The sequence below is a fragment of the Quercus lobata genome, chromosome 1, assembly GCF_001633185.2.
Source record: "Quercus lobata isolate SW786 chromosome 1, ValleyOak3.0 Primary Assembly, whole genome shotgun sequence".
In the NCBI taxonomy this organism is placed as follows: Eukaryota; Viridiplantae; Streptophyta; class Magnoliopsida; order Fagales; family Fagaceae; genus Quercus; species Quercus lobata.
In genome coordinates this window covers 8690030-8751508 of record NC_044904.1, presented here as the reverse complement: position 1 = coordinate 8751508, position 61479 = coordinate 8690030, and the positions used below count along the sequence as shown (strand labels likewise).

At 32.7% G+C, this 61479-nt stretch overlaps 3 protein-coding genes and 1 long non-coding RNA gene across 8 annotated transcripts in view; 3 read left to right on the top strand and 1 right to left on the bottom strand.

The window, feature by feature from the left end:
- The first annotated feature begins 2940 nt into the window (after window positions 1-2940).
- On the top strand, window positions 2941-7889 carry LOC115977425 (peptidyl-tRNA hydrolase, mitochondrial). Of its 3 annotated transcripts, none has more exons than XM_031099269.1 (9): window positions 2944-3112; window positions 4227-4495; window positions 4592-4676; window positions 4788-4855; window positions 5131-5181; window positions 5272-5345; window positions 6722-6780; window positions 6868-6944; window positions 7615-7889. In XM_031099269.1, exons 2-9 carry the CDS (start codon window positions 4388-4390, stop codon window positions 7744-7746), a joined length of 654 nt encoding a protein of 217 aa, XP_030955129.1. In that variant the 5' UTR covers window positions 2944-3112; window positions 4227-4387; the 3' UTR covers window positions 7747-7889. The 3 variants fall into 3 exon arrangements, with proteins under 3 accessions (XP_030955144.1, XP_030955129.1, XP_030955137.1); XM_031099277.1 differs by having other exon boundaries at window positions 2944-3116; XM_031099284.1 differs by lacking the exon at window positions 6722-6780 and having other exon boundaries at window positions 2941-3112; window positions 7615-7704.
- A 4257-nt stretch (window positions 7890-12146) lies between these two features.
- On the top strand, window positions 12147-14072 carry LOC115977414 (transcription repressor MYB5-like). Its single transcript, XM_031099247.1, has 2 exons — window positions 12147-12804; window positions 13138-14072. The coding sequence occupies exons 1-2, from the start codon at window positions 12467-12469 to the stop codon at window positions 13826-13828; spliced, it is 1029 nt and encodes a 342-aa protein (XP_030955107.1). The 5' UTR covers window positions 12147-12466; the 3' UTR covers window positions 13829-14072.
- On the bottom strand, window positions 13753-25158 carry LOC115977422. Its single transcript, XR_004088554.1, has 3 exons — window positions 24957-25158; window positions 18424-18543; window positions 13753-13842 (listed from the first exon to the last, which is right to left on the bottom strand). It is a non-coding gene; the product is annotated as an uncharacterized LOC115977422 (long non-coding RNA).
- Window positions 25159-53675: 28517 nt separating this feature from the next.
- LOC115977385 (uncharacterized hydrolase YugF) overlaps window positions 53676-61479 on the top strand; it is a 9219-nt gene continuing 1415 nt past the window's right edge. The window contains exons 1-7 of one of the 3 annotated variants that reach the window (XM_031099226.1): window positions 53676-54116; window positions 56200-56292; window positions 57436-57647; window positions 58470-58499; window positions 58775-58919; window positions 59012-59084; window positions 60574-60720. In XM_031099226.1, the coding sequence (XP_030955086.1) occupies window positions 53848-54116; window positions 56200-56292; window positions 57436-57647; window positions 58470-58499; window positions 58775-58919; window positions 59012-59084; window positions 60574-60720 (969 nt within the window). In that variant the 5' untranslated portion in view covers window positions 53676-53847. The remainder of the gene's footprint in view (window positions 54117-56199; window positions 56293-57435; window positions 57648-58469; window positions 58500-58774; window positions 58920-59011; window positions 59085-60573; window positions 60721-61479) is intronic. The other 2 variants (XM_031099215.1, XM_031099221.1) reach the window with 2 other exon arrangements.

The window sequence follows — 61479 nt, the reverse complement described above, 5'->3', positions numbered from 1 at the left end:
ACACATGAAATACATCCATTCACAAAGTAATTACTGTAGAAAAGAAAAATATTTAGAATGAAACAGAATCATCTTTTATTAAGACAAAGAACTAGTACAACATACAATGAAGGAGCTTAAGTAAACCTATACTAAAAGCTAACTACATAAGCAAAGAGAAAAGATACAAAGGAGAGAAGGAGAAGCAGAAGAAAAGCTACAGAGAAGAAAGATGTAGCAGTTCCAAAATGTTGTCTAAGGAAACCATTTCTCAATACTTTTACATGCCCCTAACTCAGGCGGCAAAAGAACTTAACGTGGGATTAGCACTTTTGAAGAAAAGGTGCAGGGAGCTGGGTATTCGTAGGTGGCCACACAGGAAGTTGATGAGCCTCCTTATTAGCAGCGCTTGCGATAGAGCGGATGGTGTTGATGTCGGAAAATCCCACTGCTGTCGCATAAAAAATATGACGTGACTAGTACCTGCTTTGGATTTTGACTGAAAGAGGCGGAGGAATCGCTCTCATCTTGTGAAAGCGGAGAGCTGCCTTGAGTCTCTGTCTTCCCTGCCCTGACCGCGCCATCCTAAGACTCAGAGAGACCCAGTGCTTCTGGAGCGGGTGTGGTTCCTTCACCCCCACTCGTGCCTCAAACATATTACTCTAAGGTTTGATTGCACTGGAGACGAAGACTAGGAGCACAGCTGAAGGATTAAGAATTTGAAGGGGCCAGGGTTTTGTACGTGAAGGGAGTAACCTCCTATCCTACTTCTTATATAGAGGGCAAGTTGGAGGCATTTAATATACGCAGGTTCCCAAGAAATGCTACAGACAAGACAATTTTTGCTCAACTCCCAACGCCGTCTACAACCATAAGATTTGGATAGCCTCGTGAAGGGGACATATTAATGACGCGCCTCGAGCACTGAAACGTCGAGGACACCGCGTGAGTGAATATGGGGGGATGTCTCATAATCCAACACGCCTCCCATGCAAATAGAGAAACCCCGATATTAATGAAGTGCAGAGCTGGGCAAGCCATGGTTTGGGCCCGACATCACCAAAACCCTCCTCCCTAACCATGAGGTCGGGTAGTATGATTTTGAAGGCCTATTGTGGGGCCGGATAATTTGTGGTCCCGGCCCACTTTACATTAGGGCTCAAGACCCAAGTCGAGGAGACCTATTACCGAGGACGCATAATGAAAGCCCCAAAAGGCCCAAGGATGTGGCCGAGAACGATCTCACGCTCAGCATCCCATAAGACACCTAAAGAAAAATGATGAGCTTAGTGCAAAGGCAGGGCAAGTGAAAAAGCTGCCAATGTTGTGATAAAGAACTCTGCGTCCGACAGGTCCATGCTCTTGACCATGCTATTCAACCTTTACGTCTATTTCCCAACCATTCTAGGTATGGGTTGATAGAACAAGTCTCCATCCCAGAAAGTGAAACTTACACATGGACATTAAAAGGAAAATAACTACTAGTATAAAAGGGGAGAAGAGCCTAGGGGAAGAGAGGGGGGGGAGGACACTAAGCTCCTCGGACGGGGTCAGAGGACAAAAACCCCATAGGTCGCACTGAAGGAAGGTTTTGTCAGTCACGCTAGGTCCACCCTCATATGAGCTTCCATAAGAACCACGACTAGACCTCTGTCCAGTGACCAAGATCAAGCCTTTCAAGCCCACATTCTACAAATTATATTGTTCAGGCCCTCTACGTACGAGCCCAATGTCATTCTTGGATCGTTAATAATCGTGTCCTTACAGGTTATAATAGCTATTCCTTAGTAGATGTAATAACTTATAACATTAATATATTTCCAAATAAATAAACTTTCTATATCCACCTAACAATTATAGAAATAAAAAATTATCAAAAAATAACTCATCTCTCTAAAATTTAAAATATATTATTTTTTAGGAAATATAATTGTATAAATAAGATATTTCCTAAAATAGATCATAAGTTTTATTCTAATATTACAACTCACAACCAAACTAATGAATAGGTTTAGTTATTCCATTACAACACATTGTATTCCCAGTAATAAAGATTACCATTCCTGTTGTAATCCACATTCAGTGTACCAAACGTACCCTAAGCGTACGTTTGAGATGAGCTAAAATTTTCAGCTTATTTACACTTTCAATTTTTTTCTACTATTCATAGGTTTCACTGCACTTTTTGATACTATTCATAGGTTCTATTGTATTATTCAGCTAACTTTTACTTTTATCTACCGTACTTTTAGCAAAAAGTTTTCAGTTTTAGCTAAATAAATTATTTTCAAATGGACACTAACTTATACACATTGGCCCTCTAAGAAAATAGTCTGATTTTGCCACTGCTTGAAATGATTGATCTAACAAAATTATGTTAAAATTACATTGTTACCCTAAAGACATATATAGGTTAATGAAGTGAAATGGTATGAAAAGTTGATGAGTTTCTTTTTCTGGGTCTTAGACTCGGTGTATCCCAAAAATTTTCAACTAAGGGACTAATCACTGTCGCAATGAGTGGGTAGAGGTAAATCACCAACCTAAGAGGTTTTTTCAGAGTGCTGAGCTCGAACTCAAGTTCTTTTACCTCTATTTGAGACAACCACTCAGCCAACTCCACTAGGTTAGTTTATGAGGTTTTTAGATCTACTCCTTGGTTCTCTTTACTTCCCTCGATCCAAACCGGTTTAGGTTCTCCAATTAAATCATTCCACTCACATTGGCCTAAACAATATCAAAACATCTGCAAATTGAAAAAAAAGAAAAAAAATGGGTCCCAATTAGCTTAATTTGTAAAGTCTCTAATGGTTGTATAAGAGATATGGGGTTTAATACCCGCCTATATCAAAACTGATTGGTATCTTACTTTGATAATTCTTTATTATCAGGAGCGGATGCCATTGGTTAAACTCTTAAAAAAAAAAGAAAAAAAAAAGAAAAGAAAAGATAAATGGTAAATTACACCTTAAAGTTTGTTTCTATGCAGCTTAAACGACACCGCTTAAACGAACCCATCCCTTCACTAACCAATAACCCAGCCACCTCTCCTCTGCTCTGCAACCCAGACCGTGACTCAGTCTGTCGACGGCTCCAGGTCAGCTCCAAGGCAGCGGCGACGGCCACGCCGACAGTAGGTTCTTTTTCTCTTCTCTCCAGCTCTCTCTCTATCTCCTTCTGTTTTCTTTGGACAATGTGCAATTTTTTGGTTGGATTAAAATAGCTGAAATTGTCTTAGGGTTATGGAGTTAAATGAAGTTACTAAGGAATCAAAGAATGTGATTTTATCGTTTGGAATTTTTTAGCTTCTGTAATTTTTAACACTTTTGTAGTGAGCTATAGTGTTAGGTGTTGCAAAGTGTTTGAGTGTATATATTGTAGGCTGTGGGTTGTGCTTGAGCTTATGCTCTGCTTTGTGTGATGTTTGTTCTGGCCAAGGTTTTTGAGTTTCCTTGTTTCCTATGTTTTGTGGTTGTAAAATTTTGTCTGAATTATCAAAATAAGATTTTAGTTTTGTATTCCGAAACAATGTTTTAAAACTATTTAGACATTTTTTCAAACACTTCGTAAGCACTAGTTAATGTACCTGAAATTTCATCTCATAGCCACTATCATTCTCTTCAAAGATCATGGTATTCATTTAAAGTTACAGTAGCTGTTTCTAAGCATCTTTCTTCTTCATAAACTGATTGAGGCCTTTAGATAATCGGGAAATTATAATCGCTCGTAATGTTTGTTATCTTGTAGTTTATTTGATATTTGGATGTAATCAATTTGGGGCAATTTCAATTCAAAAAGCTAGCAAGTATGGTTTAGATTTTTAAAATATTTAAAGATTGTGCATTTATATATTGGCTGTATGTATAACTGTATAATCTTCATTGGCCTTTTTGAGCTTTGAATTCTGGATATGGGTGTGCTAGTGAGGGTCTCACATGGGTTCTGATACAATTAGTCTAGGAACACTTTTTTTTTTTCCTTCCTTCTTCTCCACAATTGTTGGTGTGGCCTGTTGTGATTAGGGAGTAATAAAAGTGTTGTCAGTGGTGGGCACTTATGAAAGTAAAGTTGCCTCAATCACAATTTATCACTTTAGCAAGTTGTTTCCCTATCATTGCTCATTATGAGATTATCATTGCTAGTGATTTCTAATTCTTTTTGGGCAGCGCTTTTGTATACATCATGCGTATTTAAGGTTCTCCTCTTTCAATCAATTTTCTTATTACTTTTGAACAAAATCATTGCAGGTGACCAGAGCTTGGTGAAGAAGAGTACTCTTTTTTATTTTTGGGGACCCATAGCTGAATCCAGAATTTTGAGACTAAGGCTTGGTTGTTGTATTTTTCCTTGTTTTGCCTTGAGTTATGGTTGTGTACCCCAGTGGAGGCATTACAGAACATGAAAGAAGATGCTTAACAGGTTAAGTAGGCGTTGCTTTAGCACTGCTGCTCCGCAACCATGGCTCTTTGTAGGCTTGGGCAACCCTGGAGATAAGTATAGAGGAACCAGACACAATGTAACATTCAAAATTTTATGCCTCTCATGACCCCAATTTCAGTTTCTTTAAATTTTAGTTAACATCAAAGTACGTTCTTAACTTGGTTTGTATCAGGTGGGGTTTGAGCTGATTGATGCATTTGCTGAATCACAAGGGATTTCAATGAACACGGTTCATTGCAAAGCTATCTTCGGGGAAGGCAAGCTCACTCACTTTGTTAAGCTCTCCCACTTTAAATATATTCTACAATATTTTTTCTTCATTTTTTTGGGGGTTTCCGTTGGTTGAATTTTTTTGTAATCAATATCAGGTTTTGTTGGTGAAGTCCCTGTTTTCCTTGCAAAGCCTCAAACTTACATGAATCTTAGTGGTGAATCTGTAAGTGACTGAGACTTTTCACTTTACATGAAACTTGATATTACATCAATAACAATGAGGGCAACTATCTTTTGTGTGATATGGATGGTGCTTTCTTTTTTAAAGCTACACTCTGCACTATACCCGATTTCTTATCTCATTCTCACTACTGTATTAATACTAGCCTACTGAATCAGTGAATTGTGTTAGTGATGTTTAACTTTTCTTTATGTTTGGATTCTCACACGGTTATCAGTTTTATGCAATGACTTGTGCATTTCTTCTATTAATTGCAGGCTGGACCACTTGCAGCTTATTATAAGTTACCTCTTAATCGTGTGCTTGTGGTAATTTTTCTTTTTAATGGAATTAAAAAAAGTTCTGTTTAATTGATAACAATGATGTCACTGTTCTTTATAAGTTTTTTATGGCTGTAGCTTCATGATGACATGGGCTTGCCTTGTGGGGTGCTTCGTCTTAATGACAAAGGAGGTCATGGAAGCCACAATGGGTATGTGGGGAAGATAATGGTTGACTATTTAAGCAGCTTTCATTCCTCATGCATAAGTTATCATGACAATTATGGTTTGGCTTTTGCACAATGTTGCTTGATATGAATTTAGATCTGCTCAAACACTTGAAAGTTTCTCACTCTTATAATTTAAATAGCCTAGTATTGCAATTCCTTGACTATTGGAAAGGCAAATGATGAAGAAGATAAAAGACCAGAATTCTGGAACTGGAAGGCATATGATCCTTTATTTGGAAACAAATGAAATGAGAGATGTGGTGTATGTTTGATATAACTAAAGATGGATGGATCAGCATAAGATATTCTATTTGGTGCTAGGATGGTACTCTGGTAGCATGACGTCTAAGCATGTAGATTTACACTAGGAGAGGTATTGGGTATATGACATAGGATAGGACAATGTGGTAAAGTCAGTTAAGGGTATGTATTTAGGAGACTGCAGCCAGAGTTGAGGAATTTTATTTAGTTATTAAGAAGTAGGAGATGGAACCTTGTTTTCTTAATCTTTATAAGATGGGAGGTAGAACTTGAAAGGGAAAAGTCATTACCATTGTGAGATATAATGATAATCAGAAAAGAAACAGATTATATTGTTTTGTGTGTGGTTATTGGAAGCATGGTGTTACTCTAAATGCATGTTTGTTCTTATATTTTGACTAGGCTTGCTGCTATTTGAATGATTCCATATTTCATATTAATTTCCTCCTGCATAGCTTTTATTCATCATTACAAAAGACTTAATTTGTACACAAGTTTAGAGAGTGCAAGGATCCAGTATATTTTTTCCTACTCTATGTCCTGATTTGATAGCCTTTTTATTATTATTTTTTGGTTTGGTAATTAATCTGCTAGCCTGCATATAATCTCTAGTTAAATCCTTATGAATGTGGCTTGTGACTATTTGTTATTGACCACCGTGTTTTGATTTTAAAATTTTGTACTTGAAAATTTTAAATGAGGATTAATTTTGCAGAGGGTCTTTGATGTATTACATTGGGCCTTGTTGAATTAGTATTAAAATTGATCGCATTAGGAAATTGTGTGGTAACTAGGACTTGGTTGGAAGGGATGTGCTTGCAGCTTATTTTTATTGGATAAAAAGCATCATATACTATGTAGTTGCATCCCTTCTAGCCACCCATACATGCGGATTTCTTTATGAGTGTGTTTTGGGTGTAGTCTGAAAATAGAAAGTATGCGACTGATTTTTATTCTCCAAGTAGGAGTGTTGATATATGTCCTTTTTAATCATGAATTGGTGGGGTTGTTTCTGCATAGTTTTGGTGTTGATTTTAAGTGCATTTCGTGGAACATCTGTACTCATACTTTTTTTTTTTGGGTTATATTTAAACTAGGCTGAAGAGTGTGATTGATCAATTTCGAGGGAACAGAGAATTTCCTCGGCTAAGGATTGGTTAGTTTGGATGCTCATAATGTAAATGCAGTTCCTAACTGCTTTAATTCTCTTTTTGTACTGAAACTATTTTGATTATCTTGTTAGGTATTGGGAGGCCTCCTGGACAAATGGATCCCAAAGCATTCCTGCTTCAAAAGTTCAATGCAAGGGCTCAGGAACGAGTAAGTCGTGGTTGCTTAATCTTGATTATGTTAGACAGCAGTGTAGTTAACCCGTATGTTCAAGACAACCTTCTCCTTATTAGGATTCCAAAGCCAGTTAATAGAACTCTTTTTTTTTATTTTTTATTTTTTTTGGGTTAATTGAAACCATCCACACTAAACTATAGGCGCATTTGCAAGGTGCACCCTAAAATTTTAAATTTTGCAATCAACACCCTAATTTGATGTTAATTTGCAACGGATAGCTACAATTCATCTTTAATATTTATTATTATTATTTTATTGTTATAAGTTTTGATTCCCCTGGGGAGGGGGAAGGGGAGCTTCAAACAACAAATAATAGAAATATTTAAGGGTGTTTTGGAGCATTTTGCAATTTATTTTATGTGAATTTGGATCTTTGTTATATCCAATACATATGAATTTCACCATATTTTCAGATTAAAAATGTGTTACAGATTCCCCATTCAGATTCTAAATGATATTTGATTTGAGTCTTTATCTATCTTTTGAAGGTCTGTTTTGTTTTACAACATCAGGCTATAAGTGGAAGTTCGGTTCTAGTTCTTGCTTTGTCATCTGGCTTAACTATTTTATGAATTGAAATGGGAATGGTGTGCAACTTTTGCTCTTAATTGGTCGAGTAATATGCTATGCTTTTTTGTACTAGATTGATACTGCTATGCAAGAGGGGGTTAGCGGTTTAAAGCTTCTTTTATCTAGAGGATTGACAGAGAGTGCAAGAAGCTTTAACAGGGAGCAAAAGTACAAGCATATAAGATTGCAGACTATGCCTACATGACAACATTATTACTTAGGGGGAGGTTAGAGGCACCATTTCGGCAAATAACGTTGGTTTCAGCTTCGCTTATACAGGCTGTTCTATCTGTTCCACCATGGCTCTGCCTTTATTATTTCACTGTTAATAATCCATTTTTTTTAATCTACTCAACTTACTGATCACTATTACACCATTTTTTTTTTTTGATAATCATATTACACTATCTTTCTAGTAACTCTTGTCAAACTACTTTCATAAAATTGCAAAGCTTAATGACACTAGGCTAATCACTGTTAAAAAATAAATAAAAATGACACTATAGGCTAATTAATTCTGTTCATAGCTTATCTTGACATACTACTGACTTATGCTCAGCTAGAAATTCAACTAGATCAGTTAACAAAATCCAACTACCCCAAAATTGTTTCATTTTTGCTAGAACTGCTTAGTCTATGACCATGAATTGATACACATAATTTGGTAATGAAATTGTTACGTATAATTTAATATTTTATTTGGGTGGTGAAAATAAATTTGTTGTAATGTGAGAAAAACTCTAGCTTTGATAAAGAGCTTTGTGTGTTTTTATTTTATATGTGCAAATATACTAACCATAGCAAAAACAGAGAGGAACCTTAATATCCCTAACTAGTGATACGATCAAAACTGCAAAATTGACCTTAAAAACTTTAGGCAATGCAAGATAACATTCTTATGGGAGGAGATTCAATAGAAAGGAAAAAAATTAATAAACTGCTTCAGAAAATTAAATTAAAGTTACGCACCTGTCCAATAAGGCAGTAAGTGGAAAATATAATCATGGTGGTGATCCAAAATACAAAGCCATGGTATTGCAATCTCGATATGCAAAGTGCAAACAGATCCCATTCTTGATCCATCCAATAGACCTGTAGGCCTACATTACATTGAGAAGTAAAGCAAAGGGCATGATGAGTAACAACAAGCTTATATACTCAAATTATATGAGCAAAACAACAATATCTGATGTACAGATGTAGCAAGAAAAATGATGAAAACAAACGATTAACTACTATTTTGCTTTGCTTACCATTTTTGACTCGACAAATCATGTTCTAACTTCTAATGGGATTAAGGCTCATTGATCACACAATTGTGTCCTCCACATCTAAACCATTGAATGGAGCCACGACTAGCTTATGGTGATCAAGATTAAGCATCTAAGATTAAATCAAAACATGAAAAGGTTAATTAAGAGAGAAGTGATTACCACTCACATCTAAAGGCAAAGTCCTGGCTGAGTTTACATTCATTTAGATCAATGCATTTTTGTGAAGTATCATAATGTGATTCTACATTCACTTTAATGATTACTCAAAATAGGAAACCGGTTTTACTAGGAAAACTTCTATTAGACTAGCTTAATAAATAAATAAGAATCATTCTCTCACACTTGTTGATGTACACTCCATACACATAATGTCTATAATTTCACGCGCAATGTCCATATATATATATATATATATATAATTGATATCCATATTATAAATATGAAAATAGATTATGTATGTGAACAATGTACAATAAGGAGTGTGAGAGAATGACAAGACAACTTAATTAAGTGACTTCCCATAAGGAAAAATTGAGAACAAAATCAGAGTTCAAAGCCACTAATTGAAATAGTCACCTCTTAAAGGATTGGAAAGCAAAGAGCTAGATCTCAAATGGTAAACCAATCATGGACAAAAAGGAAAATTATAAACCAATGGCATCGTTACCCAAGAGGCCAAGATGACACATCCCGGTATTATGTTCCTACTTCCTACACATTGAGAGTGAAATGGGCATTTGGAAAAGTGTGTTACAACTAAAGCTAAAGCAGTACATCTTAGGTTGACAATAAAAATACTTAATTAAAGGAATAAAACATTGTAGGTCTCTTTTTTTTGTGCCAACAAACATTACGGTCATTGTTTTTTGCTTACACTCAAAGGAAAGGAATAACTATCAAGCAAAGAAAATGAAGAAGGAAAGGAATAACTTTTACATTTTCAAAGTTCAAACCTGACCTCAAGAACCACGCAAGCATCAAGAAGAAGGTGGAAAGAGAGAAGCATTGCAATCAAACAGAGCCCAAATCAAACAAATAATCCAATCCAAGCTCAAATCAATGATACCTGAAGGAGGTTGGCCCATCTTCTTGTAATCGATGTGTAGGAAGGCCTGCTAAAGAAACCCATGGATCCTTGACTGGGCCCAACTACCCTTAGAGCAGAAAAAGGTCATTTGAACTTATAACAATTTTCTATATGTTTTTTTGGTTAAACTGGAAAATAATATTAATTTATGAAATTTATTATATAATTATTTTCAAAATTTAGAACTTTTACACATTTGTATGAAAAATAATAAATTACTACATAAAGAATTTAAACTCATAATTTTTTTGAAAGGTAACAATAGTTTTTATATGTTTTTCCATTGATAAACATATAGAAATCAGGGCGTGTCTCCTAAATGTCAAACCTTGGATACGTGTAGAGTGCAAGAATTAGTAAGGTTGTTAAAAAATAAAAAAAAAATAACGTCATTCACAATAAGCATGCTAAGAGCTTGCATCGGTCAATGCAAAATAGAAAAAAAAAGTGCTTAATCTTACATATTTAAGTTCCAAAATCATCCATACTAGCCAAGCTAAAATATGTGAATTTGTAAAGTTACTTTAATAACTGTGTAAATTTAAATTAACACTATTTATTTTTCATTTAGTTTTTTATTTTTTCTTTATGTATCACATGGGTGAAGGAAGAGAGTGGATGACGGTTATTGTGTGTAAAGAAAGAGAAACAATTAAAAAAATCAAGAGAATTTGATATTTTAATAAAGTAAAGTGTGTAATAGATAATCCGATGTAGATGTTATAGTAACTGTGTAAATTTAAATTAATACTATTTATTTTGCATCTAGTTTTTTATTCGTTCTTTACGTATCACATGGGTGAAGGAAGAGAGTGGACGGCGGTTGTTGTGCGTGAAGAAAGAGAAACAATTATAAAAATAAAAAAACTTGATATTTTAATGAAGTAAAGTATATAATAGATAATTCGATGCAGGTATTTTTAAAAAGTAGTTGCGTAAAATAGAAAATGTAGGCACTTTAAGTTAAAATAAACTGAAATTTTTGCATATCAATGGACAAATTTTCCTTTAAACCGACGTAAGTTTGAAAATACAAATAAAAAAAAAGAGGGCTAAATAAATGTAATAGTAAGAGCCTTATCTTCAAATTTGTGTGGGACCTGTAATTGTGAAAATATCAAGTAAAAAAATGAATAAAAACTGGATAATTGATTGTCCGAAGGAAAAAGAGAAAGTATAAAAGATTTTAATGTTTCCACAAACTCATGGGGCTTTTCTGACCGTCGGATCAACAAGCACGATGTGTTGCGAAGTCGTTGGATCTACCAGACTCGCATAGATCCAAAGAGCAAGTTTGGATAGGTTGTGATTGTAGGTCACCGCTTACTCTGTAAAAGTAACCTTAGCGGTTTGGTGTGGGTCCCATTTGTTGCGTCCATGTTGTTGTCTTAGTCTCGTTTCAGGAGTGACATCCAGCTCTCACTCTCTTAAATTTGAAAACCTTACTCATTAAGAAAAGAGTGTAACAAATAGAATGATATTATTACTATTATGCACTTTTTTTTTCTTTTTTTTTTTTTTGGATAAAATGTTGAAAAATATGAAACACATTAAACAAATTAAAGATGATGAGTTTAAAATAAGTTGATTTAAACAATTAAGGGCATCAAGTAACTTAGTACTTGTTTATTAAAACTATCATTAAAGTTTAAAAAGAGTCCATTTTAGGAAAAAAAAAAAAATTTCTGTCCATTTTAATGGAAATAAAATAATTTTCAAGTAAGGCTTGTATTGTATGTCATCTATTCTTAGTAGTGAGATTAAGAAGTTATGTTATTTTTTTGGTAAGATTGGAAATTCATAAACTATGCAAAAGATTGTGCATCCAATAAATCCATACTCTCACTTATTTATTTTTTATTTAAAAAAAAACTCAGTAGATGGATAGATTATTTAAAGTATTACATTCATAATATTTTCACAATAAATTTTAAATAGCAGATTGCTAGATTGTTATAAGTTTTTAATTTGAATCCATTACTGGAGTTATTTTTTTACTCACAAGTAACACAGCAAGTAACAAGTAATAATTTGCAATTTAAAATTTGTTGTGAAAGTAACATTTTTCATAAATTATAGATATTAAATTAAACCAAAAAAGTTAAAACGCGTGAAAGGACTCGCCTCAAAGGCGCGTAGGTCAAGGATATATATTTACATTTAACACTTACAGCCTCATCCATATATGATCCATCTTTATTTTGGTTGCTTGTTTAGTTTATACATCAAAAAAACAATATTTCTATATATTCTTCACAAAAACCCCATCTTTTTTATACCCAACGAAGCAAAACAGAGAGAAAGACCCAAAAACGAACCATCAATGTCACCTTAAAAACCAAAAAAAAGGTAAATGTCATTGCCACCTCATCTCTGTCATTCACACATGCATACACACATCATAAGACCCATATAGGCATAGAAATTAGAGGCACCCCATTACCCCCATTACCCCAATCCCATATCTCTCACTCTCACACAAGCACACTTACACGTACCTACACTCAAACACACAGACAGAATCACACACCAAAAAAAAAAAAAAAAAACCAAAAAAAAAAAAAATGAGAAACCCATCATCATCAGCAGGAACAGGTACAGGTACAGGAACAGGAAGAGGAGGAGGTGGTGGGAGTTCTGGCAAGTCGACACCGTGCTGCAGCAAAGTGGGGCTGAAGAGAGGGCCGTGGACGCCGGAGGAGGATGAGCTTCTTTCCAATTACATCAAGAAAGAAGGTGAAGGGCGGTGGCGAACGCTGCCAAAGCGAGCTGGGCTTCTTCGCTGTGGTAAGAGCTGTAGGCTCCGATGGATGAACTATCTCCGCCCTTCTGTTAAGCGCGGCCAGATCGCTCCTGATGAAGAAGATCTCATTCTTCGACTCCATCGCCTACTCGGCAATAGGTATATATAACAATACCCAGTTCACATCTTCTGAGCTTTCATAACATTCTCAGCAATACATATCAGATTCCTTTTTTGTTTTCGTTTTTGTGAGCTAGTTCGTAGGGTTTCACTGTGGGTTTCACTGTTTTTTTGGTGGGGTTTTCTATTTCTAACTAGGGTTAGGTTTTCTGTGAGTTTGTAATTGTAATCTAATGGTATTCTCTCTTTTCATTCTATGAATCTGTTTTTGTATTTCTTCTCCAAAACCTAGAACTGGGTTTTCTTTCTTTTTCTGTATTTCAGTCTATATCTCTCAAATTCTCAATTGGGTTTTCTTTTATATTTGTATAGGTGGTCATTGATAGCTGGAAGAATTCCTGGACGTACTGATAATGAGATAAAGAATTACTGGAACACTCACCTCAGCAAGAAGTTGATCAGCCAAGGCATAGATCCAAGAACCCACAAGCCTTTAAACCCAGATTCATCCTCTTCTGGAGGCACTGGTGGAAATAATGCTAAAGCTTCTTCATCAAAAACCAATCGTACTGTCCCAAACCCTAATAACTCTAGTCCTGCCACTTCTCCAGCTGTAGAAGAGAGTACTCCTAGTGGCAGTGGAATAATGACCATCAAGGATAGTGGGTACTTCCAAAGTGCTAATTTGGATCACTATCATACTTCAGGGATTGTTATCAATGGTGGATATGCAAGTTTGCCAAACTCAGATGGTTCAGCTGGAATTGGATTGAGGAGCAGCAACAATGGACTTAGCCCTGAAGATGAAGATGACATAAATTACGGCTCTGATGATGTGTTCTCTTCCTTCTTGAACTCATTGATCAATGAAGAGGCATTCACTGCCCAACACCAATTCCAACAACAGACTATTACTAATGGGATTGCATCGGTGTCTGCTGATCCTTTGATTTCGATCACTGCTTCGAGTTTTGGCCTTGGGGCTGGCTGGGAGTCTGCACTCATGACCTCCACTTTCAACCAAAGTGATACCAAGAGGCCTGTCAATGATCAGATTGAATAGGATTTCCATACCACCTGCTTGTATTAAGTGCAGTTGGTTAGTTAATGGAAATTATTCTAGGGGGTTTGCATTATTATCATTTTATGTATGTTATCTGTTCTTATTCCACTTGTTTTTATCGTGGCTATTGTGTTGTATTTGTGGTGATGTATTATTATATATCTTGTAGGCTACAAAACATAAATATTGAAAGGTTGTAATATTATAGTTTGTATGTGAATGGAAGTGTGTGAATGCTTTTTCATACCACAAAGGAATTACAGTTATCATGTTTCTATCTAATTTAACAAGTAGTGAATACCAAAAATTTCAGTTCTTTTTAACATCAAAGTACTTCAAACATTGTCTATACTTATACGCCAAAGATACTCCAACCACAAGCATTTCATGGATATAAGTTATGGCTATTCAGTTTGACAAGATCCGAAGATAATTAAATTTATAGCAAGCAGTTTATGCAACATTCTCTGTCTATTATGTCATGGAAGACAGTACTTTCTAAGGCTATATATACCTTCAAGTTTGATTATCAAATCATGCATAACTTATCCATTTATTTCTTGTTTATATATTTCTATTTGTGTTTCTATTTTCTTCCTATATTCATCTTCTTCATATTTATCTTTTGGATAATCATGTACCTGCTAAAGAAATAGATAAAAACTTGAAAAAAGCCAACATCAGAACGACATGATAATTTCACTGATCTATTGAATAATCAGGCTTTTACTTGATACAAATGTTTTAAGCTCCCAATATATTATGATTCGAGGTCAAGAAATTGGTTGGATAAATAAAGGATGATAACTCCAAGAAAGGAATATATAATGAGAAGGAAATTTGGTGACTATGATGTGAAAATTTAGTGACTAGAGAGTAAAGGTTGACTAGCAATGTTGCAGGAACTTCCATTTCATGAAAACTAATAGTGATTTGATGCTCTCCCAAACTGTTGTAGAAGTTTCTATACAGCTTGTGTGGGTTTTGAAGGCAATTCTTTTTCAAATTGAATTTGTACAATTTGACATTTCAGCAATTGTTCTGATGGTCAAAATGTTGCATGTCATTCATAACTTTGAAAGCCAAGATGATTCCTATCTATGGATGTGAAATATATTAAGGTGTAATTAGTACCCTAGTCAAGGCAAATTTTGCTTCTTACATATCTTCCTCAAAGAAAAATAGATGGGGTGTTTGTGTCCTTCATGAAATTTGAGAGATATATGAAAATTTGAGAGGGGTTTGTCCAGTATCTCATGTTGAAAGTCTTGTAAAAACGAAACACACATTATAATGGTGACATGGTATATATATATGAAAAGAGAGAATAATAACATCTTTGTATTGGAACAATGTTTCTTCAGCATGTAAGAGCAAAGCTTTTCAATGTCCGTTGAAAACTTTCTAGGCTTTGCTTCAATTGCCTATTAGAAGTAAGTTTAAGGGCTTAGCTTTAAGATGTATAAACTTATGGTCCGTTTGGAATGAGGGAGAATGAGGGGAAGTAGAGTAGAGTAAAGTAGAATTGACTCAAAATTAGCTTATTTTTAATCAACTTTATTCTACCCCCCTCCACTCTCCCTCCATCCAAATAGGCCCTTAGTTTCCTTAGTTCATATGTAGGTTAATTTTAGCTCTTTCTCTCATCATTCCAAGATGACTTAATATAGTTTTATTAATTACGTATGGAATTTATATATTTATCATATGCAAGAAGTGGCCTAGATTTTTACCCTGAGTCTAGATTTAAAAACCCACCTATGAAGAGTTTCTCACAATGATTTATCTACTATGCATATGGTTTCCCATTATAGATTTGATTCAAGTCACAATATAAGGTTCCACACTTTCCTTCTCAAAGTGAGAAATTCCTACAGATTATGTAGTTGCTTCTTCAATTTTTATCTTAGTGTTTTGAGAAATTGATCACAATAATATGGTTAAATTTCCAAAGAAGTAATCACAGTCAATTAGTTAACATTCATTTAAATACTGAATTCATCTAAGCAAACCCTTTTTCTACGACGTACTAGTTATTTTTACCCTAAGTCTAGATTCAATAATCCACCTGTGAAGAGTTTCTCACAATGATATCTCAAATATGCATATGGTTTCCCATTATAGATTTGATTCAAGTCATTAAGGATCCACACTGTCCTTCACAAAATGACAAATTTCTCCAGATTAATTGCTTCTTCAATCTTGGCCTAGTGGTTTTGAGAAATTGATCACAATAAGATGGTTAAATTTACTAAGAGTACTCACAGTCAATTAATTAACATTCCCTTCTAAAAAAAGTTAATTAACATTCATTTAAATATTGAATTCACCTAAGCAAAGCTTTTTTAACCACTAGTTGGTGCTAACTAGCAAACCACTAGGTAGATATAGCTAGCCATTTTAGTTGAATACTTGTCCCACTGCATTAATAGCTTGCACATAAATAATTACATTTTTTATGTTATTTTCTTGCTTGCAAGTTGCAACTGCAAATCTTCATCAGTCCTATTACTTCATAGAATTAATTAAGGAAAATGACTTCACATTGATTTTACAATTAAATATTTTATAGACTCATAAATCTAATTGCCATTAGTCTCTGACTCTCTTCTACTTATTATTCTCATTAATTATAGGCAGTCCCTAAATGTTTTGTTTGACAAACTTGACACTTGCTTTTCATTTATGGAATTCCTTTTAGTGTGTTAAAGGCTAGATGACAAATTGTTGCTGCCACAGGCCCACAATACAAGGCTCATCAACCTTATAAGGATTTGACTTTAAATTTTATTAGGTGTCATGATAGTGGAGTGTTATTTGGAACATTAAATGAAAGAATGAAAATTGAGGTTGGGGAAGAGAATATGCTCTTACAATTGATTATTCAGAATGCCATAGGTAGAGATATTTTGGTGGTGATTAGTGAAATTATAGATGATTTTGAATCATTTTAGAAGTATTCTAGCAAAAGGGATACAAAATTTTCATCTTCCAACTGTGGTTTGACATATGTGTAAAAATAAGAAACTAGGGGCAAATTGACATTAATTCTTGACCATAATTTCTTTGTTCTATAGATAAGTCTTTTTTTTTTTTTTTGGTTTTTTTCTTTTCTCATGTAAGATATATCAGTTTCAATTCTTCAGATTCTTAGGGCCCGTTTGGTACGTGCGTTTAAACAACAATTTTCAGTTTTTTTGGAAATACGTGTGGATGAAAAAATGTATACAAATGCGTGTAATGTTGTTTAAAAACTGAAAACATGTGTTTAAACAAGTCTACCAAACAACCCCTTAGTGTTTCATTTTGAAAGTTACATCACATATGCTTAGAGGAGTTATCTCGATATTTTGGTTAATGTTTGATAAAGACCTATGGGACCATTTGTAATTTGATTTTGATACGTACAAGGCTAAGAGGAAAGTGAAAATGTGCATCAGAGTGAGAAAATACACAATCGCAAGGATTTGATGAAGGTGATGTTGATAATGTGTTGTATTCTAGAAGTAGAGATTTCATGTAATTTAGGTCAAGTACTTAATACTTGTTGAGTTGTGCATGCCTAGAAGAGTTAATAGATGCTACAATGGAATTACTAGAGAACTATTAGAAAAAAAAGCGTTGAAAATTCTTATATCTAGCTTTAGTTACAGTGCTTGCACGGTAACATTTCTACTTTTCGATCTCTCAAAACAACTTATATGAACCCATAGATCCAGCATACTTTGTTTAAATGGGTATACATAAGGACTTTTACGTGATTTTCCCATTTACTTGTCATCCTTATGTGTCGTGTATGTTTCAACGTGAGACTTTTTATCTGCTAGTTTTGTTTTTTGTCAAAGCGTTTGAGATAATCAAATGCTTTGTTCTTTTGTTCTCCATTGATATTTTATGTAGCCTAATTAACAAGTCTTCCAGTGGAATCTAAATGTTATTATACCTCTGGATGACCTCTCTATTCAACTTCTTGAACAATCTCTTTCTTTCAGCAAAAGAAATTGAACTTGAAAGTTATTCCAAATTATTCTCATATTTCCAAACACGTTGATATACATTCCAAATGGCACAGTAATCTTCTTTTACACCACACTATACTCTTTTAACACTTCAATTGTCATTGGATATCAACAAACAAACACAAAAGTTCCAAAAAAGAAAAAAAGAAAACATCCCAATGTCTAAATATTCAAACAACTCATTCTTGAAAATCTTAGAATTTTCAAGTATCTTACTTCACAAAGATTCGTTTTCAAAAAACACTCTCATTTGCAGCATAGCCTAGTCGTCATGGACATGAGATTGACTTATTGTTTAGCTATTCATTCATCATCATTTCAAATCACAAACTAGGAAGTGAAACAAAATTATGAAGCTTCCAGCATTTCCATTGAACGTGCATGGTAATTGGTTTGCTAAGTTTTCCCCTACGTATCAAATGCTATGTTGAGGTGTATATATAGGCTATTTGATTGTTCTATATTGAAATATTTACGTTATAGAACTAGATCTTTTAATTGCACCATGTAAATAAAGACTTTAGTAAACCATGCACTATCAAATACATTAACAAGAAAGTAGAGGAAACCACTTACTTGTAGTAGACCAAGTCGTGAAATCGAGTACAGCCTACAGCCGAAAAAGTACTTCGAACTGCTAAACTCCGTTGGTGCATAAAGTTGTGTTGAACCATCTCAGTGATACAATGGTGAAACCTGAACAGGTAAATTATAACATGTCAAGTAACTTGCGAAAGTTCTTAGAATTTAAAATCACAAGCCGAGAAAGAAGAAGGAAGTAGTCGAACTTGGAATAAGAGATATAAATCAAGATGCATACACCCAATTAGTAGTTATTAAGCTAATTATGCGGCGTAAATGATATTGAGCTAATTATATCATCTTGAAAAGTAGTTTTATAGATCTAGATGAGAGTCTATATAAATATTTAAGATGCTGAAGTATAGGGTGTTCTGTGTTCATTTGAAGGTATGGTTGTTCTACATATTGTTTTGAAATGCATGAAATTAATCTATTGCATGGGAACAATGTGGAATGATCTTGTCCACTCTTATAAAGTAATGACTTATACAAGTATGAGCAACGTTAGAGATTAACTTTTTTTACAACTTACTAAGATTGTAAGTTGTGTTATCAATAACAATAAGTATATTATTTTTATATAGATTCATCGTTGACACTACTTTTATTATATCACAATAAGTCAATATGTAAAAATTATATACCTAAATTTGTTGTATAAGTATCCACCACTCTTAGAAATAGCTAGCACCTATATGATTTAAAAAAAAAAAAAAAAAAAAAAAAAAAAAAAAAAAAAAAAAAAAAAAACTAGCGCCTGTATCCTTCATAAAGTTTCTTGAAATAGCAATTTCAAATAAGCATGGGACCGAGGATTGGTATTGACTACTACAGTTTACAGGCCACAATTGTAATTTCGCATCCTAAACAGAAGTTTCTTCCACTTATATGGAGAGGATTCTATATTTTTTCTTCTTCAATTTTATTAAAGAGATTTAATGTGCTGTATAATTTTTGCAGTGAATGAAGTGTGGTCTCAAAGTTGCAAGGCTTATAGGATTCTAATCGGAGCTACTGTAGTTCTTTCTAGGCTACAAAAGTACTATAAATCAATAGAATTCTAGACTTTTAAAACAGATGTCAATATGCTAGGATTCTATTTGACTATTTCTATCAAATAAAAGATTAACTAGTTTCTTTCGTTTATCATGTCTCCCCTTAAACTCAATATTTTCTTATTAGGTTAAAGTGATTAGCTTTCACGTAAGATAGTATTTTGTTCTTTCAGAAATATATACAAAGGATCTCTTATACAACAACTAACCGATTCACATGAAATCTCATCATAATTGATCATAAGCTAAACATGAAATCTTATCAACAACTAAAAGATGGTCATAATTGATCATAATCTAACTATATTTCTTCCTGATTAGTGCATGTAAACTAGTAATAAAATATTTTTATATAACAAAGATCATAATGTGCGCACACCAGAAGTCTTATATTAGTAAGTTCTCAATGTTGTAAATATGGAGAAGGAGCATCTTCTATTATATATATGATATATATATATATACATCTCAAAACTATTCTCATATCATAAATCTTTTACATGAAATGCATATAAATGGCAAAAACTTTAATTTGTAATATAAAAGAGGGCTACAAAGTACAAACAACTACAAGGCTGTAAAAAGCTTTATTTTTTGTCACAAGTATAGCTATCAACTACGTCATGTCCCCTATAATTTGTGGTATTTGAATGGTATACATATACCTAAATACAATTATATCATAGAAAAATAGCCTAGCTAACATTTTTTGGGCTTTATATTTCTCATCAGAACTTCCAATGTTAGTTGAACCTTATGAAACCTGCAAGCCAAGATAATATTCTTGAAGAAGTTAATTATGAATGTAGAATTGCCATCAAATTTGTATTCATCTACAAAATGATACTTGTATTTGAGGCTTTGTAGTGAGTCGTGACTAGTGATTGCTCAACCTGACCCGAAGTTCAAACAATATTGGGCTATGATTGGGCTATAAAAACTGAATACCCAACAGGAAATTCCAATTAATGATTTACAGGTTTGGGCCACACTCAGGCCTGATCCAACTCCCCAGCCTCTCATGGGCCTAGAGGGAGAGAAGGGCACTAATTTCACTACTGCTCATGGGGCCCATACACAAGGACCCATCCCCTATTTCCTTTTTTTTAAAATCTAAAATGTACTGCTTCTCTATATTATTATATTGCCTAATTGTAGATCTTAAGGGATAGCTGGATTGATTAGGAACCAAGCGTATAGGTTATTAGTTAGAATTTTCCTTTCTCCTCTTTGGAATTAAAAAACTTCTAATGTTGATTCTATTGGTGGGCTTTTTGCTGGCCCATTCCATGACCTTAAGAAGAGAAGCTCAACCTCAAAAGTCCACATCATCCTATGACAGCATGGGCCCAGTGATGGGCCTATTTCAACAGCTCTATGACTTGGACTCAAGTCCAAAATTGGTATTGCAATCATTTCAAAGCCACCAATAATTGCAAAATCAAGTAAATCTCTGGTAGTTTGTGCTTTGTAACAAAGAGTTTGATCGAATTTCACTCACATTTAAGATTGAGGTTTTTTTTTTTTTTTTTTTTTGGTTGAGAAAATCAAGATTGAGGGTTTTAAGAGACAGTAAAGACTATTGGTTCATATGGATTGAAAGAGAGAAAGGGGGAGTAAAGTAAGTTTAGCACAAAACTAGCTTATTTTTTGTCAACTCTACTCTACTCCCCTTCATTCCCCCTCCTTCTCCCTTCCATCCAAACAAGCTATACATCTTCATCATGTAGCCTAACCATTGAGCAAATTACACAAAGAAAAGGAAAAAAAGAAAAGAAAAGAAAAGAAAAAGCAAGACCTCTAAAAATATGAAATATAAAACCTATAGGAGAGGCTGCAATCCTATATTGCACTAACTAAAAAAATTTAGAGAAGAGAAAAAGGGAAAAAAAAAAGAGAGTGGAAGAGTTTTTACTCACCATTGTTGAGATGAAAGTCGAAGAAGATAGAATTCAAATTTCTTCCTATTGATTCAACTCATTATTTTCTTTTTCTATAAGTATGTTTGGAACAGAGAAGAACAGAAAGATAGAAGATGAAAATGGCCATCGGAATATGCTAAAACAACCCAGCCAAAGTAAAGTTTCATCCTTGAAAGTTATTCCACGTGATACATAGCTAAATACATGGAGTACCTCAACGTTTTTTTTTCTTTTTCTTACATTTCTAACTTAGGTGGATCCTTTCTCAAAAAAAAAAAAAAACTTATGTGGATCAATGCACCCACAAAGGAAGATAAAGAAATTAATTAACATGAGGTTCATACCTAATTGCACCTTCACCTCTCTCTATATACCAACAATATTCAATGGGGTACAACTAATTTTTTTTGAACTATATCTACAAAACTAACAGTCATAACTATTGCTTTCCACTCCCATATATCTAATTACTTAACCTTTGATTAATTTGGAATTCCTCCATAAGAAGCACTAACCTCAAGACTTTAACAATCCTATATGACTTTTCTATAACATGACCATTGAAAAATTACAAACACATATATACGGAAAAAAAAAATGGTTTGAAAATCCAGAAAACCCAAAATAAGTTAACATTTAAAGATCAGCTAGCCATGAATGTTTATGTAACCAAAATAAGTTAACACTTTTATTTTATTTTTTGGCTAAGTAACAAAACTTTTAATTCTCTTTATCATTTTGTGGTTTTGTTATCTAAGTGTAAGACCATAGTTATGGTTGTATAGAGCAGTTATAATGTTTGACCAAAAGTCCTTAGACTCATATCTGACCCTCAACTCAAACTACCAGTCTTGCATAAACCATATGATTGGTAGATGGTTGACTTGTTGCAGACAAATTTTTAGTAGGTTGTGCTACAACTTCTTTGACCATTTAGTTCTTTTATTATTATTTTTATTTATTATTGTGTAATATTTTATTCTAAACGATGTTTCCAAATTTTTCTGGTTCTAATAAACAATTAAACATTTAGTGTACGTTGCTTAAAGATTATTACGCGTTTTGCTTTTTTGGTTGGGTCCCATGATATTATTTATAACTCAGTCAAACTTCAAAAAATGCGAAGGTTAGCCGTGGGTTCTTCAGCACTATTCATAGTTTAAAAATTATCTTATTACAGTATTTTTAATAATAAATTTTCAGTTTTTAATAAAATAAACAGTATTTAAACAGACTCTTAATAATTCAATCATGCATATGATAATAGCGTACCATACTCATCCGCGTAAAAATAAAAAAAAAGACATATAAAGAAATACGAATTTGAAATTGTACTAAAAATTGGCTGTTAATTTAGTACTAAAGTGGGATTTTTTTAATAAAAAAATTATTATATTTTTTAAAGGGTCACACTGATTCATTTAATTTGGCTATATTCGGGAATCTTTTGGTGTTGCATGCTCATACGTGCTTTGAAAACATTTCTGTATATTTTAATTCTGCAATCAAATTAGAGACCTTGTAGCTATTTCGTCACAAATATTATATCTTTTTGTGTGTGAACTATTGTCCTTTTAATCATTATCTTGGTAATGTACATAGAAATTCAGACATAATACTGAAAATATAATCAAACTGGTTGGTGGGCAATGGATACAGTAGCTAGTTTTGGGTGGCATGTTAGATTTGGGCATGTAATAGTCTATAGTTTGGGCATGTTATAGATTATAAATTGTGTTTCAATATTCAATCTTTTTCAATCAACTATATCATTATTATGTAAAAGTTTTGGATGTGCCGGACGCATAAAATACTATCTCTTATTAATACTATTCTCCTAAGCATTTATATTTTGGGATCCCAATCAAGTAGTTTTGGTGGGTCAAGCTTGGGACTTTCATCAAACACGTGTTTGTGTCTTTCCGTGCTATTGGAATTTGAGTGGCATAATATCAATATGACATAAAATTGGGAAAGAAAGGAAAAATAGATACCGTGTTGAATATCATTCATGTCCCACATGTGTTACATATATATTACAAAATATTCAGGTTTCCTTCACAACTTTTCGTCAATTATACCACAAAGGTAATAATAATTTCTTCTTTTGGTTTTGTTTTTTGTTTTCCTTTGGGTTTGGGGGTTCTGAAAAAGGTGAACCTGCTTTCATAATTATTGTATTACATTTTTCTAATCATTGAGCCGCTAAATTTTTATATAATTTATTTTTTGTGTGGAAATTTTATGTAATTTATTGGGTAGACTTACACTAGCTTTTATATATTTTTTATTTCCATCCTAGATTGAATATGATTTTTTCTGGATTTTTGTATGCTTCGTTGTTATTTTGACATTTGTCAGTTGTCACACATAACAAAGCCAATAGTGATCCACTTGTTCAAGCATAAAGTAAACAATCAAATCCATTTGAGCTTCTTGAAGAACCACTCGATTTTGTTTAGAACTTTGTGTAATATTAATTTATCTCTAGTTTCTGTTTAATGAAGCCTTTTACCAATCTTTTTTTTATTTATAAATATATAAAAAAATTCAAGCTATGGGAAGCAAAAATAAATTTTTTTTTTTTTTTTTGCTTGGTAAATGCGGGGGCTTGAACCCCTGAGTGATCGGTTCCTTTACAAACCGGGTACCATCTCGCCTATCAGTGGCGGTGGTAGGGAAACAAAAATAATTATTATAGATGAAATAGGAAACATCATATTTCCCTAATCCCTGCTCAACAAGTTGCTTAATGTTGAAATATGCTATCTTCAAACAACCCTTCTTCACCTTCTCATCAGTTCTTAGTGCTAAAACAAAAATTACTATCAAATTTTACTAAACACAACTTTCAAATGGAGTGTAATTAGTCCTACATCAACAATTTAGTAAGCAAAATTTTCAATCACTTTTTATCTTGTGTTTAAAAATTACCACATTAATTTATAAAACTTTTAATATTCTTAACAATATATATATATATATATATATTTTTTTTTTCTACAATGCTTTCTACGATGCATGTTTCAACCCTTTCCGACAACCAAAAACTTAGGTGAGTTTGAAGTTAAAGGTCAGAGACTCGTGAGGGTGTGGTTGTTTTTGTCTTAACATGAGAAATAGAGTTCGCATTTGCTACAAAGCATATACTTCTCTGAACTTAATTATAATCTCGAAATGATCAACGAAAGTACACATAAAAAGTCACTCCTAAGGGAAGACGGAGACTTTGGAGGGCCTAACTTTTATAAAAAAACAGAGACTTTAGTCCTAACACATTAAAGGGCACGTATTGTCTTGTATATATAAGAGAAACAGCAAAACGCATTACATAAACAACTTTGTTCAACGAAGAAAGCAATTATTTTAACATCCACAAACAACTAGGTAAAGTTTTTTCATAACTCTAAAAAGGAGAAAATAGCCCTTGTCCATGCTTATATATTCATCATATTAAAGAACCATGATTAAAAAAAAAAAAAAAAAACAGAGGAAAACCAGAATAACAAAAAGCTTTGAAAGTTGAGACTATATAGGGTGAGTGACTTACCCGGAAACCTTGAAACATGAAATCTTTCATTTGAAATAAGCCCTTTGGTGCCCTTTGAGCTCTTTCCATGAAATGCATTGCTCTAAATATCATCACTCAATGATCAAATGGGGTATTGTGTGTCTAAGTGAGTTGAGCTAGAAAAAAAATATAGAGAGTAGAAGAGGTATTATAAACAAAGAGCAAATTAAAACTCTTCTGTAGCAAGAGTTTCTTATATTTGTACATAGCACAAGGCCAGAGAACTAATATATGGGCCATGCTTTCTAAGTGTGTCAGGACACGTGTAGGTTACACTTTGGGTGAGCAAAATTGGTACCATTCAATGAGGTGGTGAAATGGGGCATTTTGGTTTGGATTGACCGGTAGATTTGAAATGCCCATGTGAGGGAATACCGGCTGAGATTGTAAAGCAAATCTAGGAGGACCAACCAAACGTTCTAACCAAAAGGGTCAGTATTTGTTAGACAGACCAACCTTTCTTTTCTACTGTTACACACTTGGCCCTTCTCAACTGCCTATCAATCAGGATGCTAAATCTGTCTTTGCCAAAGTTCGTCTCTTTTAGAACCTAGCCGTCCTGCCCTAAAACATCATTTACTACTACTCTAGTGTTATGAAAAAGAATGAGTTTGTGCACGATTTTGACACGATTTCGACGCGGATTGTGGATTCAAGTTATGTCTTTAGTTTTAAAAAAATGATATGTTTTTAACATCTTCACAACAAATCTTAAGTGACAAATTGTTACTTGTTGTTACTAATGGGTAAAAAAATAGTTTCAATGGTGAGTTTCAAATTAGAATCAATAATAATTTGCCTTTTAGAATTTGTAGTGAAAATATTGTGAAAATATTGTGGACGTAACATTTCTTTTAATTTTATGCTAAGAATTTTGTAACTCAATTAATATTGTTTTCAATGGAGAGAGTTTGAATCTTACTAATTAAATCAATGATATCATAAAATATTCATAATATGAGATAAATGAAATTGTTGATAATGTAGCATTTTTCTTAATTTTATGCTAAAAATTTTGTAAATCAACTGAGAGCGTTTGAATCTCACTAATTAAACCAATAATATCATAAAATATTCATCATCTGAGATAAAGGAAAATTGTTGGAGTGTTATTAAATATTTTTTTTATACATTTTAAGAATCAGAAGGGTTTTGAAAGAGTTTTGAAAGTATGTCAACAAAAGAACAAACAGGGTCTGGCCATGTAATCGGGGGTTGTACTAGGTACTAACTGCCATGTCACAAATAATGACAAGAAAACGGGATAAGACTAATACCACATCCACTATGTAGCTTAAGCCACCCGAAAATTTGCACGTGAAAGATTTTAATAAATTATGAACTCGTTTGCAAAAATTATGGTGCCACAAATTATAGCACAATTTTGTGTACGACTTGCCATATAAATGAGTTGTGCACAAAATTGTACACTAGTTTATAGCACTAGAACTTTTCAAAATTATGACGTTTCCTTATTTGACCTTAATTAAAAGCTATAAGCTGCTATAACTCTCCTTTTTTGGGAAGAATTAAAATCTATAACTCAAAATAGGTTATATAAGCAGGTGTATGCATACATTACTATACACATTAATATTATACAAGCGTAGATGAATAGCTTAAGAACCTTTCGTAATGTTTTATAAAAAAAAAAAAGAAAAAAAAAAAAAGAAAAAGGAAATTTGGTAACATAAGTACAATAAAATGAATTTTGAATTAGAAGATAATAATTAATAAGAGCATTGACATCAGGCGAGCCAAATGCTTAAAAATACTAAAATTTTAGAATTTGACACACCAAACACCAAAAACATTCCTTATCAGATGTGCCAATTTTTTTGCAACATAATGCAATTCTACTAATAGAATGGTATTGAAGCATGTTGTAAAATCAAATAATAATTTTTTTATTCTATCTTCTCTCTTTCTTATTTATTTATTTATCTCTTCTTTCACATGGACAGATTCACCAGGCCATCTCTCTCTCTTATGGGCTAAGATCGGAATTCTCTTCTCCCTCTTATATTTTTTTTTCTCTCTTCTCTCGCACTTGCAGAAAGCCTTTTTTTGTTTTTGTTTTTGTTTTTTTTTGGGTTGAGATCGGTGTTTCCAGCGATGATAGGGCTGAGATCGACGGCTTTTTGCGGTGGTTTCCCTCTCCTACACACCAGCAAAGCCACCATTAGTGGCTGCTGACATCTCTCTCTTCTATCTTCTTCTTCTTCTTTTCCTTGTTTACCTTATGGTGTTTGTGTTTTGGTTTTAGGATGGGTTTTGTGGTGGTTTTGGTGTCTTAGGTGGTAGGTTCCAATGGTAGTGGTGGAGGGTTGTGGGGTGATGCCTGGTGGTGGTGGTGGACTTGGGGTGATGGACAATGGTGCTTGGATTTGGTTTGGTTTTTGATTTTACTAATTTTTTAATGTAAATGAGTTATTATTATTATTATTTTAATGTGGTGTAATTTAAAATAAAAGACGTGATGTATAGCGTATTATAGAATAATGTGCTAAAATTGATAAAGTAAGTTTTGGTATGGTAAAATGGCAATTGGCATAGCACGCTTAGTGCTAGTGCTCCTGCCTGTTGTTTTTCTTTATCGTATAAATAATTATAACTTTAGATATACGTTTTTGCTTAAAATAAATGGATGAGAACGTCCAAGCTTTTGGATTAAGTGCACCATATTAAAATGAAATAATGAAGAAAAAATTAATTCCAAAATTATTTTATATAAAGATATAATTTATTAATTTATTAAACAAAAAATTTAATTGACATAGAAAATATATTGTAAATGTAATTTTTTTCCTGTGCTAGGTTTCAATTTTTTTTTGCTCGAACTGGATTTAGTATATAATTTAAGATACTACATATATATATATATATATATATATATATATATATGTAGTCCATTAGTATATCAATTAAGAGATTAATTTAAATATGATACATTCAAAAAATAATAATTTAGAATATTTCAAATTAAAAAAAAAAAAAACTTAGAAGTATTAATAGTATAATCGTATACTTGAATTTTTTATTTTTTTATTTTTTTTTATGTATGTCTTTAATTTTTTTAAAAGATTTTATGGCATTTTTATTTTTGAATTAACTAAAAAAATATTAAGTGGATATTGTGATAATATACTATGTTATAATTTGAAGGAGTGTGGGTTCTTTTTTTTTTAGAACACAGGCCCAAGTAGAAACAAGGATCCTGAGCCCAATACTTATTGTTTGAAGGGACTGGACTTCGTTCACTGTAGCTAAATTAGGCTGATTTCGAACCAGGTGGTACACAGAGCATGAATCCTACAACACATACATGCTAACATACAAGAAATATATGCATTGAACAACAAGAAACAACAAAGGAACGAAATGATAAAGAAGGAACATAAAATAAAGTGTTAGGGATCCTTAATGTAAAATACTTCGTTACTTTCTTTATTATGTAATACATTACGCTCACTAGGACATGTTACAAGGTTCAAATAAGTTCAAAAATCATAGACTTAGATGGCCCTTCAGGCCTCTAAAACTTGCAAAGTTTGAATCCTTTTGAATCCAAGTGTGTTCTCTAGTGGCTGCTTGAGGATACCGGACGGTATTTCCCTCCCTTTTCTCTCTTTTTGAATTCTTACAGAGTTTTCTCAAGAATTTTTACTCTAATTCCCTGTTGCTGACTGTTTTTCACTGTTCGTTGCTTCCCATTTTATAGTGTTATCATTGGGTTTCTGAGGTACCACTGATTCCCTCCATTTACTCTTCTGGGTACCAGAACTAATGTTGGGCCAGCAACATTGGTGGCTGGTCCCTTTCTCATTTCTCATTATTTTCTTCTTTTGATGTTCTTTCTTCAAAAAGCCTCTTGCTGACTTTCTCGTTCTGGGGGGTCCTAGAAAGTTGGCTTTTTGTTTTTTCCTTCTCCAAGGCTTCTAGATTCCACTTTTTTTATTTCTTATTTTTTATTTTTTTTAGACCCACCTTTTTGGTTGCTTTCCCTTTTGTCATTTTTCCTAGGTGAGTTGATTCCTCTATGCTAGGCTGAAAGATCCCAAGCCACATTCCTTCCTGGTTCTTCTTCTTGGGTTCCCCGAGGTACCAGGCTTTTGCTCATGAGTTGTTGGTTCCTAGGCCCTTTGACCCTTTTTCTGCATCATTGGGTGGCTGATAGAGATATATTTGTTCTTGTTCCTTGTGTTTCTTGGCAACCACCCCCCCCCCCCCCGCGAATTGTCTTAATCCAAACTTGGCTTTGCTATATGTCCTGAGGATCCCAGGCTTTTGTATCCTGGCCAAGTTATTTTCCTGGGCTCCCCAGCGATTTTTCTAACCTTTGCTGGTTGGGCTGGGATTTTTCTTTCTTTTATTTCATGGGGCCTAAAATTTTCCCATTCATGGATTTAAGTCCCTCTTTATGGACCCGTAATGGGTTTGGATTTCTTCCCTTTTTTTTCTTTATTGGAAGCCCAAATGCTTTATTATTATTTTTTTTGCAAAAATGTAAAACTGACCTTCTAACTTTCACATTTTTTCATTTCAGTCCTTTAACTTTCAGTTTTGTCAATTCAGTCCTTTAACTTTCAATTTTTGTCAATTCAGTACTTCGTTAAACTTCAGTTAATTGCTGTTGTTAGACCCACTGAAACGATGCCGTTTGCAATTTTTTTTATTTTTAAATTCGAAATTAAAAGAAAATAAGAAAAATCTGAAAAGGGGGGGGGGGGGAACGACGTCCCCTAAATCAAAACAAAACAAAGAAACCCAAATCCTTAACCCATGTAACTTTGAGAGAGAGAGACTGAGTTGATCATCAGCATCCGGTATCAGAACCTCTTCGACATGATGGTGGATGCGGTGGTTAGTGCATGGCCGTCGCCAGCTACGAGAATATTCTGGTGGTCATGGTTGAGACTAGGTGGCCGAGCTCCAGCGCCAACTCGAGCGAGGTCGAGACTAATTCGGCTTACGTTGAGATGTATCTTAAGAACCTTCTGGAGCATTTGAGATTGGGGAATGGCACATTGCTGAGGAAGGAAGGAGTGGCGGAGGTGTATATATACGAGCTGTTTAACAAGGAAGTGAAGCAAAGGAATGATCGAAATTGTGGGATTCTGTATCTGAATATGACCAAGAAGTACAAGATCGAGTTCTCTGGGTGTGGGTGCAATGGAATTATCAATTACCAAACTGGTTTTTTTTTTCCTTATTTTCTTTTTATTCCGAATTAAAAAAAAAAAAAAACTTGCAAAACGGCGTCGTTTCAGTGGATCTAACGGCAGCAGTTAATTAAAGTTTAACAGAGTATCGAATTGACAAAAATTGAAAATTAAATGACTGACAAAATTGAAAGTTAGAAAACTGAAATGAAAAAATGTGAAAGTTTGAGGGTCAGTTTTGTATTTTTATCTTTTTTTTCCTAGGTTTCAATCATTTGCGTTGTTTTGAGCCTTGGTACAACATTGTGATTTTTTGGACCTCAATAGAAGTTTACATAGTAAAAGTTAGTTTCAATAAAGAAGTTTTAAGTTTGAAATATTATTTTAAAAATTTGGAATCTTGATATTTTAATAAAATCTAGGGGTGGGGGGCAAATGCCCCCAAGATTCTTATATATTGGAAGAACTTGGTAGTACCACATAAATATATAAGGCTGTTATGTTCTTTATCTATATATATGGTTGTTCACCATTAATTGCATAGTTGACTATTATGGGCATCCATGCCCCACATTGTCTTGGAGAACATACGTTCTTCAGAAAAAAAAAATCTATGGACGCAAACTTTGTCACATTTTCATATTTCAAATGGTGATTGAATTACTTTTTACTATATATGTAAATATCGTAATCTAATCAGAAATTGTGAAATATACCAACTCCGGTGAGCTTCCTGTTAAATCGTAAAATTTTCTCAGGCGGCGAGGTGTGACCACACCCATGGGTGCCACATTTTCTCCATTTGGCAATCTGAAAAGCAACTGAACCGAGACAGAAACACATGACTCAAGCCTCAAAAGTCAAAGTACTAATGATGAAAATATGGTACTTGAAGGATGCAACCTACCATTCTTCCGTGCTGAACTTATAATACACTCCAAAAATCAAAGTGATAAGAATTAAGAAAGTCAACCAGAATATGAACCCAACCAAATATGCTTAACCGGGAGGACCAAAAGCTAAAATAGTGTAAGCCAATCACGGAATAGTTGTGAAAATGAGTATGAACTTAATTATGGCCATAAAATTTTTTATAGTGTTATGCACAAAATTTACGCTTTACATTCTTCTAAAATTGTTTTAAAAGGGCCAAAATAGTGGGCACGATACAATTACCTCAGCTTTGATTGAATTAGTGGTCTTATCGGCCAAAAGGGCCAAAATGACTCACGTTCCAACCTAACCAATATAATTATAAAAAAGCATTTTTTTATATATAAAAAATTATTTTATCAGGCTGGTACTGATGTTAGTTTAGTTGATTTTGACTTGGATATTGACTTTGGTCGAGACTTGATTTTCTAGGAAATGATGTAAAACTACCCCCCAAAAAAAAAATCAACTAACAACTCCTCACAGAAATGGGCCTGGGCCTGGATTCAAGTGGTGTCTCCGGGCTCTCTCATTTGAGTGGCTAACAGGTTCGATCCCACTAGGATAATTTAGTCCCCTTCATTTACTGTAACCAAAAAAAAGAAAAAGAAAAAAAAGAAAAGGAATGTATATATACATGGAGTATTTGTTTCGATGGAAAACTTTGTGTAAAGATAGTTTTCCGTGTTTTCCAGTGTTTGGTAGTATAAAAAAAGATAAGTCAAAGAAAAATTATCTTTGATCAACATAAAAAGTATGACTTATTTTTAGAGATTGTTTTCCACTAATTTTTTTTGGAAAACAATTCTATCTCACAGCAAACTAAATAAGGGAAGTTAAGAGATTGTTTTTCAACTCATTTAAAATTACTACCAAACATTGAAAAATGAAATAGTTTTATTGAAAATAATTCTTGGAAAATGACTCATTTTCTAAAAAACATCATTGTTGAAACAAAAAGAGCATTTACATGATCGGTTTTTTTATATTTTATTTTATTATTTTTTTAAGAATGACTTTGTGTAACAAAAAATGTTTTTTTTTTTTTTTTGAGAAGATTTTTGTTGTTTGTGTAACAAAAAATGTTAATACTTATTTGGAAATTGGAACCATACTTTAATTTAAGCCTTAGTTAAAAAATTCCTGAAATATAGGTATAGCTTTGCATAAGAAAGCAAGCAGTAACTTCATGGGCATTGCTTGGTCGTTTCAAGGGGTCCTACTTATACCGTACCTTTTTTTTTAAAAAAAAAAAAAAAAAAACCCAGAATTAATCTTTCATTTAAATTTGAAAATGGATAGAAGAATCAGAATACAAAACTAATTCACGAGAGCAGGAAGAGGGGTTTTACTTATATCATACCAAAATGATGTCTACTTGTTACTTTCTTCGCATATGATAGATAATAAGCAAATGAGCAATGTTATATATTAGAGGCACAATTTTTTTTACAACTTGTTAAAGTGATAAATTGTGATTAAAATAAAATTATTTTTATTTTGTATATTAATCACAATAGAATATGTCAGTTGTTGTGAAAAAAAATATAAATTTTTCTATACCCTTAGTTACTTGAACAAAAATCAAGGGATTTATTTATTTTCATCTTCTATATAGTATTTATAAATTATGATTTTATTAAACCTTATGTTGCTTAGAAAATAAACTTTTCTGCTTGGACATACAGTAAATTTAGGAAGAAAGTTTCATATCTGTTTTCAACTTAATTATTTGGATCTTATTAAAAAAAAAAAAAACTTAATTATTAGGAAAGGTGCATGATTAATATATATGTCCCTCTAATTAACATGCGGCATTTGCACATTTGTTGTTAATTTCGGATCTTAGAAAATATTAGTAAAAAAATAAAAGAGAAAATTAACATAGGGATTTATGTGATGTCTACATCCACCGCGAGAGCACGTAGCAAAATTTTTGACTATATGAGAAAATAAAGGAAATACAATGAATTTATAATATCTTCAAATAGAAATCTGGAAAATTATTGTGTACTGTACCATAAATGCGTACTTCATTCTTTCATATGAATAGTGGGTCCCACTAATTAAATTTATGGTGGGACCCATCATTCATTTAAGAGGGGGGAGTACATATTTATGGTACTCCGGGAGTACCTAATAATTTTCCGAAATCCTAACCCAATATATTAAAAATTACCCAATATACCTTTCCATACACCCTTCCAACCTATAATTCGACATAAGTAAACATAAAATAAATTAGCTGAAAATAACAAATTTCGTTAGCTTTTATCGAAGGGATAACACTTTTAGAAAACTTCAATTAAATAGTTTTTTATTTATTTATTTTTTTTTAATTTTTTTATGGGACAATTAAATAGTTAATATAACATATAAGGACACCATTTAACTTAAAAGCTTAAGCTTTTAAATTTTTGGAAATTGTATGATATAAGACTAGTTATACATGGGTTTCTTTAGCATCATCTCTGTTTGAAATTCTTATATATACTATCGATTTTTATTAAAAAATAATAATATTTAATTTAAATTATAAATGCATTGATTTAAATTTTTTTTTTTTTTTGAGCAGGTAATTTTAAAATGATGTGATTACGGGCAAGTACTAAAATTTGGCGGAAAAGTTAGCAAAATCAATGCTGCATATAGTTGCTCTCTCACTTTCACATTGCTTTTCATTTATAGCTTTCTCATTTTATCGCAACAGATGCGTGTGTTCAGTCTTCAACGCATAGCAAATAGCAATGATGGACTTGTTGGACCGAGTGTGAACCACCTGCAGAGAAGGAGAGAGGGAGAGTCAGATTGGACGGCGGCTTGAGCTCGAGATAACTTCGGAATTAATGCATGCGAATTGAACGTGTACGCCCACCGGATCAGGATACCATGTATATATAAGGTCCACTATAATACCGCTCTCAAGTCAAGTAGCATGTTCTAGAAAAAAAATCTAGTGACAAGGATTTCATGCTATTGATCTGTTTGGATATCGCTTATTTAGGTAAAAATTGAAAATTATAAAAAAATTACTGTTTACTCTGCGATTACTGTTCATGTTACTGATCTGTTTGGATACCGTTTATTTTGCTGAAAACTGAAAACTAAAAAAAAAAATTAAAAGTTACTGTTCACTCTGCGATTATTGTTCATCTGCTTCGGTGCATTGTTCATGGGATTTGGTGCATTGTTCATATCCCATGAACAATGCACCAAGCGCTGGTCAAAAAAAAAAAAAAGAAGCTGAAAACGCAAAAAAGGCTAGACAGAGGGAGTATCCAAACGCTCACTACATCTAAAGCGTGAAAATCTAGGATGCATAGACACTACATTTGTGGTGTCGTATGTAACGGTGTTCTATTTACTGTATTATTTTATAATTTTTCAAAAATGCTTATGTTGCTGCATTATACCTGTGTCCATTTTAGTTGAAAATACTGAAAATGTTTTCTAAAAAAAAAAAAACATTTTATGCTAAAACCAAAAAGAGTTTGGGTATTTTGAAAATGTTTTGGAGGTTGAAGGAGCTATCTTGGTAATTTTAGAGTTTACAGATTATTTTGGTTAGGCTCTAAGGTTGTGTTTGTGATTAGAGTTTAAAGTCAGCTTATTTTACTATTTAACTTATTTTTGTTATTATTCAATTTATTTTTGTCACTATTTATGGATCCCACTACACTTTTTGGTAATATTCATGAGTCTCATTATACTATTTCAGTTAGTTTTTGCTTTTATCTACAGTAATTTTAACAAAAAATTTTCAATTTTAGCTAAATAAACTATTCCTAAATGAATCCTAAGTATATTTTGGCCATTTTAAACGTATCAATGGGGGTTATTTTAATCATTTTAGAAGAGTTTGGTTATTGAAGGGATTTGAAACCTTTTGTTTGAAGAGCGAAGATATTTTATGCATTTTTTTGGGGAAAACATTTTGCACATCTCAAAATTGCATTTTCATGATCAATTAAAAATATATTCAGTTTGACCAGAATTTTGTGCCATGTCAAACTTTTGAAAATACCTTAAATGTTTTTGAGAAAGCATTTTGCATATTATGACATATGCATGACTATACATTATTGTCGTAATCCATGCTCACTTCAAAAAGAAACGAGATTTTTTCTGTTTACCAAAAAAAAAAAAAAAGAGCTTTTTTCTCACTAGAACTTCTAGCTACTTTCCTAATTGCTGTAACAGGTTGAGTTTTATAGCTGAATGGACTTCGTTGTATTGAGCAAAAGAAATAAAGAGTTGTATGGAAGCACAAAAAGGCATGGAGGAAATTAGAGAGGAGAGAAGTCTTAATTATCCGATTAGGAGAGCTGGAACTGTTCGGAAGAGAACAAAAACAAACATATCGAAGTGCAAGTGTAATGTCATGATCAGTTGCAACAATCATCAAAGGTATGTGTACATATGTTGTGTTGCCTTAATTATTCTTTCATTTTCTTGTAAGTGTCTGTCTTAAAATAGGTTTATTCTTTTGGGTTATTTTCCATAATTATTCTTTTGGACAAAATTTAGTTATAAAATTGGTTGTAATCTAAGATTACAATCTTACCCAATATCATTAACATTATTACATATTTCGAAAATCTAATCGTTGGATTGAATGTTCTAGCTTTACGTTCTTAATATATACACATGTCATATTTTGAGAATTTAATACACACGACAAATTTTGTGTCAATCGGATATTATTTACTACATAATTTATAAGATTATATTTTATACAGAATTTTTAATTATAAAAATTTGCAATTTAAACAATTTATTGATGACATAGTTATTGATCTTTAATTTTCTAGAAATTTTATAAGCATAGAGGATATAAGAAGAAAATGTAATTCAATGGAGGATTTGTCAAAATTCGTCCACAATAAAAAGATATCGAGTAAAATTGTAGTTAGCTACAACTAATTTTATAAATAAATTTTGTCATAATTAATTCTTTTTATAACTTCATTTCTTTAAGTATAATTGTACATTAATCAACTTTATTTAAGTTTGACTGAAATAGGTTTATTCTTTTAGTTCATTTGTTTGTAATTTTACTTAAACAAAAATTAATAAATTAATAAGTGAGGTTGCATTGAGGGTCTTTGGTGGCCATGTTATAGAATTTATCGTGCGTGGGGCAATCATTTTTCTTTTAATTTTTTTAAAACTTATTTGCTTAGAGTGTAGTGTTTTAGAAATTTATTTTTTCGCTTAAAATATTTTTTCTGCCCTTAAAAGCTTTCATGAATTCCGTCTCTCATTCTTATTTGTTTTTTAATTCAATAGTTGAGGAGAGTAAATTTGAATCCAATATTTCTCTATTTGAAAACATTGGGATGTGTTAGTTAAATTACAAAACTCTTGATTTCATCCCTAAATTTTAAAAAGTTCATTTTTTGTTTCTAAACTTTTAAAGGGTTATTTCTAACAATTTAAGGGTAAAAAAATGGGAAAGAAAAGGAATATATATTTTTTGGTGCTTGTAAGGACTCAATTTGTAACAATCCCAAACTCGTATTGGGTTCGATCGCTAAAGACCCAAACAATAAATTTGTAGAGCGTGGATATAAAAGAACTAGATTAAATTCAAAAGAAAAACGATTAAACGTAACGTTTCTAGATGGATTAACACAAATATTACGATCAATTTCTCCTTGAAACAAGCTAAGTTCTTTATTTCATAAGATTTTCTTCTAGGCACTACTCGTTTAGAAGTTCCAATCATTTCTCTTAATGTATGCTTCCATGTTATATACTGCCCTCTTGGTGTCATCTTCACCACACACGTGTAGGTCGGATTCGGGGGATCCCTTCCTATCCCATCCAACACTTTCTGGAACTTTCAACCAACAGCTGTAAGGCTGCTTCATCACTGTTTAGGCATCACCTCCACATTAATGCGGCCAGAGAGTTGGTTGAGAGGCAATTAATACGGAAGCAGTAGTTGTTAAAGATATTTGTTTATCTTTTCTTTCTTACCCTTGGTCCCATGTCCCACCTTTAGTGGTAATGTAGCTTCGAAGTGTGTTTGTAACAATATGGCCTCCAAGTCGTCCTCAGACGCATATTGCCGAGAAGGATTTTGTTCTCGGACGCATATTGGACCCATTTCATGTGATATCTACTCCTCTTTTCATTTGGCTCTCCTTATAATCTTATATGGGCCTCCTCGGATGGTTTAACGTCCTCGGATGGGCCACAGGCCCAGTTAACACGGTTTTAATATTTATTGATTAATTGGCCCCCACAGTGCTAAATAAGGAATATTTTTCTTAACGTTTGAGGACAAAAAGGGTAACATTTTCATTTTTTCAATGGTTTATGTTACTATATTATCTGTCCAAATGGGTGATTTAGGCATATGCATCCCTATGTCAACACCAATCTCTTAATTAAAAAAAAAAAAATTCATTTTTCATTCCTATTCTTTTTAATTAAAGAATAATTTCTAACAGTTGTAAGAGAAAAAATTTGGGCAAAAAAAAATATTTTAAGGAATATTTTTCTTAAATTTTGAGGGCAAAAAGCGTAACATTTTCTTTTTCAATGGTTTATGTTAATATATTATGATTATTATCTGTCCAAATGGGTCATTTAGGCTTCATTTTCCCCCTCTCCTCTACTGGTTGAGGCATTCCATACATTTTTGTGCTACAACTCAACATAATTGCGAACCTTTATTCTTTTTTGGTGAGCTTTGATTGTTTTATATCCAAGAGTGTGCACGCACTCTCTTTATGTGATTTTTTTTAAAGTGTAAATCCCGTAAAAAGATTAAATTCTATAAGGATTTGGTGTAAACATTTTGGTTCACATCATCAAAAAATGACACGTCAAAGTATCATATTGCTAAAATATAAATACATTTGATCGCATATGATAACATATCAATAAATATTATATTTCATGTTTTAAGTAAAATGATGATGTGGTGTTATTAGGTATGACAAGATGTATTGAATTTTAAATAATAAACTGATGCGACAATCTTTTATTGGATAATGTAAAATATAGATTTTATACCCATATTTACCGAATTCGGACTCTCTTAAAAAATTTGGAGATATAATATATGTTAGAAGTGAGGACATTCTTAGAAATTGTGGATACTTTATGTTGGAAACTATGGAGAATATGTGAAGTAATAGTTTAAAATAAATCTCAAGCTTCAGTTCATCTAATCTATGTATTTATTTATGTTTAATTAATTGTGCAAAGGGAGTATGAAGTCAGTTCCTCCACACCTTTGCATGCGGTTTTTGGCTTTCTTATCATGCTCTTACTTGCCCTGGTTGGAATACACTTTCAAGGCTTGAACATGTCTCCACTCTCAAAACATTATGCAACAATGGTGCTCTTTATCATAGCAGTAGTCATTTACAGCATTGCATTTGCTGGGATAAAACTAGGATCTCACAACACAAGCTACCTCCCAATATTCAACTTCATTTGTCTCACTTCTGGAACTCTTGCATGTGAGCTGCTTGTGTCCATCCTCATCGCTCCCTTCTGGTTGCTCATTGTTAATTTATGTGCAATCCTTTTAGAGGTTTTGCGTCGCTGGTACAAACAAATTCTTGAGTCAGGTGCCTTGTTACAAAAGATTTATCAATCAGCTTTCAAAGCATTCACAGGGTTTATTTTGACTCAATGTGGCACAAGGAAAGAAGAAGACGATGACTTTCAGAATGTAGATATCGTGTAATGGGCGAATACAAATCCTCTGTTCTATATATTTTGTGTTCTACTTTATATTTCACTAATTACAATTTGTTATATCTTTATTTTTTTTCTATTTTAAACTTTGTCTATTTTTTAAGGAAATTTAAATAAATACATGGCAAGTTGTGATTCGTGGAATATAAAGTAGAATACAAAAAATAGTACAACGGATCTGTGTTCGTTATGGGCTCATTTGAGTTCCTATTGTGTTTCTTTGTACATTCAATTTATGCTATTAATGATAACATATAATTAATGCAACATTGCTTTATATAGAATAATTATTGATATTATTTTTATTTACACCAATCACAAACTATGACCTTAAAAATTATTAAAAATATGGTGAAAATTTAGTGTAGACTCAGGGGGGGCTCCATGTGTATCTTAAGATGGTAAGTTGTGATTAGTGGGATATAAAGTAGAACACAAAAAATGGTATAACGGATTTGTATTTGTTATGGGCCCATTTGAGTTCCTATTGTGTTTCTTTGTTCATTCAATTTATGCTATTAATGATAACTTATAATTAATGCAACATTACTTTATATAAAGTCATTATTGATATCATTTTTATTTACACCAATCAAAAACTATGACCTTAAAAATTATTAAAAATATGGTGAAATTTTAGTGTAGACTTAGGGGCGGCTCCATTTGTATCTCAAGATGATCATAAGATCACCTTGACTTCCCAGAAAAAAAAAAAATGTATATATATACTTGCAAAACACACACACACACATTAAAGTAACCTATTGTAACCACCTTAATAAAAACATTAACCACCTTGACTTGAGAATTATAAGAATTTCGGTTCAATAAAAATAAAAGTAATACTATATTCATAATATTTTTACAATAATTTCACAAAATTTTTTTGCTTCTCTTTTGTTGTTTCTTTCTTTTATTTTCTTTAAATGTTTGATTTGGCTTGTGTTTTGTGGGTGAGGGTTAAACTCAAATGGGTTTTGTTTTCTAGGTTTGAGATTCTATTTTTATGAATTTTGTTTTGTTGGTGGGGTTAAATTCAACTGGATTTTATTTTATTTGAAACTAGAAGTCCACCAAAACAGCAAAACAGTAAACACCAAAAAAAAAAAAATGAAGAAGAAGACCTTAGACCACCAGTGTGTGGGTTCGTGCAAGAGAGATAAGGAAATAAAAAGAAAAAGAAGAAAGAAGAAGACAATCAGTGGGCGTTTCGTGCAAGAGCCGAAAAAAAAAAAGTCATTTAGAAGAGAAGAAGAAGTTGTCTGTTCACGTCAGTGGGTCCCATGAGTTTTGATATATTTACAATTGGTAGAATTTTTTTTTTTTTTTTTTTAAATTTGGTACCGTTGAAAAAAGAAGAAGTTTCTCATGTACTTTTAATTTGTAATTTTATAATTAAAATATGTCACATCATATAAATAAAATGTCAAGTTATTCTCTGATAGAAACATAAATAACACTATCAAGGTTAGTTAGTAAAAAGATTTATATTGGTCATTTTACAAATTTGAAGGACTAATTACGTACGTTTCAAATTTGAAGGACCAATTGTATACACAGGGTAAACTTGAGAGAATAATATTGTAGTTTTGCCAAACAAAAAAAAAAAAAAAAACGTCATTTTTTTGGTTTATCGGTGCGTCACCTCCAACTGTCTATGTTTTCGAGCTCTCTTTAAATAGCAATTATCGGAATGAAGAAGCCTAAGCATACAGCAAGTGCATGCAGCAAAAGAAATATAGAAAGTGGTATGATGGAAATTAGAGAGGAGAGAAGTCTTGGCTCAATCTCACTAACATTACGGAAGAGAACCAAAACAAACATATCAATTAAGTGCAAGTGTGATGTCCATCTTAATTATCATCAAAGGTATGAAAGGTGTGGTCTTTAATTTGTTCATTTTCTTAAGTGTCCGTATTCGAATGGGTTTCTTCTTTTATTTACATTTTTTTGAAATCTCTCTCTAGTCTCTACAACCCTAGTGAGGTTCCAGGAAGAGCTTTGGCTAACCATCTTGAGTGAAGTTCCATATGGAGAGTTTGAGATTGCTTTTTCTAAGCTACTACCATGGAGAGCTTTTGGTTGGTGGCCATCTTGATTGAGGTATACCATGGATAGCTTTTGGTGGCTATCTTGAGTGAGGTCCCATGGAGAACATTTGGTGGTCATCTGAGATTCTGAGTAAGCCGGCTGGGTTTGGCATGCATTTTACGTACCATTTCATATGCCCATTGCTTTTGCTTAAAAGGTAAAACCTATTACACACCTGTCGACAGGTGTGTACTGGTTCACAAGTGCGTAGCAAACACCGCTCATTTAAATGGGCCATCTAAGCAAGCATCGATCCAAACGTTAACACCAATCTCCAGTAGCTTGATAGTTGGCCACCAATAATTCTATGACTACACTTGTTACCGAATTATTTTTCATAACTATTTTATGTAGTAAATTGAGATTGATCCTTTGTCATCTTTACTTCTCATTTTTTCTCTATCACCTACTATATTGGGCCAAAAATATATATGGCTAGATTTTTCTTTTGTCACCCTTTGGTCCCATGTCACACTTTATTTTCTTTATTTTCTCTAGGAGTTTCTGTACAACAACTCAATTTTATGTTACGGTCCTACAGACATAAAATATTTTACAATATATTTTATAACAATTGAGTTAATAAATTTTTATAAATTTTTTTTGAATCCATTACTAAGATTATTTTTTTATTTATCATTAATAATTTACCATGTGAAAGTATATCGGGTTTCATATCCATGAGTCAATCATAGTATGCGAGCCACACGCACTAATGCGATTCATATCCTGTGAGAGGGTAGGTACATGTATTAGCCGAAACAGCTGAAATATGATATACCTTTTCATTGACCACGAACACGTGTGAAATCTGCTGGTATAAACTTTCTCCAACATTAAGTTACATTATTAACTAGTGGGGCCAGAGGAAGACCCGCACTTCAGCGGTTCAGCCTGACAAATCTTTCGTTATTTAATTACTGCGACCTTGTCGTTGACGAAGAAGAAGTTGGTCAGAGTCAGAAGCTGAGGAGTCCCCTTTTGGGTTGTGTTTGTTAGACGAGATAGCTAGGAAAGGGTGGCCAATTTTTTGTCAATCATACACAGGAAAAGGTGGCCAATTGTTTGTCAATCATACACATGTTTGGACGTAGAACATCTATGGGGGCGGAGTTTAGACCATATTAACAAACATGAGAAATTTCGTCCCACACTAAAAAGAAGAAATTTTCATATATACCGGTCTTATATATGTATCTCTGTTACCAACATGTGGGTCTTGTATTTTGCTGTCGGATTTTTAGATTTTCTTTTGCTGAATAAACACATATTAGAGTCACTCTATAACTATAAAGGTCAAGCAGTTCATCTAATTTATATGTTTATTTATGTTTAGTTGTGCAAGTGAAGATGAAGCCAGTTCCTCCACACCATTCCATGCGGTTTTTGGCTTTCTCATCATGCTCTTACTTACCTTGGTTGGAGTACACTTTCAAGGCTTGAGCATGTCTCCACTCACAACACATTACGCAACAATGGTGCTCTTTATCATAGCCGTATTCATCTACAGCATTGCATTTGCTGGGATAAAAGTAGGACCTCACAACACAAGCTACCTCCCAATATTCAACTTCATTTGTCTCACTTCTGGAATTATTGCATGTGAACTGCTTGTGTATATCCTCATCCCTACCTTCTGGTTGCTCATCATTAATTTATGTGCAACCCTGGTAGAGGTTCTGCGTCGTTGGTACAAACAAATTTCTGCGCGCCTTATTGATGATCTGGTGCTCGATACATCAAGTCATTTGTTACAAAAGATTCATCAATCAGCTTCAAAAGCATTTGCAGGGTTTACTTTGACTCATTGCAGCACAGAGAAAGAAGAGGACAATGGCTTTCAGAATGCAGAAATCGTGTAATGGGCCCATTTGAGTTCCTATTTATTGTTGTGCTTCTTTGTTCATTCAAATTATGCTAATAATGCAATAAATTTCACAACTTATTAAGATGTCAACTTGTAGTTCCTTTATAATAAGTATAGTAAAAAAGAAAAAGAATATATATATATATATATATAGCGGGCATGAATTATAATATGGAACCAGAATTTCAGTTCAAGGGGCAAAATTAAAAAATAATATATCAGTTCAGGAGGACAAAATTAAAAGACAATATAAAAAAAATAGCTTAAAGAAAATCAAGCAATATTAATAATAAATAAATAAACAATTGTAAACAACTATAATTTATAATTGTTATAACATTTTGTTTTGTCCTAATATTACTTATTATTATTATTATTATATTATATTGTGTATAATATTATTATAATATTATTACGAGGCCCATTGATTGAGTTGTTGTGGCTGGTTTGAAAGGAAAAAAAAATTGGGAATGGGGGAAACTATAAAAGGGTAGTGTGAATAATGTGATGTTATTGGTGTGGTGAAATCATATCTGACAGTGACATTGTTGTTTATCTAAAAAAACATTTTATAAGGAGCCAAGGGGGCACTTGCCCTATCTTCCCCACTTAGCTCCGCCCCTAATAATATGAATGGGAGAAGAGGAAAGAAGTTTCTTATATATAGTGGATCTATAGTCAGATTTTGCTAGCTTGTACTGGTCCTGAATTCCTAATGCTTTGGATTAATGAAAAACAAAGGAAGTTTGTTTAGTATCTTTAGTTCACCTTCACGTGAATGTTAAATTTAAAAAATCAATCCAACGGTGGGTGCATATTCCAAATTGCTAAGTTTGTTCAAATTGTGGGTGTAAATTATAAGTTCTTTAGTTTGAGGTGCTAAACGCAAATACCCCTAAAAAATATACACCTGATTTTCTCTTAACGATTAAGTTGACCTAAAGTCTAAAGAGACCTTAAAAAATATAAATATTCAACTAATCCACACCTGTACCCCTTCTAAAAGAGAAGTAACTTTTGGTTAATAAATTATTAAATTCAATGGTGCCTATGTATTGAAAGCTTTAACCACTTCAAAAAGTGTTGCCAACTTGTACATGAACAAAATCAAGAAGCCCTTGAATTTTGATAAATGTCTAAATTGATCATTATTTTACTATTTTGTTAACATGATTGAATGGAAAATGTATCGTGATAAGCAACTTTATTTAATTTAATAATATATTCATTTAAAAGTAAAATTCATTAAAAAAATTTAAAAAAATATTTGAATTTTAATAGAAAGTAACAAAAACATCAATTTAGAAATTTATCAAAGTACAGTCTTGTTATTCCAAATTAAAGAACAGGGGGTCAATTTAATTTCGAACCATAGTTTTTTTTTTTTTCCTTCTCATTTTTGGGTATCTTATTTGGTGCTAGAGGAGATATGACAACATAACGTTGTTTACATACGAAAATTTAGGATAACCTCTTACTTTAGAGTCAAGAGAAATAATTGTGAAATTTAGTATATAAAATTAATTATAAGATCCTATAAAAAAAAGAATTAAGAATAAGAGATTTTCATGATTAAAAAAATCGAGTTATATTTTGTCAGATGATTAAGTTAAAACGTATTAAAAAATAGTTATTCTGTTTTTCTTTTCGTTAACACAAAATAGATACTACTTTTAATTTTAATGTATTAATTTACTCATTCACTCTCATTCTTAAACAGTATATTTTATTTTATGTTCATAATTTGGCATCCTAAACATAAAATCTTGGCTCTGTCCTTACTTGTGATTAGTGTAACAACTTATATACAGGACAATTATTAACATCTCTTTTTACATGAAAAGAGCTTTGACATGTCATGTATATAAATGATTAATCAGTTTATTCGAACGTTCATGACTTCTCTTTTTCAAAGACTTTTGATAATTAAGGGTGCCCCCATTATGGAAGCAACTACTACTCCCATTTACATGACAAATATGGATTATTTGTGATAAACGTTTGTTTGATTTTTTTCTTCTTTCCTTTTTGAGAGAGTTTCCTTTTTTCTTCTTTCCTTTTTAATTTGTCTGAATGATGAATTGTCAGCTGATCGTTTGACAATTTGACTGTCCTCAAATTTTTCTACCGACACTCCCACTTTACAAAAAAAAATTTCTTTTACTTTCTCTCCTTAACCATTTGGGAACAACATATTTAGTTGAAACTGAAATTTTTTTGTTAAAAGTACTATAAATAAAGCTAAAAGCTAGTTAAAGTAGTACAGTGAGATTTATAAATAGTATAAAAAAGTGTAATGGAACCCATTAATAGCAGCAAAAATAAGCTAAATAGTAAAAAAAAAAAACTGCATTTTTAGCCCATGCCAAACGCAACCTTAATAAGATCCCTATCTTTTTCTTGTTGAGTTTTTCTCTGTTATTGTACAATTAAGCCTTCATCTATGGTGACTTTAGAGATGTTAGCAGCAAAGCGAGCAGTTCAGTTCATCCATGAAACTGGTTTTCATCACTCATCCTTCGAAGGAGACTTTGAGATAGTTATTTACTCTCTTCGGCATGGAAATATGTCATTTTCTTCTGTGGGTCACCTTATCAAAGGCACTATATTTTTGCCAGCTCTTTATAGAGTTTCTCTAAGGCGGTAGCACATACTTTAGCTCAAAGTGTAAGACTTTCTTTTTTGCTTTCAGTTTGGATGGAATATGTTCTACCAGATATTGTCTCTTTTGTTATGAATGATTTATCAGTCCATAAATAAAATTTCTTGATGTTAGCCCAATCATAAATTAAACTATGATTTGTATCAAGTCTTTAGCCCATCTTTATAAATTAGTTGTTACGGTTGAGACCAAGGTTTTTAGACTCGGACCGTTCATTGAATTGTAAAAAGGAGAGGTTTAAGGTTTTTGAGGTCGAACCGGGGTCGAATCGTGATGACGTCATAATTAATTTACTAATTAATTAAAGCCTAAATATAGATATTAAATTTATAAAACTAGCAAAATTGACAATATATCTATATATGTGAGAGAAATTTAATGATTTTCAAGCATATATTTAATAATTAAATAAGAAAGTTAAGAAAATAAAATAATAACCCTGAAAACATTAAAATTTATGATTAATTTTTGAAGTAAAGTTGAATATTTTTGAAAGATTTTAATTATAATTTTTTTTTATTCCTTGTAAGAGATGGATAATTTAATTAAGTAAAATAAAATTGTGTTAAGTTGTTGTTGTTGTTGTTTTTTATTTTTTATTTTTTATTTATTTATTTATTTATTTTTTATTTTTTATAAAATTGCTAAGAGGTTGGACTGCACGGTTCTCACCGGTTCGTGCGGTCCAACCCCGGTTTTAACGGTTCATAGAATTAACAAAAAATCCGGTTCTTTATCCTTAAAAAATCGATTTTCATCCCGGTTTCCGATTTTCACGGTCCGACCTCCCAGTCCGGTTCGGTTCTGAAAACTATGGTTGAGATCCATACCTCGGGGTAGTAAGCTTTTTTGGCTCACACACATTCATTTGTAAAAAAGGTGCAAAAATAGGTACCATTTTGAATTAGAATGATAATAAAAAATAAAAATAAAAATAAAAAAAGAGCCAAGCATTACACGGGATACGTAATTAACAAAATATACAAATAAAAATGTATGATTTTGAATTATAATAATAATAAACTAATTACCCCTTGATATGTTACTTGGAGTCTTAAAGAAAACCACCATGGTGAAAAAAGATTAAAAGCATATTAATATTTAGGCGAAAACACCATTTTGGTATCTACATTTTAGGGTCACGGTTAATTTGGTTCCTACATTTTAGTAGCAGTTAATTTGGTCCATCTTATTTTCAATTTACAATCAATTTGATTCCTACTGTTAACTCACTAACGGAAAATGCCTACATGGCAAATGATGTGCATAGTAGTTGGCACAATTAAAGCTTGTTAGGACATATGTAGAACATGTTAAGAACATATATCATATGAAATTGGTTAATCATTTGACAAAATGCACTTTACTTATAGTTGGGTAGATTTAAGATGTGTTTAATACTTCAAGGAACAAGAGTTCAAGTCCAAGTATTGAAGCCATGCAAATCTGTCTAAGAATCAAGTGAAGAAGTGTTGTTCATTAAATCTCGACAGATATCTCGACAGATGTATCTATTGAGGTTTAATTATTCGAAACTTGACAGATAGCTTGACAGTTGTATCTATTGAGAACTACCAAATTCAAATTTCCAAATTTGTTTTTCATGCATATCCAAGTTATGTGTTTCGGTTGTTTTTTTTTCTTCATAAAACTAAACATATATAAGGATTATTTTAAGGGCCATCTCACTTGATGTAAAGGTTTTATTGATGCATATTGTGACCGGACAATTTGCCCTAGTTCATCTTTCACTTGAAGAAGTTGCTGTGTTTGTACGCCGTAGGATTTTGTAACTAAGAAGTTTCTTGATCTTCATCGTGTGGATGAACTGAAGGACTTTGCAACCAACATGTTCCTCAAGTTGGTGTGTTAGTCACGTACTGGGATCCGTGCATCGATTGGTTAGTCTCGCACTTGGAGCCGTGCATTGAAAGGAGAGATTGTCACTACATTACAAGTCCAATTGTTAGTGACTGGGTTTTTCTTTCAGGGTTGTTGGAGTGGATCTATGCCTAATCAATCTATTATGTCAACAACACAAAACCCAAATTTGGGTTGTACTTGAAGAGGGAGAGAGAGTCCTTAATGGATGGTGATGACATGGCAATGGTTCACAAAAGGCATAACCATGTCTGGTGGATGGCAATGACTTTCTTCAACCCTTGAATCAGTTTGGGCAAACTGGTATAACCCTTGATGGTTTTATCGGCAAATGGAGGAGGGAGATAACGGTCGATTTGGGTTGGGATTCCTGCTTACGATTACGCGATGGAGAACATTGCCAAGGGTGGGTTATTGGAGTGGGTAGTAAAGTTCTGATTTGCAATATTTCCTTTTGTTTTCTATTTGGTTCTTGAGAAAAACAAGAAGGAAAATGTAGTGGGAAAAACAAAAATTCACCTTTTACTTCTTACTGGCTTTATATTATAGTTTCATTTCATTTTGTTCTTATTTTCGTTTTGCCTGAGTTTTACTGCACTGAAGCTCTTGTGTTTGTTGAAATGTCTCTATGATATTTCTTATATATTCTTTTTCAGTTTGGTTGCTAAGAAAATGAAAGTGTATTCAAAAAATAATTAAGACTTCTCTGTGATGGTTTTAGTTTGTTGATATTACTTTTGGTTGTTGGTAAAGCAAAGGAACCGAAAAGGATGTGTGTTGTTGTGATTATGAATGGGTGAACAATTATGTATGGAAGAAAATTTTGACAATGTTCAATGTATTTGTGAATTTGTGTATATGAGTGTAAAGGGATCATGATGTGAGAATGAGTATTGTTGGGTTTGATGGAACTTTTTGGGGTGTAATTTTGGTGAGAGGGGAATTAAAAAAGAAAAAGAAAAAGGTTTTGCTGTGTTTGTTTGTCTAGAAACTACAAGAACGACAAAGAAAAGAAAAGAAAAAAAATTTTAAGTTTTTTTTACTTTAAAATTTGAGAAATTAATTTTTTTCTTTTTTTTTTTAATTTTGATGTTGACATGGCATTTTTTTTTTTGTTGATAGGGGCATTATTTTTTTAATTTCAATTAAAATTATTTATTATTTTATAAGTCACGTCAGTTTTAATTGTGCCAATTGTGCACATCATTTGCCATGTAGGCATTTTTCGTTAGTAAGTTAATTGTAAGGACTAAATTGATTGCAAATTAAAAATAACAGGGATCAATTTAACTATCACTAATATATAGAGACTAAATTAACCGTGATCCCAAAATATAAAAATTAAAATGATGTTTTTGCCTAATATTTAATAGCAAAACCGTAGCCTGTGCTAACCAAGGAAAAAATTGTAAGTCACATGTTTGACGCACCATGTACACGTCTTACAACATCTTTATTTTTAATTTTTCGAGAAGTCTTACAACATCTTTATATATGATTCAATTAATACTCAGCAAACCAAGAACTGGACTCTTTATTGTTCTTTCTTTTTTAGAAGAAACTCTGTATTGTTCTTGTTGTGGTAAATTCAACCAAACACGAACAACATTTTTTCAATTTAAGAAATCAACTCATCAATAAGGTTTACTTATATGTATTATTTTACAAATATTTTATATATAAACACGGTCATCTTTTATTTATTTGATCTAACACAAGGAAAAGTAAAAAATATTTGTGGGGTCAACAATCGGTTTCATCATATATGAGAACTACTTACTTTTACAAAAAGGAATCATTTGCAAGTATTCAATCAGTAGAGTGCAATTAGAGAAAATCCAATAATTAAATTTTAGATTTTCAATTTTACGCTATGTGTCCTATCTAATTTTAAATTTTTTGTGCTAAGTAAATTATTGAGTGTAAAAATCAAAGAGTCAAAATCCAATTAAATTCTAAATTAGAGTCTAATTTTGCGCCAATTTAATTTTTTTAATTTTTGTGGCAAGTGAATTATTGAGTGCAAAAATCAAAGAGTCTAAATCCAATTAAATTTTATATATATATATATATATATATATATAATATGAGAAATCATTACATATTTTATAAATGTATGGTTTAAAAAAGGTGTAAGCTAATATATACCATGTATAATTTAAATCTTTTCTAAAAAAAGGTATAATTTGAATAATATAATTGTAATCATTTTTAATTGTATCATGTATATGCACGTGATCAATATCTCTTTTTTTTTTTTGAGAAGGACGTGATCAATATCTCAATCAAATACTATGGGATAAGAGTGCATCGATACCTAACTTATATAAGGAATGTTAGCAATTAATAAACTCATAAACTCATGCACCAATTAGAGACTCATTAAATTGAAAGTGATAGTCACAACCATTTGATTTGATTTTTGATTTTTTTTTTAGGAAGAACGCAACAACCATTTGTTTTTATTTATTATTTATTTTAATATAAGATAGAAATTCTACTCTATCCTAATTAAAGTGTATATATGTGTAAAACTTCCTTCTGGAGACTTGAATTACGGCCCTTGTCCCACACCCCACAAACACTTAATACTTGTGGAGTGACTATCACGCCAAAGGTGCGCGGTGGTACAACCATTTGATTGTTGATTTCAAAAGTAATCTCTCACAAAATTAATCAATCCTTGATCACAAATATCCATCAACATATCCTCAATTTTATAATACCTAGCACCAATCACTGGCATCATAAGGACTTTTGACAATTATATATGAATTCAATGCTATTTCAATTAGAATAAATTGACATCATAGAGAGAATTTGACAATTTATTATTAATATTAACATAAATAGAAACCCTATCCTCCCCTCCTATCCAAATTCTCTCCCAAAAAAAAAAAAAAAAAAAAAAAACTTACATTTGGACCGAACTAGACTGAAATGGACCAATTCATTATTTTACCTTATCTTGGTTGATGTTTTGCACTATCATTTTAGTATCATTGTTGACAATAAATGATAGAGGATTGTTTCTCAAAAAAAAAAAAAAAAAAAATTATAGTGGATTGGAAAAGTTATGGTAAAGTTTAAAGACAAAAATAATATGGTGCAAAACAAAAGAGAAAAAAAAAAATAGTAGTAATATTGTAGCGGAAAATTAAATTTAACATACAAAATTTTATTGACAAATGAAGTGCTAATATTTCAACGCGGCCAATGCCAACATTGTCAAACCAAATTAAAACCCATGGTTGTGGCGAGAGAAGAAAATTGTTAAAGGAGTCTTAATCCAAATAAGACTCAGTGAAGTAATAATAATAGAGCTTAAATTCTACAAGGAGCTAGTATATAACCCATGTTTTACACCCTCCAATAGTATTATGTCACATTAGCAAATCATAAACTATTTTATTTTATTCCCCCCCCCCCCCCCCCACCCCCTTCATTTTATTTATTTTATTTACACTATTATTACCATCTTTAAACTTTACCATAATTTTCCCAATCCTCTATCATTTATTGTTAACTATGATACTAAAATTTCTCTCTCAAAAAAAAAAAAAAAAAAAAAACTATGATACTAAAATGATAATGAAAATATCAACCAAAATAATGAATTGGTCCATTCAGTCCAGTTCAGTACATTTTGGACTATTTCAGTCTAGTTGGAATTTGTTTTAGGAAGAATTTGGAGGGGAGGGGAGGGGAGGAGAGGCTGAGAATGTTTCTACTTATGTTAATAAATATAAGTTGTCAACTTTGTCCTTATGATATCAATTTATATATTTCTTTAAATTGAACACAAATTTATAATTGAAATAGCATTAAAATCATTAGTTTGTGTGGGTGTGTGGTGCTATGTATTGCTAGTGCATTTCAAATTAAAGTACGTTAAAACTTAAATTAACTGAAGATTAATAAAGAGATGAGTTATAGTGGAATTTGTTAAAGAAAGAGGACTTGTATGTAAGTTAAATTAAATAAATTTAGAAGAGTTATCTAAACTAATAAATAACATGTAGGTTATGAGAAGGATCGGAAGATATATATATATATATATATATGGCTGTGGGGGCCAATTACTCAGGAAGTATTGTTAAAAGCGGTATTAACTGAGCCTATGGCCCTATCCGAGGATGTTGGCCCAAATGAGACAATGAGTAGAACAAAGCTGAGAGAGGAATAGAGGCAATGTGAGATGGGTCCAATAAGTGTCCGAGGACAACAATATCCTCGGCAACATGTATTTGAGATGAATTTGAGTACCTTATCATCACGAACTTACTTTGGGACTACGTCACAGCTAAGAGTGGGACATTGGATCAGGTATAAGGATAAAAAAGTAGACAAATATCTTCAAAGGCTGTGACCTCCACATTAATTGTCTCTCAACCAACTCTTTGGCTGCATTAATGTGGAAGTGATGCCTGAACAGTGATCAAGCAGCTTTACAGCTACTGGTTGATGGTTCCAAGAAATGTTGGATGGGACAGGAAGGAATCCTCCTAATCTAGCATACATGTGTGTGGTAAGGATGACACGAAGACTGCAGTATATAACCTGGAAGAATGCATTGAAAGAGGATTGAAACCTTGATACAATAGACTTTTGGAAGAAAATGATAGAACAGAAAATAACCTAGTTGGTCCCGAGGACAAAATTAAATAATCTTGTCTGTGCCATATCATCCTAAAATCGTTAAGTTTAATCGTTTTTCTTCTAAGATAAATTTAGTTCTTCAATCCACGCTCTACAAATTTATTGTTTAGGGTCGTTAACATTTGAGTCCAATCCGGTTTTGGGATCAATACAATTTCAGTCCCTACAATGGCTATGCTACGGACTAATTTTACATCAAGAGTGAATGAAGATAAATAATTAAAGTAAAGAGTATTGTATGAGAGAGTGAATTCAATAATACTCCTAAATACTTGAGAGATTTTGGGCCAAAGAAAGGTGTTTCTTTTGGTGGAGCTTTGAGCTCAACCACTTATGTAGAGTTGGTTCAAGTTACACAACGAACTGTTGGGCTGTTATATCCTGGAGGGAACAAGTCAGAAGTGAATTTATGCTGCATCGGTTTCTAAGCTTTACCAACCGCAGAGGGCTTAAATCTCCTTAAAGAGAGCGAGATTTCCGTGCCTCAGTCCGACATTGTTTGTTTATATTTATATTTTTATTGTAATTAAAATATTATTTTATTGGTAATTTCTCTAACATGTATCATCACACTACTAGCTATATCAGGGATTGAAAGATGTATAAATATCATTGGACAAACACATAAACCTTAAATTGGGATGAAGGGAAAGTTTTGACATTAAACCAAAAAAATAAAAAGCCATTGATCACATGATTAGTGCGTGTGATGAGGCTAGTATTACATGATTATTATCCATTTTTTGCATTGCTTCTAATTTGATTGTTAATTGTTTGATTTTGAGAAATCAATATAATTTCCTGTCATAGGCTTGTAAGAACACTCACATAGTGGGTGTATATAGAAAAATATCTCAAATTTACATATTTTTGCTCAAAAACTACCCATATCAGTTTATCTATAATACTGTATTTACATTTTTGCTGCAGTAACCGTGTAAATATATATAGCGATTGTAGCTTTGTATTTTATTTACAAATTTTTTTTTCTCTCACCTCTCCCATAAGATTCTCTCTCTTCCCTTGACTCTATTCATTCACTATCTTCTCTTGAATCCCAGCAACGTGCCTTGTACATTCATATCCCAAACTAATCAAACACATATACAAAATCAGTATGAACCATCAAACCTAGATTGCAAAGAAGAAGAAGAAGAACAAGCAAAGTATCAGCAACGACTAAGAGAGAGGTGAGAGGCCAGAGAAGTGAGCGTTTGTGGGTTTGGGATGATAATAATAATAATAATAATAAAAATAATAATAATAATGATTATTTAAATAAAATAGAGTGTATAATAAATAATTTGTTGACGGTGTTTTTGGGAAGTGATTGTGTAAAATAGAAAAGTAAATTTTTTTACAAAAATAGATAAAATTTTACACAAATTGATGTGAATGCTCTAAGTATTTCAAACTTATTTGCAAGGATACTTTTTCATGAAATCCAAAGAAAATGATCAAAATATACTTTTATTCTCTCCAAAGTCCAAACCATAACTTTCATATTTTTCCCAAGAAAATATATATATACATAAACTTTTTTTTTTTAAGCTATAAAAAAAAAAAAGACTTGATCCATATGTACTTTCCTATATATTTTTCTTTAAATAAGTATTTTAACATGGCTATAAATTGAAGAAAATATTATCTATGTCATCGACTGTAAGATACATAGACATGCCACATAGGACAGCAGTATATTGGCAACGTGGACAAATTCCAAACATGAAACATTGAACCATTGCCACTGTCCTTAACCTCTAAAAACTACCCATTGAACAACCATTGTAAACCATTCATGTGAGCTCTCTCTCACTCTCAGTTTCATTACACTTACACACTCACTCCTCGTCCTCGGTCGGGACTCTTGTATTTTCTCTCTTTATCAAAAGCTATATGGCAAGCACTACTACTACTGCTTCCTCTACACTGCCATTGTCAAAACCAGATTTTCCAGTTCTGTCTTCTCCAAGAAACAAGAAGCTGATTGTATGCAGAACCCATCTCCAACAATATCCAACTCTTCGCAGAATTTCTAATCTTCATCGGTTTAATTCAAATGGGTTTGTGGCATTTTCTCGTTTGAATGATCAGATTGAAGAGAATGGCCTTTCCACTCAGGACATGGTATCGAACAATGACCCCGGGATTGAAGTTCAAAGCCGGTAATGGGTTTTCAATCTTTGTTCTTTTTAAAGTTTCTTTGGTTATTAGGTTATGTTTGTTTTCCAAGAAACTTAGTGAAAAAGAAAGTTCAAAGACTTGAGTTCATATGTTTGTTCTGCCCAGACCAAAAAAGAAGAAACTAGTTGATTATGTGCGTGTGTGTGTGTATTTTAACTGTAGAAATTTTTTTTGAATGTGATTATGAGTTAGTTGTGCCACATTGTGGTCAATTTGTTGAATGAGTGTTTCTGATTTAATGTACAATTAGTGTTTGACTTCTTTTGATGTTTTAGTTATTTCCTAGGAAGCATGTATGCTCATTAAGAGTGTCATACCCGTGCCATATCCGTGTCTTACTTGTGCCATACCGGTGTCGTACTAGCTGTTTCATGTTATAATTTTCAAAAATTGCTTGGTCACTGTCATAACCGTGTCCGTGCTTCCTAGGTTATTTCTATTTTGATGCTCTTTAAAATGGGAATTACAGTGTTGTGTTAATCAGCCATCCTGTTCTTCCTAACTGATGAATGTTACTTAAAGGAAAACATGAATATCTACCTCTTTCAGACTTTACCCTCTTGCTCTTTCAACAAGCACTCTTTTATACCATTGCAGTCATTAATCTTCATTGTAAAGGACTAATTTTGTTAGTCAACTTTTCATTTTTTTTTTCCCTGATGGTGATGACACAAGTACTTTAGGAATGGCTGAATGGGTGCATTTCTTACTTTATCATATCTTCTATTACAATCCATCCATCTCAACATCCTCAATTGCAAATTTTTGTTTCTTATGTTAAAGAGAAAGATGTAGAGGACTAAGACAGAAAAACACATAGGACCTTAAATAAATGAGGCTTCTTGCTTTGTCAAATTCTCAAATGTTTTTGTGATACTTTTTAGGAAGTCACCAGTCATGTTCTACAACAATTTAGGCTGAATTCCTTCCTCTTTACGGTCATGACAATGCCCTTGTTTTTTGTTTTAGCATTCCAATTGTTTTAAGTAGCTACCAGCAAAGGGGGTTTTGCGCCCAGCTTATTTTAAAATTCAAATCTCTGTTTTGCCTTTTTTTTAGATCACTAGGCTGACAATTCTGTCTTGTCGACATTGCATGAGTTGAGCCCCTTCTAGTATTTTCCATTCCATCGTTAAGAAAACCATGTCTGTGTAGGTGAGTCCTAGATTGGAGATTTTCTCATCTTCAAATTTGTAACTATATGCCAGTAGGTGTGAAAGTGATTACGAACTTTGGTATGAGAACAAGTTTCTGTCAAACCAGAGCAAGACATGGTTTATGTCATTCGATGATTGTAAAATAAATATTAATCTTGGTCTATATGATCTGACATCAACACACGTCTAGTAACACAAAATATCTTGACCTTTTTATTTTCAATAGGCCATAAATGTTACCTTTTTAATATTGGATTTTCTGAAGATGACCCAACCACTTAGATACCTCTTGGTTGGTGACTCCTGTATAGAAAGAATTATGGCTGTTTGATTGTCCTATTTATTCTAGATGCTGGAAAATTTCACTTTGATGAAGAGTGTAATTTTGGTTTGGGAAATGAGCCTAATATCAAACTTCCAGTGGTTCTATCTATTAAAGACTTTGGATTGTTTCCCATTTCAAATATTTCTATGATGGGTCAATATGCCTCAATCAAAATAATGTGGAGATATAGTACGCTTAATTAGAGTCCCCTTGTGTTTGCCCTTCCCCAGGGAATATAAGAGTTCATAGATTTTTCCATAAAATTGCCATTATCCACCTTATATTCTTCTATTTCCTGCTTCTTTTAAATTACTATTATACAATCTATAGGTCTATATGAGGGTGTGTGTGTGCGCGCACATTTTTTTTTTAATGATTTTAAATGAAAAATGTGGAAGAAAATGGTGGTTGACAACATTCAGAGCTCTATTAACTTTTTTGCATTGGTAATTTGTTCCCATGAATTGGGTCTTTATTCTGTATCTTGTTTTGTTTTTTTGTTTTTTGTTTTATTTTTGTTATCATTGGATTCAACCAACATGTTTTTCTTAATGTGTGATGGTTTATCTTCTTGTCTTGTAGCATATGGAACTGGAGGGGTTATTCTATTCGCTATCAGTATTCTGGGAACAGTGGCCCTGCGTTAGTTTTAGTTCATGGTTTTGGAGCAAACAGGTCTACATCAATTACATTTTGCTTCTCATTAGCAGACACGTAATTGCTATAGGTATCAAATGCACAAATAGCCAAACGCTTTCTTGCTTCATAAAAATTCATGTACTAATTGCATGCATGGTATGGTACTTGAACTTTGGTTTAAACTAGGGACTATGCAGGTGGGACAAGTTGCACACAAGGTTAAATTTCAAACGGTTGAAGTATATTCCTATATGGTTGTATGGTAAATCTTTGGTGTCAGCTAATATGATAGTGGATAATATTGTGAAGTTTGTTCATTGCAGAAGTTTGAACCACAGAAGGGCCTCATTTAATTGTAAAACTGTGTTTCATATTGATAATCTCTTTGTCTGCTCTTATTCTGCAATACAGCATTGCAGGGAAACATTTGGTATAAATTACATGCAGAAAAAAAACTGCAATTAGCTGGTCCGTATTTTTCCTTTGTTTTATGCACAAGAAACGACCAATTCTCCAATCAGTGACTATGAAATCAAAATGTAAACAGAGTTTTATGATCGTGGTTAAGATCATCCAGGTTGACTACAGTACTGATGGTCCCTGATATGCTTGGAATTAGGTGTCACATGTGCCATGTAATAATCAAAATGTTCATGTAAAGTCCACATTAGAACAATTAAATGGATAAAATATATATCTACATTGAAAAGATGAATCAGGTCTTGATTAATAATACCAGGTCAAGTTGAATTCATGAGAGTGACCTAGTATGCATAATTTTACACCTTTCTTTACAAGCACATTGCAGAGTGGCCTAGATCAATAGGAAAAGTACAAGATAAATAGTTATACATTATGTGATCAGCCAGTAGCTGATCAGCCATTAGCATTACAGAATAAAAAATATATAAAACTGATTTATATATCCAAGGAACTGTGAGCAGTCTCAATTTCTCTTGCAGGGTTTTGGTCACAATCTAAAAGCTTGAACCTGATTTTTTTATCTTTATATTTCTTTTAATTTATAATGTTGAAAGATTTGCATGCCTAGCTTCTCAAGGTTTATGCATGTTTCAATATAAGAACTGTTGATTTCTTAAAAGTTTTGTTCTCCAGTATCTGTGATTCTGTACTTGAAGTGTCTGTTAGTACTTGTGACTCAGTTGTGGCTGGTTGCAGTGATCATTGGAGGAAAAATATTCCCGTTCTGGCAAAATCACATAGGGTATACTCAATTGATCTTATTGGTTATGGATATTCGGATAAACCAAATCCTCGTCAATTTGGAGACAACCTCTTCTATACATTTGAAACATGGGCCACCCAACTAAATGAGTTTTGCATAGATGTGATTAAGGATGAAGCATTCTTTATTTGCAATTCCATTGGAGGTGACCACCTTTTGAATGTTTTGGCTCATGTTAATTAATCCTTCACTCTAAGCTTTAATGTTTAACCAATCTATGCATGTTTTTATTGTGAATCCTTTTGTTTTCTTTTTTTAGCAGCTGTACACACCATCTTTAGGCAGTATGCTATTGTAGAATTAAATTTAGATTTTATGACTTTTATTCAATTATAAGAACCACAAGAACAGCATTTACTTCACAACTGATTTTTGGTCAGCGAGAATCATATTTCAGTTTATTTTATTATGGTTCAATGCCTTTCCATTTCATCATATATTGGTACCACTTCTTGGGTCTTAAAGCAAGTTTTCATAATGCATGGCTCTGCTATACATGTTCTGTGTTTTGCATATTAATAAATAGTACTCCCAATATTTCCAGGAACATTTAATAAAAGGGTGTAAATCATCTCTGACTTTTTGGGTTGATTTAGACAAACTTGGAATCAAGTTGGCTTACAAACTCTCAAGCCAGGAACTTGGTATCCCTGCCATCCTTGTGATGCCATTGGAAATTGTATGACAAAAGTGTTAATTTAAATTCTGAACAATCTTGCCTGTTCTGGCTAGACTTTGGTCATACAGTACTTAGACTTTCATCTCTTGTAGCATTTGATAAATGCATATTTTCTTTTTCTTTCTTGTCATGTTCATATGTGTTTTCAGATTTGGTTTATAAGATAGTCTCTAATCATTTAGTGTTATGCATGCCTGTGTGCTGTGCTTTCCTGCCTCTCTTGTTTTGTTCATACTTGCTGCTTAGAATTATATTTTAAAACATATTTATATTTGATCTGTATATCAGGCAACCAGAAGGATCATCTTCTTGACCTGTGTAGGATTTTTTCCTTTTTGGGAAGATACTGCTGCAAAATATGCTCTCTGTGACCTTCACAGCAGTTTCTGTAATGCTTGTCTTCAAAGACAATAGGATACAAGTATTTCCATCAAAATGATGGCCACCCCATTCAAATCATTGATATGTTTCTTCAGTGCTACTTTCTAGGAAAACTAGTGAAGCCTTAGATATCAAACAGTTCTTTAATTCACAATTTTAAGGTTGATCACATGATACCGTTAAAGAATCTTCTTTTTCTGGTCTTTATGTAGGGCTTGTTGGTCTTCAGGCAGCAGTTATGGCACCACAGATCTGCAAAGGCATTATCCTTTTAAACATATCTCTTCGTATGCTTCATATTAAGAAGCAGCCCTGGTTTGGAAAACCTTTAATTAGATCATTCCAGAATTTGCTGAGGTAAGTATTTGACCCAATAGCTCCCTTGTATGAGCTTTTAGAGTTCTAAGGTTGCATATGTAGGCTTTATGATAGTTGTGCTGTTTTGCCAGGAATACTGCTCTGGGCAAATATTTCTACAAAAGTGTTGCCACTCCAGACTCTGTGAGGGGTATTCTTTGCCAGGTATTCCTATATATCAAATTGGTATTTCTCACATAGTCATCAGTGCTAAATTAGCACTGATGACTACTAATGGTATCAAGGGCTGATTTGAATTATGATTTAGGACCAATTTATAGTAGTTCAACAAAACAAAGTTTCACCAAAATTTTATTAGGTTTACAATTTGTCTTAGACCTTTCTTTGTGTAATCCAAGACATCACTTATAATTATGCACAAATGCTTTCAAATGTTGAGAATGGAATTCTCCAGAAGGATAAATTATCCTTCTCCTTTTTGCTTTTTTTTTTTCATCTTCTCATCCAAAAGAATACATACTCTTCCCAGAATTTTCACCACGGTGGTATTTCTAAATCTTCTACTTTTTCCTTCCTCTTTTCTTTCAACTTCTAGACTTTGTCTCCCACACAAAATTTTAATCTGTAGTTATTTATGATTATTTTGCAATGGAGTAGGTGCATTGAAATGGTGTGTTAGTAATTGGGTTGGTTTGACCCAACCAATGATCCATGACCCATAGTTAACTTGGCAAAAGCCGTAAAACTAGGATTGTAATACACATTCCATGGGCTAAGTTGAGTTTGAGATTTTCTATTTTGAAATCATGAGTCTTCCTTGGAAGATGTGTTGGCCTGTGATGTGATCAAGATTTTAGGTTATAGATTGAACTGAAATTACTATTTGAAAAATGATTGATTCTGAATCTAATCCCATATGCATTAGATCTTTAAAAAGTAAGCTTGGATTTAATTTATCGATGCCATCCAATTTGATCTGATTAAGGTACATGCTCGTTTTATTCCCAGTTGAATGACTGTTATAGATTCCTTATCACAAAAAGTGGAGAAGTTTACACCTCTTCCCTTTTTACATACACAAGTAAAACGCTTTAATGCATAATGGTGGAAAAGTGGAGCAAGTACTAGACTAGTTGGCAAGCTTGTCTATGCATATAAATTGATGTGTCAAGTGTATGTATGGGAAAAGACAAAATATTCTATGAGTGGGACCTGCTTGACTATGTTGTCTTTGAGTTACATATTCTCTGTATTTCTTGCCTAATAAAAAGCATCCTTGAAAATCGAACCTTAAATCATTTAAAAGTTACAGTGAGATTTCATTTCTGGAGTTGCGGTGCTTGATTTACTGAACTATTCAAGTCAAAAGTGTTAGTCTAGAGAGAAAAGGTTTACAAGTTGTCATAGACTGACAATTGACGGTAGGAAGTGCAGTGAATCTGTGCACACTAGGGAATGTAAACGTTTTACAACACCTATTCTAACTAGTTTGTAGAGAAAGTATCTTGTGAGACGGTTTATGTACCACCCACCTCACATTTGGTGGGCCACACACACTTGTGGGAGCCATATATTGAAGGGGGCAGTGTATATGCTGGTCTCACAAGATAATTTTTCCTAAATGAAAATAATGAATACAGTTCTACCATTGTTGCTGTCGATTGCTTATGATGAATAATGGATATCATTTCAGTGTTACCATGACACCTCCCAAGTGACAGAGGAACTAGTTCAGAAAATACTTAATCCAGGACTAGAACCTGGTGCTGCTGATGTGTTTCTTGAGTTTATTTGCTACTCGGCTGGCCCTCTTCCTGAGGAACTTCTGCCTCAAGTAAAGGTCAGGTTGAAGATAATTTTTTATTTTTTATTTATAATATGAGATTGAAATCCTACTCTAGCCTTATTTAAGTATATATGTGTGAAACTTCCTCCTACATTCCTACTAATCCAAGTATTGAGAGCAGCCACTTTATAACAACCCCCCCCCCAAAAAAAAAAGAAAAAAGAAAACAACAACGGCAATGTTGTGTGTACAATTTTTTTTGGTTGCTTTGAGGGAACCAACTACCAAGGTCATTAGTTTGATAAATTGGACTGCCTTGAAAGAGTCCAAACCTCCAAAGTGAAATTTTCATTCAATAACAATATTTTTCAGCCTCCTTTATTATTCAACATTAAGCCATATAAATAGATGGCTTTACAAGATAAATGTAAATTAAAATTCAAAAGAAATCCAATCTTTATCTACTACAAGTAGATGAGATCTTACAATTTATCTCACCCTTCTCTATTTACCCAACCATTAAAATGACAAAAAGTCATAAGATAAAAGGCATGTGGGTAATTTGTTGATTGCAAATTACCCACCCTTCTAGCATCCCATTTAATGGGATAGAGTTTTACTCCAAACTAGTTTTGAGGAATATTCTCTAATCCATGCAATTTGTATGACCATCAATGTTTATTTGGTTCAATAAGTAATCTAAATTCAGAACAAGCCACAAATCATGTAACTGAAAGTACATATGAATAGGTAATTTCAATTGTCCTGTAATGATTTGGAGGAAATTCTATCCACTTAATGGTAATAGCACTA

Coding starts and splice junctions, on each gene's coding strand:
- LOC115977425 (XM_031099269.1), top strand. CDS start 4,388: ATGCTTAACAGGTTAAGTAGGCGTTGCTTTAGCACTGCTGCTCCGCAA. Junction 4,677..4,787: donor CAAAGCTATCTTCGGGGAAG/GCAAGCTCACTC, acceptor AATCAATATCAG/GTTTTGTTGGTGAAGTCCCT. Junction 6,945..7,614: donor ATGCAAGGGCTCAGGAACGA/GTAAGTCGTGGT, acceptor TTTTTGTACTAG/ATTGATACTGCTATGCAAGA.
- LOC115977414 (XM_031099247.1), top strand. CDS start 12,467: ATGAGAAACCCATCATCATCAGCAGGAACAGGTACAGGTACAGGAACA. Junction 12,805..13,137: donor CATCGCCTACTCGGCAATAG/GTATATATAACA, acceptor ATATTTGTATAG/GTGGTCATTGATAGCTGGAA.